The sequence below is a fragment of the Haliotis rubra genome, unplaced genomic scaffold (assembly GCF_003918875.1).
Source record: "Haliotis rubra isolate DU_JTF1 unplaced genomic scaffold, ASM391887v1 Scf348, whole genome shotgun sequence".
Lineage (NCBI taxonomy): Eukaryota > Metazoa > Mollusca > Gastropoda > Lepetellida > Haliotidae > Haliotis > Haliotis rubra.
The window spans coordinates 91,724-163,812 of NW_025767022.1; the positions used below are offsets into that span (position 1 = coordinate 91,724).

A 72,089-nucleotide genomic window follows, 5' to 3' on the forward strand; every position below is an offset into this window, starting at 1 on the left:
TGGCGATCCTGATGGAGCGTCGTAACACGTTGTTGCCAAGGTCATTGTAGGTCACGGGTGCTGCCTGTCTACTGATGTCGTCTATGAAGCCTAACGATGGTGGAGTGGCCAAGTCCAAGTTGTCGAGCAATATCCCTGCTGCTGGTGCCAACCTGAATCATGCCTAGTGCACGTTCTCTTTCGTGAGGTGTTAACCTCGGCATCTCTGTCCTCGTTTCACAATCGTTAGCGAAGCAATGAGAATCGGTTCTCATACACCTGCTATTAATGTCACAGTCGAAATTCGAGTTTTTTTCATGGCGTGGCTGCATGTTGATGCATTTTGGAAATAAGAGTCATACTGTGGACAGGAATTTGTTTCTAAAGCATTTTTTTCAACTGGACATGCCCTTCGACTTCATGTTAGTTATATCCATTGATCATTGTCATGCTGAAATCCATCTTGATGAAAATATGGACAATTTTAGACTGGTGCGTTTTCAATGATGTTCAGTAATATGTGTTGAATATCCATCAGGTCTACTTTTGATTTGTGACAAACTATTCATATTGCCAACACTATATTCATATTGTCAACTCAATACGGTTGAGGTCAAGAATCGAGTCTTATTAAATGTTAGCACAATACACGTCTCGTGAACATTCAGAAAAAGTGTTCAGCAAAGTTCACTTGTCATTCAACACAATACACATGTACTATTTAGCGTTTTAACATATTATTGATACCGAAGGCCCCGAATCAATACTTGTTTTTTGTGACTGAGGAACTTGTATCGTTTTAACAGTATCATCAAAATATATATATTGTGACTGCGACCTTCCTTTTCTGCATTGCTAAGACCCCGGCAGTGACATTGAACACCTTGACACGAGTTTTTGACGTTGCAAGCCCCATGTGGCTAAGTGTGCCTGTTTCGTGGTCTGTTTGCTAACGAAATAACGACGCCTTCGGTTTTATCAGTACAAGTTTGTGTACCCAAACAGTGCAATACAGAGAAATATTTAAGCAATGACATAAGTGTTAACATAGACTAGCAACTGTGGCCCGCAGCCTTCCATGTTGCATCTACTCAAGGCACAGCGTCACTCTACAGTCACATGCTGGCTGACATTGGCGGTTTCCTACTTCTTCCTTTCACCGTTCAGATGCACTGTGCACTAGCTGTAGATTCAGGTCAACCTGACCCTCCGCTGACCTCAAGGACATGCCGGCCACGCCTAGACAGCTGACTGCATGACCTCAACATCGCTACTGATCACCCTGCGGGGCTCGACCTTGTGTACTGAACACTGAAACTTAATACAATACCCAATGGTCTTAATTGTGACCTATAGCTAAGTACATGTTACGTATCTGTTTTATATATACATATTTGCTGAGACAAATAAAGCAAATATACCATTTTCGAAAGCGCCTTACATTTTGTGATATATTTGCTATGATTCGGTGGTCGTATTTAGGTAATACCCTTGGTCATACGTATTCTGAACAGTAAATTTACCTGTAATATATAGTTCACTCTCTGTACAGGCGTGTACGTAGCACTCCCGATCGTGCGTTTGATTCCAGTGCCAGTGTTCAGGGCCAGTGATTCGAATGACAATGTGTACATGACTACATTCAACGTGGTCATTTTAGGTTTTATTGCAGAGTGGATAATATGAAATATGTTGATTCACACATGCAGATCTGTTCTGATATGTGTCTCAGATTCTGTTGCAGACTAACTGACTTTAGTTCATGTTCATCATCGACATCAGATCCATCATGAGTAGTTGCATGTATGTCGCCCCTCGGGAAGACCAGTATTCAACAACCAGGGAGGCGACAAACAGGACCGGGAGGTGAGGCTGGTCGTGTCATCCTCACGATGTCAGTCAGCATACTGTGTCGTCCAGACTCGATTATCTACAGACCTCCATATTCCTGGAATACGGCTTAAAACACACAAATATACAAATAAACAAACAAACAAACAAGCCATGCTTCAAGTAGGACGTGTCCAACACGTGGATATTGTGTGTGGTTCCTTCCGGCTACAAGAATGTTTCCACTAGATGAGAATACAGTGTAAGAAGGTGTACCCAACTCCCCATCCGCTTCCTACCATCTCCCATACTCAGGTAGAGGGGCCTTGTGAACAGTCACATCCTCATCAATCAACAGTCATCAACAGTCATCAATCCTCATCAGTCACATCCTCATCAATCCTCATCAACAGTCATATCCTCATCAACAGTCATCTCCTCATCAACAGTCACATCCTCATCAACAGTCACATCCTCATCAACAGTCACACCCTCATCAACAGTCACATCCTCATCAACAGTCACATCCTCATCAACAGTCACCTCCTCATCAACAGTCACATCCTCATCAACAGTCACATCCTCATCAACAGTCACATCCTCATCAACAGTCACATCCTCCTCATCAACAGTCACATCCTCATCAACAGTCACATCCTCATCAACAGTCACAGTCCTCACAGTCAACAGTCACATCCCTCATCAACAGTCACATCCCTCAACAGTCACACCCTCATCAACAGTCACATCCTCATCAACAGTCATCCTCATCACATCCTCATCAACACATCCTCATCAACAGTCACATCCTCATCAACAGTCACATCCTCATCAACAGTCACACATCCTCATCAACAGTCACACCCTCATCACACCTCCTCAGTCACATCCTCCTCATCAACAGTCACATCCTCATCAACAGTCACATCCTCATCAACAGTCACATCCTCATCAACAGTCACACTCCTCATCAACAGTCACATCCTCATCACAGTCATCCTCATCAACAGTCACATCCTCATCAACAGTCACATCCTCATCAACAGTCACATCCTCATCAACAGTCACATCCTCATCAACAGTCACATCCTCATCAACAGTCACATCCTCATCAACATCCTCATCAGTCACATCCTCATCAACAGTCACATCCTCATCAACAGTCACACCCTCATCAACAGTCACATCCTCATCAACAGTCACATCCTCATCAACAGTCACATCCTCATCAACAGTCACATCCTCATCAACAGTCACACATCCTCATCAACAGTCACATCCTCATCAACAGTCACATCCTCATCAACAGTCACATCCTCATCAACAGTCACATCCTCATCAACAGTCACATCCTCATCAACAGTCACATCCTCATCAACAGTCACATCCTCATCAACAGTCACATCCTCATCAACAGTCACATCCTCATCAACAGTCACATCCTCATCAACAGTCACATCCTCATCATCAACAGTCCTCATCAACAGTCACATCCTCATCAACAGTCACACCACATCAACAGTCACATCCTCATCAACAGTCACATCCTCATCAACAGTCACATCCTCATCAACAGTCACATCCTCATCAACAGTCACATCCTCATCAACAGTCACATCCTCATCAACAGTCACCTCCTCATCAACAGTCACATCCTCATCAACAGTCACATCCTCATCAACAGTCACAGTCATCAACAGTCACATCCTCATCAACAGTCACATCCTCATCAACAGTCACATCCTCACAGTCTCATCCTCATCACATCCTCATCAAGCAGTCACATCCTCATCAACAGTCACATCCTCATCAACAGTCACACAGTCATCAACAGTCACATCCTCATCAACAGTCACACCCTCATCAACAGTCACATCCTCATCAACAGTCACATCCTCATCAACAGTCACATCCTCATCAACAGTCACATCCTCATCAACAGTCACATCCTCATCAACAGTCACATCCTCATCAACAGTCACATCCTCATCAACAGTCACCTCCTCATCAACATCAACAGTCACATCCTCATCAACAGTCACATCCTCATCAACAGTCACACCCTCATCAACAGTCACCTCCTCATCAACAGTCACATCCTCATCAACAGTCACATCCTCATCAACAGTCACATCCTCATCAACAGTCACATCCTCATCAACAGTCACACCCTCATCAACAGTCACATCCTCATCAACGACTACAGCGTGCAGCATGAGATGTGATCGACAAACATGACGTCCATGATCTTATACTTGTTCACCATGACTGATATGTCGTCCTTCAAGTCGATTATTGCTCGATACATTTCTTTCAGAACAAATTGTTTCCAGAAAAGATTGTAATCCACATTGGCCTTGGTTTAATGAAATACATATGATCCACTGTCACGATGTAAAAGCTGCCACCTGACAGTTAAGGGGAAATACGTGGTGTAAAATAAGACAGGTAAAAAGCATGTACATGGTCTGTCTCGGCAGAATATACTTTTGTTTAACTGAAAAGTGTAGATTTGAAACATTTGGAATCTGAAAATGAATATCTCTGTGTGATATGTCGGATGTGAGCGGTAATTCTGTGACATCCTGACATCTCAGCTTGAACCTAGGGAAAGCCGGCAATACTGAAGATACCACCCTGGGAATTTACTACTTCGGTGATAGCAACACACAGGAGTATATAGTGCTGTAGTATCGAGAAACATGACCAGTTCGAATCTCAGTTTCGACCCACGACAGCAAGCTTCCGTGGAACGCGATCGTCCACACCGAATACTGGCTCTTTAGACAAGTGAACCACACGAAGGAACGTACAGTTTGTCCTCACGCATTCTTATCCGGGCCAAGAGAGTTGCCTGGTGGTTGCCCTAATACCTGACCCTACTAGGTTGCCGTCGGTGCGTCTCGAGGGACCGGTACACACTTTCTAGTTTCGTTCTGCAGGAGGGCTGGCAAAACCTAGGCCGTTTTCATGTCCTGGTGGATGATAAGGTGGCTTGGTGATTTAAGCGCTTGCTCGTTAGGTCGCACGTGGCTCACAGACATGTAACACGACATCACTGAGTCATGGTGTGTGGCTCCCCGAGTGGGCGTTCTGACCATTTAGGACGGCTAAAAATGGAAAACTATCAACCAGAGAAATGAACAATTAACGCTTTGCTGATTATGCAAAACGTGCTATGGTTTGATAATAGTGCATGTAAATTTCTTTGTCAATATCATTTCAGTCAGATATCCCTTTCCCTGAATTTGTTGATGGAACAAAGAATTAGATTATGTTCATTTAGCATTATGGGTAACCTTTTTCTGCCATTACGTGAAACAGTGTTAATATGTTTATATCTGTTTGGTATCATTGTGCACGTGCAGTGGAGCGTGAAATATGAAACAGATGGATCAATTAGTGTTCATCTACCGTACTGAGGTGCGCACTGAAGGATATACTGCATGTTTCAGATAATTTAACCTTGACCCATATGATTTAGAGTAAGTAGGGAGGTTGATGTCCAACCTGTTGCCTGTCAGTACAAAGATCAATACAGCAGACAATATAGATGTACTCTAACCTTTCGCGAACAGATATTGTGTAACAAGTCAATACGTAAAAAAGTTTACTGTCTGACTATGCTAAATATATACTCTCCCAAAAAGAAACGCATATAGGAATTTCAACTGTATTTTTATGTTTATTTTGAAACATCTTGTAGGCTTTATGAGTCAATGAAATATAGCGAAACTGCACACTGGGAATGCAGACTTATCCGTCTTTGGCACCAAATCGAGGAAAGTCAGTTTGAGTGTCACATGGAGACGTGTGGTGGCGCTGAAGTCAATACCTCGTGTGACCACCGTGGGCATCCAGAACTGCACGGCATCGCCTCGGCATCGAACGAATAAGTCTCAGAATCTCTTGTTGTCCAATCGCAGCCCACTCTGCCTGTAGTGCCTGTGCGAGTTGCTGAAGTGTCTGGGGCTGAGGGTTACGGCGTCGCACCCGTCTGTCCAGGGCATCCCACAGATGTTCGATCCGGTTTAAGTCCGGTGATCTTGAGGGCCAGAGGAGCACATTGATGTTGTGGTTTTGGAGTGTGACGTGCTGTGTGGGGCCTGGCATTGTCCTGTTGAAACAACTCCCTCTGGCGATGAATGATTGGAAGGAGGTGTGGGCGTAGGATTTCGTCACAGTACCGTTGAGCTGTCAGGTTGTCCTGGATCATCACCAAATCACTTCTCCTACGGCCGGTGATCGCTCTCCCCACATCATAACACTGACCCGGCCAAATCTGTCCACCTGGGGAACGCAAGCGTCGGCGAAACGTTCACGTCGACGTCTGTACACCCGCATTCTTCCATCGCGTCGTTCCACTGAACCAGATTCTACGCCAATTCGGTAGGTTCCAGGCCTGAACGTTGGTGCACCATTGAACTCGATGTCGACGATGTTGTTTTCGAAGCACAGGGCCAAAATAAGGTCTTCTGGCACGTAAACCAGCCTCTCTCAACCTGTTCCTGACGGTCTGTGCAGAAAGCCTCCTCAATCCGGGTATTTGTCGAGCGGTACTGGTCGCCGTAGCCGTTCGATGACGCAGGTGATGTACCCGGATGTAGCGATCCTGCGCCGCAGTGGTCGCTCGAGGTCGCCCACTACGAGGGGCATCTGCTACCGCATTCTGCCGGCGATATCTCTCCCAGAGCCGTGAAATGGTGCTTTGGTGAACATTCATGCGTCGGGCAACTGCACGTTGAGACTGGCCAGCTTCAAGCAAACCAATGGCGATATGACGGTTGGCTTCACTTAGACGTGGCATTTTGCGTTCGTCAACAATATTCCAAATACAGTAAATAATCGACAGACAGCGATCAACCTTTTATACCCATCATTGAGACTATCTGATCCCCAACTTTCACGTGCATTGCATGTGAATTGTGTATTCTGTGACACTACACGCCGAAATTGAAAATCATGCTGTTAAATACGGGTATTTTACGGATGGTGCGTTTTGTTGTGATGTTTCAAAACATAAACACCATAGGACTCATAAACAGAGCAAAACCTTTTGTAAAATGAATCACGTTTTAATTCATTGCTACATTAAATTGCTATTTTCAAGATGCGTTTCTTTTTTGGGAGAGTTTATATCATGGAATATTTCTTGTCAATTCTATATACTTAATTGAATTACTTTTTAAAATGCACATTCTTTGTCATATTGTTGTGGACGTGTAGTTAATGTCAATCTAATTAGACTTTCCAGTTAATTTACATTGAATTAGCATATATTACTGTATAATGTGTTATGCAGTTCACCTGAATTATTCCATGAAATATACATTGAATTTTATATTACTGTAAATCGTATCAAATGAACTCGTATCAATGAATTCGGACTTTCATTATCAATAATTCTTTCTTGATTTTTGTTTTTCATTCATATATCTAGTATGTATATCTACATATGAATGTGATCATAAGTCGTTGAATATGGTCATCGCTCACAAAATGGCTATTTCTTGAACGTACACTTTACACTGTTTGTCTTTACATTGCGTTTTGTTATTTTCTGCAGGGGTGGTTTCATACCGAGACCTATCACGTGAGTTATAATGATCTGTGTTGTTTACGCCGCAGTATCACGGCGCCGTGTAAATGAGTGTGGACAGTGTCGGATATCTCCAGCAATAATCCGTACTGTCGGAATACGTTTGAACGCAATCAGTCAATCACGGGGCCTCCGCCTGATGCGTACAACATAGGTTGCAGGAACCTTTCCCCATCCTGAATGTCGGCACGTGAGGGATGTTGCTATGGTTACAGTCAGCTGAAACATAGACCCACCAGTATGTTTACGAAACCAATGATGATTTACCCAATGCTATCGATCGCTTGCATAAGGGAAATTTTATTATTTAAGAATGCTGATTTTGATACTCATGAAAATGTATGAAATATATAACTATGTTTAATGAAAACCAGGGAAATAGATACTCGGGTTAAAGCTGTTACATTAAGTTTTCATATTCATTTAATACGTACATAAATATAAACCACAACAACATCGGTTTCAAGTGTATAAAATTTCTTCACCGAAATGAGATCGGAGTACTTCGCCGAATGTTGTGTGATGTGCCGAATAGATGAAACACAGATTACAATGTTAAAAGAGAAGTATGTATGTATGTATGTATGTATGTATGTATGTATGTATGTATGTATGTATGTATGTATGTATGTATGTATGTATGTATGTATGTATGTATGTATGTATGTATGTATGTATGTATGTATGTATGTATGTATGTCTGTTTGTCTGTTTGTCTGACTGTCTGTCTGTGTGTATATGTGTGTGTGTGCGTGCGTGCGTGCGTGTATGTGTGTGTGTGCGCGCTTGTGTCAAATTACTCTCCTGCTTATAATAAACTGTGGATTTCATGTGATATGATTGTATTTTATCATTTGTTTGATATATATCAATAAGGAAATGAGTATGGTTTTACGCCGCTTTTAGCAGAAGTCCATCAATATCACGGCGGGGGACACCAGAAACGGGCTTCACTGATTGTACCCATTTGGGGAATCGAACCCTCGTTTTCGGCGTGACTAGCAAACGCATTAACCCCACCGTCCATGTATTGATAAACATTGTGACCATTCTAAATGAGAATTTTAGACGGTTAAACCGACATTCACTTCTGATTTACAGATGACTGTAAATATCGAGACGATGAAAGGCATGGTTTGTTTGTATGGTGTCTGTATAGCGGTGTGAGTATTCAGTGAACAAGCTTCAACATATAATCCCACGATATAATGAATAAAATTAATTATGAAATACGTGAGAATATATTTCATTTGTCAAAGTATGAGTATACTGTATTTGAAAAAGTTTAGAACTGAATTGTAATGACATTAAGTGCCATGATCCACGTGAAGTGTATTATTATTGTGTAATGAAATAATATATACTGCCCCTGAAAATAGGGGAACTGATGAACAGGGGAAATGAGAAGGCGGAAGCCTATAAAGGTCTGTAAAATAATTTCGGTTAAGTCTGTCCATATCAGACGTGACCATGTTGTGCGATGCATACACGAAAAGCTACGTCGGACCACGTTGTCGGGTGATCGGTCCTGGCGCACGTGTACCCCACGACGCATCCCAAAGATGCTCCATCGTGGTCATGTCAAGGGATTTAGAGGGCCAGTCCAATGTCATGTTGTATGTTGTATATAAACGTTCAGTCTGCTGGACCCAAGCGTTGTGTTAATATAGACCTACCCGTATACATAGGCGCCATTCTTAACCCCCCTCTCTATGTCCTGCTGGAATCTGGAACTCTCGTGGCGTGATAGAATGAGTGTTATGTAGTACAATTCCATCACTTGTTATATATACCCTCATTTCATTATCCTGTTTGGTACAAAATGCACGACAAATCTATTGACATGCACAGACTTCAAATGAGTTCTGTGTACTTGAGGAATTGTTTTGAATCTGAAATCATTTTTGTTTTACCCATTCATGATACCAGTTCACATTGTTCGTTTTATTGGCAGGTTAGTTAATGAACTTTCCAACTCGCAAGTTTTCCTAAATAGTTGTTACTTTTGTTGACTTCTTTGCAGATTTGGGAATGGAATTTTAACTGTTGTTGGCCTGAAGGTACAGCCGAGCAAGCTGCCACAAGTGTTACCTGTACAATCTATGGAGATATATTGATGTTCAAACAGAAACATTTAGGTTAAATTCAATCTGTGCCAATCATCGAGCACACGTACATGTAAATTGGACAAAATATTCTGAGTCAGAGAGCCATAAATTACCAGAACCAACTGCTGTCGTCACAAACTGATGTTATCACTGCCTCTCTGTTCACTGTCATGATAGGGACAACAAGGTAGATAGTTAACAGTGAATAAAATAGTTCTAATTTTGAAAGGCTGACAAGAGCACCCGGCGTAATCAATATTTATGTTCAGGGAACAATATAGATGCCAACCTCTGTTATATAGTGATACTTCTAAATGCCATTCAGAAACAATATTTGCGTGGTAATACATACGCATATGTTACTTGCAGAAATAGCAATACTGACTCTTAGAGTCCACTCAAACTCACGAGCATTACACAGATGAAACGCAAATGTCAGTTTGGTTTGATCGCATTATTCATTGTAGTTTCTGCATTCAACCATTACGCGGAAGATCGCATACAGTGCATTGATGCACTTAAATGGGTTTCAGGAGTGTTCTCTATCATGGTGTTTGCATGACGCTGTACTACATGTTCTGTATATTTTCTGTCACACTGTTTTATCTCTCATGTTGTTTGCTTTGACGGTGGGAAGGCTCTGTTTCCTGCTGGCATTGTCTTATCTCACGCTGTCCTGTATCATGCAGCGCTGTATCAGGGTGTTTGGTCTGGTGGTGTTTTCCGAGCGGTGCCAAGTCTCATACTGTTCCGTATCACGTTATTGTGTATGACATTGGTCTGTTTCCAGTCACCGTATCAAGCACTACCTCTGACCAACACTAGACCAACCACTACCTCTGCTGGTCTTGAAAGTGTTTTCAGGTATTTCACGGGATGTGAAGTTGATGTGGAAGGTATACCAGAAGTAGTGCAGACCTTCGGTTTGACCGGTTCAGCGACACCTACAAGTATTCGTATGTAGTCGGGATTCGAACCCACGACCGAAGGTTTGTGGCACACCTGTACAGAGAATTAGGCAATGAGAACGGTGCCAATTATGAAACAACATCGACTCAAAGCCCATTCCGGAGTAATGTTGCATAAACTCTGTGATATACACATTAATCGATTGTTCATTACTCGCTCAATGTCTCCTATCTAGATATGCATGTCTGCAATATCACGATTATGAATATGGCTGTATAAGCAAAGAAGTGGATATATTCCACTTAGCAAGACATATTTTATGACGCTTCAATAAGTTGTGTTACAATTGAATATTTAAATAGGAATTCGTTGGCTACATGAGCTCACAGGTATGGACCATATTTCTGTTTTGTGTTGACACACTACTTGTGGAAGACGTCGTCGATTTGAGTCCAATGAAATGATTAAAATCATTTTTGTCGCAGGTTATTGTTTCAAGTATAGACCAAGACAAAGATAAGCAGTGATGTCAGGTGCGACTATTAGCTCTCTTGGGTCGGTCAGCAATGCTAATTGTGAGTCTGTGTTAACATCTGCTTGTTTATTGCATAGATCGACGTTTCGGTGTAGATGCTTACACCACTACCGATCTAGGAATAGCTTAACGCTATGTCGCTCTGTGCAATAAACAAGAAGTCGTGTGTCTGCCGATGAAACAACTGAGTTATTTGTGATGGACAGGCCAGGTCTTCGGCATTAAACATTACCGACTAAATCTTGCAAATAAACAAATGACAAACAAGCGAAAAAACCCAAAACAAAACATAATTACATAAATACACGTGTTATAAGTCTTGGGAACTATCAACATGTCCAGTCACAGGCATCCAAACTCTACAGAGGACAGTTACATTTGACATACGGCTATGAATTGTCCTTATGGTCTAAATCGTCTCAGTCGTTGTCCAGAGTTTACAGTGTGGTTGAACACGTACGGCATGTCGTAAAGCACGACAACATCCGGGTTAGCATTGGTCTTCATCAACCTATGCTTGTCGTGGGAGATGAGAAATGGGATCGGGTGGTCAGACTTCCCTACTGGGATGATGCATGTCATCAAATAAGAAGCGTAGTTAGATGTTCTTGATGTCAATCACGTGGTGATAAAACGTATTTTACATTGCTAGAAATGCGATATAACTAACCAGGGTATTCCTGATTATGTTCCAGGCTCTCTTAGAGCTACGGTAATCGTAGGTTAATGTATGTATGGCCCTTGCGACCATCTTAACATGAAACATGAAATCATATCATATGCACCCATTCCATATGTCTGAGTTTAATTCCGAGAGAATGAATGACATACTTGTAATAACGTCAGAAAGCCAATCTTCCTTTTCCAGAGAACCTGTATAAGTTTATATTAAACGTATATTCCAAAAGTCACAAAAACACAATTGAAACACAGGTGTGTCAGACAGTTAGTTTATTTCACTGTACACACACGACATCCAAAGAACCTTGCCACGTGACCACAGTGGACAGGTTATGGCGACTGGAGCCCTATTCAATTGTTAGCCAGCATGATGATCTTAGCGGAGCCTCTGCAATAGTGTGCAAGATGGTGGTCCAGAACGGACTGGTCAATATTGCTCTGGATAGAGTTGTCGATGATCAGCCTGAGAGCTCTAGCCTGTAACACAATGGTCTAATGTCACAAGCAGTCGAAAGCTCAAACGGCAGCCTTAAAAAGCAATTTCAACACGTCTGGGATGAAATAGAGCGACGGCTATGACCTGTCTATTATCACCCTGAGAGCTGCAGCCTATATCACAAAGGGTAGTCTATATAACACAAGATGTTTTAAATAACACAAGTTAATGTTGCAAGCAGGCTACAGTTCACCAAACAACCTTAAAATCACCACAAATGGCATCGCAATAAGCCTTAGCAGCACAAGAAGCAGACTGAATGTTGTAACCAGACCATTACACAACACGCGTGCAATAACACAACACGCGCGCAATAACACAACAGCAAATCATAACACAACATGTGACCTTTACGAACGGACACCCTATCCTCAGCGGGTACTATATAACATTACATTCAACCTTAATAGCAAAACAGAAAGCATGGCTGACATAAGGTTCCATTACCTTCGTGTACAGACCACAGACCATGTGGTTTGAAGAACATGATGTTATGTGTCACGTCATTTCACGACTTATCAATAATTCAGATATTGTTAAAGAATTCGGCCAATATTGTTCATGGGAGTTCATATGTTTACCAAACTTTAACAGAATCACGAACATAGTGACAGCACTACGAATGGGTTACCTCCACGTTCTTGATTTGAGCAGGGTCGTGGACCATGGCTCTCTGTGCGTCCGTCAGAGGCATGATGTAACAGGTGCTTGCTGTTTTCACCACCATGTCATGCTGCAACCAAACGAATTGCCCCAGTTCACCTCAGTGAACGATGTCGTTTCACATATCATAAAGACGCAACATGTGGACGTAAGCCGTGGACCATTTTATTTCGTTTTCACAATTAATTGAGGCATTTAAATAAGTTGAGATCGGCAAACATTGCATATATGCAATACATAGTTAGGGCTCTTGGAATTTTATGGGCCAAATATACCAAGTTCGAAAATCTATATTTCATACATTATCCACACTCTAAAAATATTATATAATCTGCATAAATCAATAATATAGTGTGTAGGCTTAACGGTTTTGGATACATATCACGCACTACTTGTACGCACACTTCTCCCGTCATAGACAAAGGAGTAGTTCTCTGTCTCCTTGGCCTCGTGTGTGGTGTGGGCATGGGCGGCATGCGTGTGGTGACTGTGGTGCTGATGCACCTTCGCTGTTGTTACGGCATCTTGCGCCTGTAAACAAAGTTACATAGCATTACAGTCAGACACCATTGTGTCCAACTGTGAGGTGTCGAAATTGTCTCCAGGTGAAAGTGTGTCCCTGCGTATTAATTCAAGGAGATATATTTAATACAAAGTTCTTAACATATAAATGATCAAACAATGTATACACACACTCAAATTTCATAACTGATTTGATTGTAATCTAAAAAGAAACAAACAACTGTTCAAATCCCACAACCTGCGGGTGTACATATAGTAATCTAAGCCTTGGTCATAGTGGAGAGACGTCTGTCATTTTCCTTTGCTTACACATCATGCATCTACATGAAAATGAAAAGATTTTTCCGTCATGCATGGTGAATTTTCGACAATTTTTAAGAAGTCCTTGCGAATATGCACATAATCGTTTAAGCCCTAAATCAGTTCATTTCTCATTTGCTGGTGATCTGAGAGGGCTGATTTGTTGTCTGCCTTGGCTGTAGCGGTTTTATGTTCTTTTATGCGGGTGTCAGCGGGACGGGAGGTTTCACCTAATGTGGTGATTGTTATATAGGTGAAACCTCACAGCAACGACAACAAATGAATGTCTTCATCAAAATCCTTCTCTGTCTCAAAACAGTGTGACGTTGCTAGAGATAACTTGAAAGAATCTGAGGAGAAGTTAAAAGTACAATTAGACAAGAAGTCTCAAGAGATAAATTTCAGCCCTGCCGATAAGTGTTCGTGTTTTTGCCAATCCCTGGAAAACCATTACGTGCAAGGTGGGCCATATGTTATTGATAAGAGAGTCCGTGACGTCAGTATGATCAGGAAGTATCATGAACGACATGACACAGTGTGCTACCACTGTTGCTCTTGTGGATAATGTATCAGATTGTTATACAATTGAGAGATGTGAAGTTTGATGATTTTGCTAACAATGCTAACCCTAATCTATGAAAGGCTGAAATTCTAGCCAACTTAGATGTTAAAGTAGGTCGTTTATAGCAAAAAACTTACTTCACTCGTTTCCGGATGTACCTGACAGTATATATTTAACGTGCGTTTATGTAGATATAGGTGGCACTGTGCCTGTGAAACATCATCCCTACCAGATGAAGACAGTTTCAGAACATGCTTGACAATGACGTTATTGCCGCAAGTCAAAGTCACTGATGTTCAGCTTTTATTGTTGGATGGAAGTTACAGATTCTGTCCCGACATAAAACCTTTCTAAAACTGACTCTTGTCCAACACCAAGAATCGCGTCAAGTACTTCAGCGAGTTTGAGTAATGAAGAGGTATTGGCAGACTGCCACTAATGGCTTGTCAAGTGGTGACTCCAGATAGACTTCATCAACACCAGGGTGTGCCATGTGGGCATTGCTGGTAGTCTGGTGGGAGTTGGCACCTACATCCATGGTATCATCACTTATTCGATTGAATGGGTTGAACACCATAAGAGGACCCTTGTGTTGTTCAAAAGATACACTGAAGTCAAGCTGACTCTGAATTTACCAAAGTGTGCATTTGTGAATGTGAACGGTGAACGGTTTTGTCTTGTCATAGACCAAGGTCAGATACAGCCGATTTTAGTGAAGGTTTAACCGTATTTAAAATTTCCCAGTTCCGCAAAACAAGATGGTACTTATGAGAATTCTGGTAATGACTGGTTACTACTATTGTCAAAATACCTAACTTGTGGTAACTCCTCTCACTAATGTGTTTGGCAAAATGTGCTGTGGACAGCAATTGTGAGGCTGCATTTGAATCTTCAAGGTTATTCTCACAAATGTTCTTGGGGTTATGATGCAGTATTATACGTGTGGAGCATGTGTCAACAGTTATACAAGGTACCTGTAGATTCAGGAAGGGGCAATGGTATGCTGTAATTAGACTTATTTTAAATTTAGACAGAAAGCTCTGGAAAGGGCTACAAGGAGCTTTTTCCAGAATCATCTATCTCTTTAAGGAATGCCTAGTATCTTGTTCTGGTGTATATAAGTGGAGCTTTTGCTTCTCATATCACATTCCATCTCAAGTCACCAGAAGATCAGTACTGTGTGTGATGATCGTATCCTGGAATCAATCATGCTTTTGAATATCTGTCTAAAAATGATGTTCGGTCGGTGACATGATATGTGAAACGTATAGAGCAATATATAAGATCGCATAAGGAGGACAGGGACAGTTCATCTGGAAAGAAAACCAACATAAATACACGAAAAACATCATAAATAAAAATAAATAAGTAATAATTGATTCATAAAATAAAACAGATAATAAGTAATGGCGCTTAAAAGGCTGTCTGATGATATGTAGGTCTCTAAGAACTCTTCATCTGTTGTGGCAGGTGATTCAAGGCTACAAAAGTGGGAGAATGAATGCTCTATCACCTGTTTTGCTGTTGATTCCACAAAGATTGTGAGGAGAATGCTCTTCTGCATTTTGAACGTATTGTGGGAGGCGCCTCGGACAATACTTGTGAACTAGGGACGTTACATTCGTAACTACTCGTGTCATTCCGGCAAGCCGGATGGCGTCTCGTAACCCTCTCGTAGCCATGTTTACGACTGGGTCCTGTCTAAGCGCAAACGGGGATGAAGATGAAATAGTCTAGTACGATTACCAAGGAAAGAAAACTCTGAATTTCCAAACATGGCTCCTAGAATATCCTATATCCCGTGGGCAAAACAGCAATACAGTCATTCCCTTTGTAAATATGTTTCAGTGTTGAAAGTTCCTTTGGCACAAAGTTGATGTTTGAATTGTGCTTTGCATAGTTTAGCGAAGTTTCAAAGTTCAACAGGGCCGCCATTTTCATGCTTCGAAATGCGTTTTACTACGCGCGATTTGATTGGTTTGCCACGATTCTTGGCAATAGTTGTGTACGATAGGGGTACGAGTCTTCTTGTAGGTCACGGAAAGAGGCGAGTAGTTACAGAATGGGGACGTTAAATACTATAGTGCAGTGTCGCTGTATAACGCTGTGTACGTCAAGGTGAGGATCTTGTATTGTATACGCTGCTTGATAGGGAGCCAGTAGCACTGGAGTGATGTGGGCGATCTGTTTGCTCCTTGTGATGACTCGTGCAGCATTATTCTGAATCCTCTGGAGATGTTGCACTGTTGCGGCACCGTTGATCAGTGAGTTGCAATAGTCCAGACGGGAAGTTATGTAACAGTGTGTCAGTAATTTGCGGTGTCCTCATTAAGGTACTTCCTGATCTTCCCGATGTTTCTCAGGTGCCAGGATGCAGATTAAGCGACAGAAAGTATCTGCCTGTCAGAGGACATTGTTCTGTCAAAGATAACACCAAGGTTTTAACGTGATCAGCTGGAGCAACAACAGAGTCATTGACCACGATTGGTGCCATGGATGTCTTGGTCAGTTGTTGACGACTACCAAAATGATGAATTCTGTCTTGTCTGAATTGAACTTCAGGCAGTTAGCAGTCATCAATTCCTGCACAGCAAGAATGTATGACTTGCCGCTACCAAGCGCCTCATCATGTAGGTTGAATGTTCCCAAATGCAACAGTGTATCAAACGGTTTTTGAATGGAGAATTAAACCGGTGACAATAGATTCAGCTCGCCATCACCAACTGGTCGACAGCTGCAGAAGTTCCCACCAGGTTATAAGTGTCACCTTTAAGAAGGGATTTGGCAAAGCGTCAAGGTGTCATAAGCATGTCCTTTTACTGGACAAGTTGTTGAATGTGCAAAGGATATTTAAACAGGTGACATGAACTATGTAAATAACGGCAGACCTTGACGACAATCATAAGCAGAGCATTAATGAGTAGAAAAAGGTCATCCGCACAGGATTGACAGCAGCAAGATTAAGAAGCGCCTACACTGTGATGCCTGTAACACAGACGACACACCATGATCATTACAAATCATGTCCTTGTTTGTTTGTAGAAGCGATATGGTGGTGATTGTCACCACAAAGCACGGCATCGTGGTGTGAGCTTCAGCTGTAGCCCAAGGCTAATTTCATTCGTCTTTATGGTGGAAACAAGGATTCGTTTAAAAATAATGTTCCGTGTTATGCCCCTATATAAACTGCATGCGTCATAGGTTGTGTATCAATAAAGAAAAAAAGGATCTATGGTATGAGGAACAGAAGCCTGAGAAGATGTGCCCTTAAGTGAGATAATATTATGTGAAAAATTATTGTGATGTGACACTTAGGGAATAGGCGTAAAATATGCCCCCATTCTTATTGATCTGTTTCTTTCTTGGATATGCGAAGTCAAAGTAACGTGGCAAAAAAGTTACGAATCATATACATCAAAGAAAGACACCTTTAACTTTCCAATAGTCAGCTATCCCTCTACGTCTAGCAATAGTCCCGCAGCTGGTGTCTATATTTAACAACCTTTAAGATACAGTGAAGGGTGTTATATACCCCGTCAAAATGTGCAAAAAGCCGTACCATTCTTGCTCCATTGTTGTTTGATCAAATTAAATGTTTTAAAAAGGGTATCGTGGACACGTACAAGACATTTCAGTTTTCAAGTACGATGTCCGATATGTATGTGCATGCGTTTGTGACAGGTGTCCTAGGTAGGGCAAGATATGTTCCCCTTGTCGCGATGTGATAATGAATCGTACTCATGCTGCTGACTGACTGATTGAGTTTGGTTTTACGCCGCTTTTAGCAATATTCCAGCAACATCACGGCGGGGGACAACAGAAATGAGCTTCACACATTGTGCCCATGTGGGGATTCGAACCCGGGTCTTCGACGTGACGAGCCAACGCTTTAACCATTAGGCTACCCCACCGCCCCCACTCTCATGTACAATTCACTCTACACACGGCAGAGATTTCTTATAAATATAGAAAGGTGCCTGTTTATCTATATTTTATCCTGTCTATCAATTTCAAAGACGAACAAAAAAAAAGCAGTCGCGGGTCGTTTCCATGGGTCTCGAAAGAAATGATCACAGTAATATGGCTTGATCACACAAAGTCATCCCTTCGTTCGTCTCTGTCAAAAAACCTCCTTCGGTCATAGAAGGATGCACACCTCCTTGGCAAAGGTTCAGGTTTTAGATTCAGTACTTTTTAACTCCAAGATAGTCTCCCGGACACAATTAAACAATGGTAATGTAGACACTGTTCTGTTCTTCGCACAATATTGATTAAGCTGCAACATGTACCCTTTCTGTAAATACCTGCTAGCTGGACCTCACGTCGAGTTCAGTTATGAGAAAACATAGTGCTAAAGGTTTTTTGTTTCAATTGCTTTGATTGATCTTGCATATTGTTTTGTTTCGGTTCTCGTATTAACGTAGTTGCTGATATTTGTGTTATATGGTGAAGCACTAACTAATTTCTTTTGGCGAATCGTGACCTCTAATCCAATATAGATACATACATGACAGAATTGTTACAGATTAAGGTATGTTATGAAGAACATATTCGGATCAGAGATTCTTTATCCTACCTGGACGGCACTCAAAACCAACAGAGAAGCGATGACAACAAGAGAGTTCATCTTAGCAGCGCCTGTTCAACTACTTGAGCAGAATTCAAATAATATATTTCTGAGGTGTGTTCCACTACAGATAAGGATGACAAAAATGAGTGTAACATATGGATGTGGTAACATGCTTTTTCTCGGTGATAAGAACAGAACGACGAACTAGGGCTATTTGAAATAGTGGAGTGTGAATTATGAAATGGAGAAATATTTCATATGTTACGAAATGTTTGTTCTCTGCAAAACAACATGCAATTTGACATCACAATAGAGATGGTCTACAGGACAGCTTGTGTTGGTGTGTTCTATGGGGCAGGAATGCTTGTGTTGGTGTGTTCTAGGGGCTGGAATGCTTGTGTTGGTGTGTTCTATGGGGCAGGAATGCTTGTGTTGGTGTGTTCTATGGGGCAGGAATGCTTGTGTTGGTGTGTTCTAAGGGGCTGGAATGCTTGTGTTGGTGTGTTCTATGGGGCATGAATGCTTGTGTTGGTGTTCTATGGGCAGGAATGCTTGTGTTGGCGTGTTCTATGGAGCAGGAATGCTTGTGTTGGTGTGTCATAAGGAGTAGGAATGCTTTTGTTGGTGTGTTCTATGAAGCAGGAATGCTTATGGTTGGTGTGTTCTATGAAGCAGGAATGCTTATGGCAGTGTGTTCTATGGAGCAGGAATGCTTGTGGCAGTGTGTTCTTGGATGTAGGAATGCTTGTGTTGGTATGATATATGGTATAAGAATGCTTATGGTGTAATGTTCTAATGAGCAGGAACGATGGTGAGTTCAGTTTGCAGGAATCCCTGTGACGACGTGTTCAGTGGCTAGTGCTTCACGTCTTATACCTTGAGTACGCCAAATGCAAACAAACAAAAACTCAGATCGTATTACATCTAATTTTAACGGGATAATTGTATCATGCCAGTCCGGATTGTGTCTGTGCCTAACGCATATGGTATATTCCACAAACACACAGGTAAAACACAGTGTTCCATAATCCAGTTTATATTTCTCTTCCAACCACAGGGCATCTTAAGTTACATGAGTAGAAACGTTATGACAATGGGAACATAGTTTAATTGTTGGCCAGCACGATGATCTTGGCGGAACCTTTGCAGAAATGTGCAAGATGGTGGTCAAGAATGGACTGGTCAACAGGGGTCTGGATAGAGTTGTCAATGATCAGCTTGAGTGCCGCAGCCTGTCACACAAAGTATGGTATATATAACACACAAAAACATTGTACATACAACACAACAACAGACTTAATACCAATGTATACTTTACACGGCAGCTTTAAAAACAGATACATCAGCTTAAGAGCACACGAGGTCTAAACCACAACATCAAATACTATCAAATAATCTATAACACAAGCAGTCAATAACGCAACAAGCGACGTTAATATACAAACATGCAGCCTTAAACATCAAACATAGCAAGCATAAATACTTTCAAAACAGGCAGACCGTAGTGCATCAACATCCGGGTAACACAACAAACACAACTCTCAGCCTGAATAGCACAGCACTCGGCCGAAAACAACAAGCGACCTTAATGGCGAAATAGTCAGCACAACACTGTCTGTTCAGACCATCGATCATGTTGTGTTGCCGATTCAAAGCACATGCAGCCTCTCTAATCAGTAATCACGGAACCAGACACTATTGAAAGGGATGTTAATGTTAACTTATTAATATATTTTACCAAACTTGAGTGAATCAAGTTTACTTTAATTACGAACGTGTTACCTCAACTTTCTTGATCTCAGCAGGGTCGTGGATCATGCCTCTCTGTCTGTCCGTCAGTGGCATGACATAGCACTGGTCAGCCGTCTTCACCACGAGGTCATGCTGTAACCAAACAGAGCACCCCAGTTCAGCTGACTGGACCATGTCTGAAGGACGTGGTGTGGCATATCTTAATACCAACATGCCAACCTAACCCATTCTACTTCACCACTCGGTGTATGGGATGCAAATGTTTTTGAATCCGTTATATTTCTTTAAGAACGGCAAATGTGCAAGATTTTAGGAAGTGCCAAATAGTGGTTTCCAGTCCCTGGTTCGGTATGATCTTTCATCTCAAGCTGATACAACATGATGTTACGGACATAGTGCAACAGCGGTGGTTAATCCAACGCTCTCAGTTACAACTTGTACGTACACTTCTCCCGTCATAGACGAAGGAGTAGTTCTCTGTCTCCTTGGCCTCGTGTGTGGTGTGGGCATGGGCGGCATGCGTCTGGTGACTGTGGTGATGATGCGGCTTCGTTGTCGTTGGTACACCCTGCGCCTGCAAAACAGTCACACATATATATATATATATACAAAATACTCACCTTCTGTGCGAGGGGATGATCGATATACTTTTTCCAGCGGGTACTCATCAGTGGGAAAGTGAGTGAGATTAGTTTTACGCCGTTTTCAACAATATTCCAGCAATATCACGGCTGGGGACAACAGAAATGAGCTTTACATATTGTACACATGTGGGGAATCGAACCCGTGTCTTCGGCGTGACGAGCGAACGCTTTAACCACCAGGCTACCCCACCGCCCCCATCAGTGTAAAGGGTAGCATCAGTAGGACGAGGAACAGTTTACTTGGCATATCACCCGGAAGGGCTATTAGGCAAAGTTTTACCAGGGATATCCAAACACATGTACATGTGAGATAGAAAAGTTGGGGATTCCTATAAATATTACCCATGATTCATTGCATGAAAAACACATATATAAGGGCAACTATAATCTCGTTTACAAAATAAATGGAAAGACTAGGAATCAAAGTAAAGAGCTTGAAAATGGTGAAATGGACTGTGATGGACTCAATAGATCTAGAAGGAATTATAATTAATTATAGTTATAATTATATTTAATATCTTGTATCCAGAAAAATAGAGTGAACTCGTACTCGAATAGATATAAAATATTTAATGATATTTTGTAATATCTATTTTGTTCGAATTACTATAAAAACAATTGTTATATGTTAATATATTCGATATTTTCATCACTTTGTAATAGTTAATTATTTTATTAATTTATTTTTTCAACAAGGAGATAACATTTTTCTTAAGAGGTTGAAAGTCTGCCCAAAAAGCAATAAGACGTGCATAAATATTTTCATTTTATTTGGGGTTTTAAATGAAAATCATGACTTAAACCCCAATATGTTTCATTTCACAAAGTGAAAATTCACCTATTAATATACACAGGAGTTACTTCCTTTATCAAGTTGGCTCAAATGTAATTTAGGCGAGTTATTTATTTGTCTGAACATCAAAATTGGTAAGAAACAAACAACACCATGTTGAATTCCACTACGATAGACTTGCGACACGTCAGAACCTATCCTAGTATTTGTCATATGTTATGCTATCCCTAGCGCTAGGGGCGGTGGGGTAGCCTAGGTTAAAGCGTTGGCTCGTCACGCCGAAGACCCGGGTTCGAATCCCACATGGGCACAATGTGCAAAGCCCATTTCTGGTGTCCCCGCCGTGATGTTGCTGGAATATTGCTAACAGCGGCGTAAAACCAAAACTCAGTCAATCAGTCAGTCCTAACGCTAGGATACTTTTCGAGAATAAGGTAGGAGACCTGTCATAGACCGTAGGATCAAAATAAGGCTATCCCTGGGCTAGGTTCTTTTTCTAGAAATGGGGCCCAGATTTAGATCGCCACCTTTATGGGCGAATTATTGATTGCACTGTCCAGTTTGTTAATGCTTGCAAAAATTCCGATTTGTGACGAGTGGCAAGCAAACGCTTTCAAGAACAGCATTTTAACAGTGTCATGACGACAAACAGTGGTGTCATAGGTCACATATCATGGGCCACATTGTTCAATCACGAACCGATGTCTTCCCGTATTTTACATATGATATGGTAAAGCTATATACGTGTCACTACACAACGGCTAGCCTACAATCACAGTCTGGAATAATTGTCTTCAACAGTGCTTAAAAATCTGGCAGAGAATCTGCTTATCCCAAATCAAACATCAGCACATACCAATCGATTCCTATAAATATTACCCATGATTCATTGCATGAAAAACACATATATAAGGGCAACTATAATCTCGTTTACAAAATAAATGGAAAGACTAGGAATCAAAGTAAAGAGCTTGAAAATGGTGAAATGGACTGTGATGGACTCAATAGATCTAGAAGGAATTATGCTTAATTATAGTTATAATTATATTTAATATCTTGTATCCAGAAAAATAGAGTGAACTCGTACTCGAATAGATACAAAATATTTAATGATATTTTGTAATATCTATTTTGTTCGAATTACTATAAAAACAATTGTTATATGTTAATATATTCGATATTTTCATCACTTTGTAATAGTTAATTATTTTATTAATTTATTTTTTTCAACAAGGAGATAACATTTTTCTTAAGAGGTTGAAAGTCTGCCCAAAAAAGCAATAAGACGTGCATAAATATTTTCATTTTATTTGGGGTTTTTAAATGAAAATCATGACTTAAACCCCCCAATATGTTTCATTTCACAAAGTGAAAATTCACCTATTATATACACAGGAGTTACTTCCCTTATCAAGTTGGCTCAAATGTAATTTAGGCGAGTTATTTATTTGTCTGAACATCAAAATTGGTAAGAAACAAACAACACCATGTTGAATTCCACTACGATAGACATGCGACACGTCAGAACCTATCCTAGTATTTGTCATATGTTATGCTATCCTAGCGCTAGGGGGGCGGTGGGGTAGCCTAGGGGTTAAAGCGTTGGCTCGTCACGCCGAAGACCCGGGTTCGAATCCCCACATGGGCACAATGTGTAAAGCCCATTTCTGGTGTCCCCCGCCGTGATGTTGCTGGAATATTGCTAACAGCGGCGTAAAACCAAAACTCAGTCTATCAGTCAGTCCTAACGCTAGGATACTTTTCGAGAATAAGGTAGGAGACCTGTCATAGACCGTAGGATCAAAATAAGGCTATCCCTGGGCTAGGTTCTTTTCTAGAAATGGGGCCCAGATTTAGATCGCCACCTTTATGGGCGAATTATTGATTGCACTGTCCAGTTTGTTAATGCTTGCAAAAATTCCGATTTGTGACGAGTGGCAAGCAAACGCTTTCAAGAACAGCATTTTAACAGTGTCATGACGACAAACAGTGGTGTCATAGGTCACATATCATGGGCCACATTGTTCAATCACGAACCGATGTCTTCCCGTATTTTACATATGATATGGTAAAGCTATATACGTGTCACTACACAACGGCTAGCCTACAATCACAGTCTGGAATAATTGTCTTCAACAGTGCTTAAAAATCTGGCAGAGAATCTGCTTATCCCAAATCAAACATCAGCACATACCAATCGATTCCTATAAATATTACCCATGATTCATTGCATGAAAAACACATATATAAGGGCAACTATAATCTCGTTTACAAAATAAATGGAAAGACTAGGAATCAAAGTAAAGAGCTTGAAAATGGTGAAATGGACTGTGATGGACTCAATAGATCTAGAAGGAATTATAATTAATTATAGTTATAATTATATTTAATATCTTGTATCCAGAAAAATAGAGTGAACTCGTACTCGAATAGATACAAAATATTTAATGATATTTTGTAATATCTATTTTGTTCGAATTACTATAAAAACAATTGTTATATGTTAATATATTCGATATTTTCATCACTTTGTAATAGTTAATTATTTTATTAATTTATTTTTTTCAACAAGGAGATAACATTTTTCTTAAGAGGTTGAAAGTCTGCCCAAAAAAGCAATAAGACGTGCATAAATATTTTCATTTTATTTGGGGTTTTAAATGAAAATCATGACTTAAACCCCCCAATATGTTTCATTTCACAAAGTGAAAATTCACCTATTAAATACACAGGAGTTACTTCCCTTATCAAGTTGGCTCAAATGTAATTTAGGCGAGTTATCTATTTGTCTGAACATCAAAATTGGTAAGAAACAAACAACACCATGTTGAATTCCACTACGATAGACTTGCGACACGTCAGAACCTATCCTAGTATTTGTCATATGTTATGCTATCCTAGCGCTAGGGGGGCGGTGGGGTAGCCTAGTGGTTAAAGCGTTGGCTCGTCACGCCGAAGACCCGGGTTCGAATCCCCACATGGGCACAATGTGCAAAGCCCATTTCTGGTGTCCCCCGCCGTGATGTTGCTGGAATATTGCTAAAAGCGGCGTAAAACCAAAACTCAGTCAATCAGTCAGTCCTAGCGCTAGGATACTTTTCGAGAATAAGGTAGGAGACCTGTCATAGACCGTAGGATCAAAATAAGGCTATCCCTGGGCTAGGTTCTTTTCTAGAAATGGGGCCCAGATTTAGATCGCCACCTTTATGGGCGAATTATTGATTGCACTGTCCAGTTTGTTAATGCTTGCAAAAATTCCGATTTGTGACGAGTGGCAAGCAAACGCTTTCAAGAACAGCATTTTAACAGTGTCATGACGACAAACAGTGGTGTCATAGGTCACATATCATGGGCCACATTGTTCAATCACGAACCGATGTCTTCCCGTATTTTACATATGATATGGTAAAGCTATAAACGTGTCACTACACAACGGCTAGCCTACAATCACAGTCTGGAATAATTGTCTTCAACAGTGCTTAAAATTCTGGCAGAGAATCTGCTTATCCCAAATCAAACATCAGCACATACCAATCGAAACCTTTTGTCTGTTGGTTATTTGTCTAAATCTTTATCCTGTGTTATGTTTGGGTTTATACTTCACAGTAAAGTACAGATTCTAGTACTTTGTGGGGTTGAGTCACATTTGGAATTTAAACCCACACTCTCCTAGTGAGGCACCTCGTCTTTAGCACAAGAGGTCTGCAATCTAATCAACTCAGTCAACATGGCTTCCACAAAATTGGAAGCATGACAGTCTAGAAAACGTACATGTACTTTGTGTTCCCTTGTGGCAAGAGTTAATAGACACAGCCAAAATCTTGGACTCAACCCAACAAAACCCCAAAACTTTACTGAGAACGTGTAATCCAAAATACAAAATCTGTTACATTTGACCACATTCTAAATGGCATGTGTGTTCTGACACATTTATCAAGTCGTTCAACGCATGGGTTCCTAGTCCTACCTGCACGGCACACAAAACCACCAGAGACGCAATGACAACAATAGAGTTCATCTTGGCAGTGTCTGTTCAAGGACTGGAGCAGGATTGAAACGACAGGGTTTTAAATGCCTCTTGGGTACGTTCCTCTAGAGATAAGGATGAACACGAAGTACAGCATATGGATGTGGTAACATTCTTTCTCAGTGATAAGAGCATGCCAAACAAGGTCTGTATCAAGTATTGGAATTTGAAACATGTATTGGAAATTGAGGTAATCAAGTTCAGAGATTTTTGTTCGCTCTCTACACGTGGCATTTCATTTATATAGCAAGACATCATAAACACACTCAAATATTCAGTACCCGTGCGTACCATAACAAGTGTACGTACTGGTTTTGTGGGCAGGAATGTTGGTGGCTATGTGATCGACTCGGTAGGATTGTTTGTAGCAGCGTATGCTAATTGGCAGTAATGGTGGTGGCGATGTGATCGACTCGGCGGGATTGCATTGTGTTCGAATATGTTGTTCCTGACTAGAATGCTTATGGTGCTGTTCGACTGGGAAAGAAATGTTTGTCGCAGTGTGTTGTCCCTGGCAGACATGTTTGTGGCAGTGTTCTCTGTGGTGCAGAAATGTTTATGGTGTTGTGTTGAGCGGGAAAGAGATGCTTTCTGGCCTATGCTGTGAGGACTTGATGATGAATCCATTTCCGCGTTTTGCTTAGGTACGGGGGACCAAACGTACACTCTTCAAAAAAGGAAACGCACAATCCATTTTTATATTCTATAAGACAAAATATTAGGGATGTCAACTTCTTGTTTATTCTAAACACAACGTTTCTGGGCTTTTCCTTGCCCCTTCGTCAGGTCAAAGTTGAATAACAGGTGTACAGGATATATATACACTAGTAATGGACATGAAGCCAGGGTGAATTTAAGCATGTATATACAATTAACAGGGAATTATCTAATTGATGTACAAGGGTGGTGGGGGGTAACATTGAGTCTAATCAATTTGTCAGGCTTTGGGTACCCGCCGTGATGTTGCTGGAATATTGCTGAAAGCGGCGTAAAACCCAACTCAGTCAGTCAGTCAGTCAGTCAGGCTTTGGGTAGGTAAACTCCTTGATTTCTATTCATCTGTGGCGACAAGAATGTTTATGGTGCTGTTCCAGTGGGAACGAAATGCTTGTCGCAGTGTGTTGTCCCTGGCAGACGTGTTTGTGTTTTCTGTGGTGCAGGAATGTTTATGGGTATGTGTTGAGCGGGGATGCTTTCTGGCCTATGCTGTGAGGACTTGATGATGAATCCATTTCCGTGTTTCGCTTAGGTACGGGGGACCAAACGTACACTCTTCAAAAAAGGAAACGCACAATCCATTTTTAGAAAATGTATTGCGTTAGTGCCCCTAATACGCAGATGGCGCACAGCTGTACAACTGTTGTCCTGCAGACCAAGAACAGTCATGTAGCCCACTAACAGTCACGAGTCTATGCTGTGATGACGTTAAATCCTGGATGACCCACAACAAACTTAAGCTCAACAGCAACAAGACAGAGTGCATTCTCCTTGGTCCAGAGAAGCGGAGGTCCAAGTGTGGAGTCAAGTCACTGGAATTTGACAATTCATGTATCTACCTACTTAGCTGATCAAGTCAAAGACCTGGGCGTGTTCCTAGATTCAATCTTGTCACTCGATTATCATATCACTCCGCAACATTGGAAATATTCGCCAATGTCTTACAGTTGAATCTGCCAAGACTCTTGTATTTTCACTTGTAATGAGTGCACTTGATGATTGTAACTGTTTACTGGGCGGTGTATCAAAGACCCAGATAGCCAAGCTGCAGAAGGTGCAGAACGTCGCCACCCGCATGGTGACTCGCTCTGAAAAATATGAACACATTACATTCGCCACTGGCTTCCAGTCGAGTTTGTAAACTCCTATATTGTATACTAACCGTTACACGTCCGATGCTCAGGATCCCAAAGGAAAGACAGGGTGGTCCTGGATCAGTGGCCTGGAACAGTCTCTCAAAGAGTCTAAGTGACTGTTGTGACTTTCATACCTTTAAATCCAATCTAAAAACACACATGTTTAAGATAGCCTTTGAAGTGTAGCTCTTTTCCTTACTCGCATTTTTATTTGTGCGCTTTCAGCATGACAAACGAATGACAAAAATTGAAAACAAAGTTGGCCTTTCCATAATGATCAGTACCGCATGCTTGCACGTGTATTGTGATTTGCATGTTTTCTTGGTAACGTTTTGGCAAATATATTTTTCAAACGCTTCTAAAACAGGGGAAAAGTTAAAATTGCCGCGTTTTGGCTGTTTACAATCACACAAAGGCTATTTCGAAGGAAATAGTATATTTATATTATTTTTGCCGCAGTCCAATATCCTCAAAATCACCAATGCGTTTCTTTTTTTGGAAGCGTAATATATGACCCCTTTAGAGCAAAGCCCTCGAGGTTGGACCAAACGCAGGTTACCGAACGAGAAAAAAACACACTACACAGTCAAAATGAAATCAACCACCCTCCAGTGAACAAGCTAGCAAACAATGGAGATGTGACTAGCCCCAGGGGCAGCGACAGAACCAATATCTTGGGCGCCCTAAGATCATCTTGCTCCAGTGCGCGAAAGCAAAATTCTCCAAAATAGTGCAGTTTATTAAAGCAGAATTGGTGACAAAAAACTGACAACACATGCCAATGTGGGCATTCCACAGACGGCTGAATACCGACGACCAGATCCGGTGAAACTTCGATGCGAAGATCATTTGATCGACTGCACGTGCAAAACCTGATTTGGCACTAACGTCATTTGCACGACGAATGGATGGGTTTGAGTGGGTTTTGCTAACGTTTTTCTAGAGTCGAAAGATAGGGATCCCATTTCGGATACATAGATGTATCATCCGAGAAAAGGTATTCATTTTTTTCAAATTACATTTTGTGAAGTTTCTTTTTTGACTCAGTATATGTGCGCTGTGACCAGTACGAGCTACTGCCAACGCTAGTCAGGCACCTGTGATGAACCCCAAGTGTATACATTAGCAGAAATTGCAATTGGACATTCTGATTATTGTTCCTAAATTTCTGGATGCAGTTGTCACTGATGACCGACATGTTGGCTCGCAAAATGAAGTTCCTCGACCATGGCCTCGAAGATAGTTCGGCATTTTCCCATTTCCCTTTTCGGAAGATGGTGATGCGCTGTTGATTACGGTCATATATATAACTTATGCCATAGTCCCGCGTCGTTTTGACGAATATTTCTCTTACTCTCAATGCGGACTGTTATTTACATGACATTAACTGTTGTGTGCATGGAGCTGCTCTAATATGCAGAGTTTCAAAGGAAAACGAAACAACATGCTAATAAACTGAATCATAAAATGGAAAAACACTAAAACAAGGAAAGATATATACATATATATACATACCATGGATAGAACGTTGTGATTTATACTTATGCCAAAATGCGAAAACAAACAGTTTTGAAACAATCACTGGAAATCATCGCTGTATCGACTTTATGTTTTGAGAGGGGAGAGTCCTTCGCTTTTTTAAAGCAATATTCCTTCAATATAACGGGGGGAAACCGGAAACGAGCTTCACACATTGTGCCAACGTGGGGAATCGAATCCATGGCTTCGGCGTGAGAGAGCGAACGCTTTAACCACTAGGCTACCCACATCGCCCCTTGCTTGGATTGTATGGTGGCCTGAAAAGTGAAACATGAAGCGTTCTGCTCAGGACTAGTCACCTCCCACTCGTAACCGTCAATGTGTGATCTTGCATTATAATATATAGATTACGGAATTACTTCAACTGGATTTTGCAACCGCTTGTCAGTACACGCATAGTATTAACACAAACACAGAATATTAAGCTATATCATGCTTGTGGTTTTGACTCAGTACGACTAATAAAATGAAGTGTGATATGAATAATATGATATTTCGGGGTCATAAAACTTCTTTGGAATATTCTGGTATGCATCCGCAGAAGTGTTTGAAAAAGATAAATACATTGATATTATGAAATTATTGAATTCTGTGTTGGTTTTTAGACTTATGTACTTGAGAAGATTCGGGAAAATCACAAATATGCGGACCTCACTTACAAAATGTACGTTTGCATCAAAATTACTGCCCATTGTTCTCGATGCCTTAGATGAGGAACTTCCCAATCAGTTGCCTGACAATGAAATAGTACCCAACATTTCCTGTCAGAAACGAAGACCTTCTGAAACTATGGGTAATGCAGAAGGATGCAGTGGTTGGGAATCTTCGTATTCACTGAAAGATTCTTGGTGGGTTTCACTGGACAGCGCTTCCTGAGAGTAGTTCCATTCTAATGCTACTGCTGCTGCTGATGCTACTACTGTCCCGTGAGGATCCGGGCTAACATTGATCTTCAGTGAGGTGAGGTGAAATGGGATTTAACGTCCTGCTTGAGAATATTTCACTCATATGACGACGTGCATGCGTGTGTATGTGTATGTGCGGGCTGCTTGTACTAGCCCAGACTTAAGCTGGTTTTATAGTGCTAGCCAAATGAGATACCATGCCGCATGAATAGACCACTCAGACACATTATACTGACTCCGAGCCGACCAGTCCTTGTTGTACCCATTAATGCCGAGCGCCAGGCAGGGACCAACAAGTACCATATTTTAACGTCTTTTGGTATGACGCGGTCGGGGATCGAACCCGCGACCTTCCACTCTCCGGGCGGACGCTCTAACCACTACACCACGGAGGCGGTCTGATCTTCAGTAACCTATGCTTGTCGTAAGAGGAGACTAACGGGATCGGGTTGTCAGGCTCGCTGATTTGGTTGACACATGTCATCGTATCCCAATTACGTAGATCGATGCTCATGTTGTTGATCACTGGTTTTTCTGGTCCAGACTCGATTATTTACAGACCGCCTCCATATAGTTGGAATACTGCTGAGTGCATCGTAAAACTAAACTCACTCACTACTACTACTTATTCTATTGCTGCTGCTGCATCCCCTCCCCAATTCAATGATAAAACAACAAAACATAATAATCTACCCATTGAATTTCGTCTATAACTCGAGCGTGTATTAATAAATCACTATGCGTGCTTACAAACAAGTGTTCGTTCAAAACCGAGCACATTTCATGCAACCATGCAAGTCACAATAATTGCAAATGATTGATGTGGACGAGAAGATAATATTTTACGGTGCTTCGATAAGTTATTCAACTGTTGGTTTAACAACTGTCAGATGTGGTGAGCTGTATGTATGCTGTTCTACGGCTTTATTGAAGAGCAAACGTTATCGACCATATTATCTCCTCAGCATTATAAGCGATAAATTTTAGAGCCGGAATCTGAGTATATGCAGCTGTCGAGTATGGATTCTTCTGTCAATCGGTTGATTTTGGAGATTCGCAAATCATGGTACCGTTAATGTGAGAATATAATATGTATAAACTATCGATTTTCAGGTTATTACATCAAATATAGACCACGACAGTGGGTCAGTCAATGACGGATGGATGATGTGAGAAGGGATTATGAGCTCCGTCAGGGTCTGTGAGTATTGCTGATTGTAAGGTATTGTGATCATGGAAACACCCACTGGTTTGTATGTTACTGACTGGTTTTCTTGAAATGGCTGGAATATTGCAGTGTGGGAAATCAAACAACGAGCACACATGCAGTGCCCTCGAAATCTTACAAAAATATAGTTCTGTGAATTAAACGTCTAACAACCTATGCCTAAATGTACGGAAGCGTAGTAGGGCCACGGTGAGAATATTTTTGGGTCTTACTATCTCCTACGTAGTACTTAATATCTCCTACGTAGGACTTAATATCTCCTACGTAGGACTTAATATCTCCTACGTAGGACTTAGTATCTCCTACGTAGGACATAGTATCTCCTACGTAGGAGTTAGTATCTCCTACGTAGGACTTAGTATCTCCTAAGTGGGTATCTCCTCCGTAGGAGTTAGTATCTCCTCCGTAGGACATAGTATCTCCTACGTAGGACTTAGTATCTCCTACGTAGGACTTAGTATCTCCTACGTAGGACTTAATATCTCCTACGTAGGACTTAATATCTCCTACGTAGGACTTAGTATCTCCTACGTAGGACATAGTATCTCCTACGTAGGAGTTAGTATCTCCTACGTAGGACTTAGTATCTCCTAAGTGGGTATCTCCTCCGTAGGAGTTAGTATCTCCTCCGTAGGACATAGTATCTCCTACGTAGGACTTAGTATCTCCTACGTAGGACTTAGTATCTCCTACGTAGGACTTAATATCTCCTACGTAGGAGTTAATATCTCCTACGTAGGAGTTAGTATCTCCTAAGTGGGTATCTCCTACGTAGGACTTAGTATCTCCTACGTAGGACATAGTATCTCCTACTTAGTACTTAATATTTCCTGTAGGAGATGATCGATAAACGTTTATATGGATTAATCTGAAACGGTCGACTTAAAGCCCCAGACACGCACACAATCTCCTGTTTCACTGTTTCAGTCACTGTAAGAGTCTACAGTCATTCGTTTCATTCACTATTAGAGTCTACAGTTATGTTTGATTTACTGTTAGAGTCTACTATCATGTGTTTCAATTTACTATTAGAGTCTACTGTTTCCTTCGATATTAGAGTCATGTGTTCAACTAATTGTTGCACATTAGTACTGTGTTGGACCGACTGTTATACTTTACTGCCTTGCGTTCAGTTTGCTCTACTATTATGCGTTGCAGTTAGTTCACTGTTATATGTTGCACTTTGTTACATTTTACTATTATGCATTGGATATTTCAGAGGTCGTTGCACATGAATCATAATCTGCGTGTACAGACGTGTCTTAGACTATAGGTGGCAATCTATGTGTACGTATCCCTTTATATCTATACAAATAACTATAATGACAATTCTTTGCCTTTTTTGAATTGTTTTACGCCGCACTCAACAGTTGTCCACCCCGGTTTCAGTTCCATCCGGGATTCGAACCCACACTCTGAGAGCGACGCACCTAATCGCCAGCGTATAAATCTTTCAGCAATCGATCCCAGGCAGCTACAGAGGATTCCAGGAAAATAGAAAACCTACAGTGTATTTCACTAACATGTACATATAGTAAATATGTACGGTTCCTTCTCATCCTCCCGTGTACTGGAATTTGTGCTATACTTCAGAAAAGGTATAATCTTAGCTAATGTGTATGCCACAACACAAATTTGAAACACATGATGCCAGGGTCTGTTTATTCGCTCCTTCACTCTCACACGGCATCCTCATAACGATACGTAGTTATGGCAACGAGCTGATACGAAGTGTACATTGTTTAATTGTTGGCGAGCATAATGATCTTGGTGGAACCTTTGCAGAAATGTGCAAGATGGTGGTCAAGGACGGACTGGTCAATATTGCTCTGGACAGAGTTGTCGATGATCAACCTGAGAGCTTTAGCCTGTAACACAAAAGTGGTCTAATGTCACAAGCAGCCTTAATAGAACAGTTTCAACACGTCTGGGACGGACATTTACGACCTCTTTCGAGTCCCCGAATCCCCGCAGGAAATAATTTGTTCGATATGACTTTCATCAACATTTAGTGGTCACAGCGAGGCGAATGTGCCAGACCTGATCCTGCACATGATGGCCGCATATGACAGCGTGGACCTGCTTGTCAACCCGTAGTGTGTCGTGAGCTATTTACATATGTCATGGGCGTTGTTTGTTGCAGACTGTGTCATTAATTGAAACATTCGTCTCTGCCAATAACATATGCGACAGTATTTTTCACCTGGTTGTGTTGGTTGTTTATGTGTCATACATCATGGTTCAATTTTTCACCTGGAGAACCTGATTTTTAAGCTACAAAGGTTCGTCGTACAAACTACGTCGTACGGCTTAGGGAATAATTAATTGTTAATCACAACCTCCCTAAACATCAATCAATATATCAAATATTGTGAAAACATATTGTCAGTTTGAGTTCGTGTGTTTACCACACTTTAGAGAATGACGTATATTTTGGCAATCCTACGACAGTGTTACCTCCACTTTCTTGATTTCAGCAGGGTCGTGAACCATGGTTCTCTGTTTGTCAGTCAGAGGCATGATGTAACAATCATCTCCTGTCTTCACAACCATATCATGCTGCAACCAAACAAAATACCTACGTTCACCTGAGTGATCGATTTCTGAAGATATATTATAAATACAACATGCTGATATAATCATTGTTCCATTCTGTTTCTTTTTCACCATTCAATGTACAAAGTGAAAATGTGTATGTATGTGCATGCTTTCGTTAAGGTCGTTATGCACTGAACATGTACAATATATATTATGAATAATCTAACACAATTTGAAGTATAACGTTCAGAATGTGTATCTGTAACCTTTGATGACATTCCACAATGTGTATGATCATTCACGTGAATACTCAAGTCTCCAATGTACAGTGTGCGCCGGGCTAATGTTGTACTTGGCAAGAATTTCAGATAACATAAATTTGGGATTACACATTCGCACTAAAATACATATTCTAGAACTTTTTGAGGCGAGGCACCCATCGTAGGATCAGCTGTCGCTGCTCCACGAACAAGTCTGACAACTGGTAGCCTAAATTATGGACATTGTGTACCCCTCTGACAAGAATGTCAGGGCCGATATGCCTGACCTTCATATGAAGAAGATCTTTTTCGGTGTATGGAACGTCTATGACTAAACCTTGCTATGTAAACTCGTGTCCCGTATGCTCCGATCGTGAATATATTTCACAATTCTCGCTGATACACCATGGCATAATGGACATGCTGTTAAAGAGGTGCTAAACCCACCTTCCACACTCACAACATGTACGTACACTTTTCCCGTCATAGACAAAGGAGTACTTGTCTGTCTCCTTGGCCTCGTGTGTGGTGTGGACATGGGCGGCATGCGTCTGGTGACTGTGATGATGGGGTTTCACTGTTGTTGCGGCATCTTGCGCCTGCAAACAAAGAATCGCGTTATATATGTGTACTTCCCACGACAAACTATAAATACACACGTGTGAAGTAAATAGTAACGACAAAACCCTTTCCACATCCGTACGAAATCTCTACTAAAAGCAGAATCGATTGTACAATTCCGATTGCATCATGGGTAAGTGTTTGTATGACGCTGCTGTCAGTTGTATGACAGCTGTACGACACTGTCTGTAAACAACCGAGTCTGGAACAGACAATCCAGTGATTGACATCATGAGATACGTGAACAGAGTATGTGTTTATGAATCACGTGTTTATGAATGGTAAGACGCTCTTTAATTTCTTTCCAAAGACTGGTGCTGATTTCAAGAATATTGCTCGAAATGACTGGAACCTCGTTAGACGTTTCTATTTGCACATGTCTACACAGGTTTCATAAAATACATTTTACACACCCTATTTACACACAAACATCAATACACGTGATCATATTTGATAGAGATGAAGGTATATCTCTAATCAGGATGATCTCATAGGTTCCTTCTCCTACCTCGAAGACCCGCTTTCGAGTCCCCACACAATGTGTGACGCCCATTTCTGGTGTTCCCCGCCGGAATATTGCTAAATGCGGCATGGAACTAAACTCATTCACTCACTCACTTTGTCCTACCTGCACAGCACTCAAAACCACCAGAGAAGCAATAACAAAAAGAGAGTTCATCTTGGCAACGTCTGTTCAGCTACTTGACCAGAATTGAAATAATAGGTGCTTCCTGTGTTTTCGATATCTTAAAGGTGCGGGTGATGTATTGAATGTAGCATATGGATCGGGTGACCCAGTTCTCAGTGATAAGACAAGAAGAAACATGACGTCACGGAAGGTAAATGTGTCAGGAGGAGTAACCTATTCAGGTCACACACTGTTATTCTGGTGTGAGCATACATTTCATGTCATGCATATTTGTCATCATTAACATATTTTGAAAATCAATGCAATTAGTAAGGAACCTCAAGGCACAATTTGCCGACAGATATTTGTATAGTGTTATCTTGACACAATCTCCATTAAAGCGAGGTGAATGGCACATGGAATAAAAACCAAATGATCGGACGCCCACAGTGAGTTGACTATTTATGGGTGTGTGTTCTAGAGAGCAGGAAGGTTTATAGTTGGAATATTTGCTCTTATGTGTTCCTGTGGGCGGCGAAGTTTGTGGTGGTGTGTTCCTATTGGTAGGAAAGTTTGTGATGGTGTGTTCCCGTGACTAGGAATGTTTGTGATGGTGTGTTCCTGTGACCAGAAATGTTTGCGATGGTGTGTTCTTGTGGGCAAAAGGTTTGTGATGGTGTGTTCTTGTGGGCAGGAATGTTTGTGATGGTGTGTTCCTGTGACCAGGAATGTTTGTGATGGTGTGTTCTAGCGGGCAAAAGGTTTGTGATGGTGTGTTCCTGTGGGCAAAAGGTTTGTGATGGTGTGTTCTTGTGGGCAGGAATGTTTGTGATGGTGTGTTCATGTGCCTAGGAATGTTTGTGATGGTGTGTTCCTGTGACCAGTAATGTTTGTGGTGGTGTGTTTTAGTGGGAAAGGTTTGTGGTGGTGTGTTCTTGTGGGCAGAAGGTTTGTGATGGTGTGTTCTTGTGACCAGGAATGTTTGTGATGGTGTGTTCCTGTGACCAGGAATGTTTGTGATGGTGTGTTCCTGTGACCAGTAATGTTTGTGATGGTGTGTTCTTGTGGGCAGGAATGTTTGTGATGGTGTGTTCTTGTGGGCAGAAGGTTTGTGATGGTGTGTTCTTGTGACCAGGAATGTTTGTGATGGTGTGTTCCTGTGACCAGTAATGTTTGTGATGGTGTGTTCCTGTGACCAGGAATGTTTGTGATGGTGTGTTCTTGTGGGCAAAAGGTTTGTGATGGTGTGTTCTAGTGGACAAAATGTTTTCAGATGGTGTGTTCTTGTGGGCAAAAGGTTTGTGATGGTGTGTTCTTGTGGGCAAAAGGTTTGTGATGGTGTGTTCTTGTGGGCAAAAGGTTGTGATGGTGTGTTCTAGTGGACAAAAAGGTTTGTGATAGTGTGTTCTTGTGGGCAGGAATGCGTGTGACGGTGTATTCCAGTGGACAGGAACGGTTTGTGCTTTTGGTGTGTAGAAATGCTTAGTACAGTGAGTTTGACGGGGCAGGAATCTTAGTGGTGGTTTGTTCGTTGGGGCAGGAATGTTCATGACGGTGTAAGCAAGAATGCTTACAACTAGCAACTACTACTTCTACCAAGACTCCAGTAAATACTGGATTGTGATTGGTTAATTAAAGTGATTAATCAGGTTATATACCTCTGATTTTCCAACACAGTATGTATGTCTTTAAAATCTTAATAACGCGATTATGGTAGAATGGAGATAAAAATACTGTGTTGGAAAATCAGAGATATAAAACGAAATTATAATACCCTTCAATGTATACTGAACCACAAAAGAAATGTCGCACTGATAGCGGTTTCTTAAAGCACACTCTTTAATTCACTCCAATTAAAAATCAAAACTGAGGACTGAGTTCAAACTTGACAATTTTGGTTAACACATTTTCGGGAATCACATTTTTAGAGTTCACACAAACAAAATCGCCAAAAATGGTCCCATTAAGATACCCCAAAGTCGGTATCGTGTGTGGCCTCTATGGGCATCGATGAAATCGTTGCATCGTCTGTACATGGAATGAATTAGCTGGTCGATGAAGGCCATAGGCACTTGGGTCCATACTCTGCGAAATGCCTGATCGAGTCCAGTCGCAGTTGTCGGCCTTGGTTGGAGGTCATTCAGTCTTCTTTGGATCTCGTCCCAAAGGTCTTCTATTGGACTTAAAGTCGGACGGAGTGCAGGCAATTGGTGGCTTTGGATGCCATGTTGTCTTAGGAAGTCCAATGTTACTCTTATGGCTTAATCAATATAGCGAGCAGCTGTCACGTCATTTCCTCATCCTGGACCAAGATTCTGGAACACCATGGTGCCAACTAACTGGTTCAGACCGATTGCACCCCACACTACGATGCTTGGACCACCCCACTAGTCTCTTTCAACAATACACGCAATGGAAAGCAGTTCCCCGCGCCTTCACCATACTCGCTCTCTGTCATCGACTGTCGAAACACAATGTCGACTTCCATGAGATAACAGCATAGTTCTCCATTGTCGATAACGCCAATTTCGATGCTGAGTTGCCCATTGCAGTCGGTTTGGGCGGTGATTAGCGGTGAGGACAGGACCACGATAGCAGAGGTTTCTGTCCTAGATTCCGCGCAAACGTCGACGCACTGTATCGGCACTGATGGGTATGCTGTTAGTCCCAATAGCATGACGTGCTGTTTCCGTCGCTCTGGGGAAGCGATCCTGTAGATGGTGGCGCACAATCTGTCGGTCTTGACTTTGCGATGTTACTGAATGTCGCCCACTGCATGGACGGTCTTGGATGCTGTTAGTGACCTGATACCACTCCTGCAGTCGGCAGATTGTCCTAACATGAACATTAAAATGATTGGCTTCCATCCGCGCAGTCTGGACAACTTGCAATCGTCCCACGACTTGGTTCCTCTGATCTCTCGTAAGTCGTGGCATGGTGGTTGTGTCAAAATTAAAATAATTTCAGGCGAGTTTGGGACTCGCTGTCATTGGTAAGGTTGTCACGACTTGCACGTGCATTTCGTTTTCACGAATATCATACGGAACCTTCTACCATGTCTGCCTTTTTCGGTGCGTGTAGTCAATATGCTTTTTCATCAGAAAACACACAGATGTTGGTAATAACTGTCAATTTGGATTGAAAAACATGTTAAGAAAACGGTACAATCATTAAAAAAATACCACCTTGCATGAACAATTTTTTTCATCTGGTTTTGAAAAGCGACGTTTCTTTTGTGGTTCAGTATATCTCCTTATTACCGCTGATGCTGATTATACTTTCACACCACTCGTTAGTGGAGGACACTGGTGTGCTCTATAATCCTACTTGGGATATATTCAGACAAAACTCAAGAAGGTACAGCTGAATGGGATCTTCCATTATACTCTGACCCAAGGAGTCGTGTTCTTCGGTTTATAGGAGGAACTGGTGATTGCCTCTCAACTCACATTACACATCACATTGCCAAAGAACCAGCAGCTGTCTGGAGATCATTCCTACCCTGAAAACTGAGCCTCGGACTGTTTTCCGAACCGATTCATTGATCACTGCCTTTATATTTGAATTCGGACTGCCACTGTTACTGTTACACCGAGTTCTTGTAACCGTTAGTTTCTTGGGAATCAACGCCTTTAAACCACAACCTTCATGAGGGTTTGTTGTTTATCTGTGACTGGTTAATCAAAGTCATTCAGAGGTATATAATCACGTTATATACCTCTGATTTTCAAACACAGTCTGTATTTAAAAAATAAATCTTAATAACGCGGTTATGGTAGAATGGCGATAAACATAATGTGTAGGAAAATCAGAAGTATATACGAAAATATAATATAGCTCTATTTTTTATTTAAAGGCTCACGCTACGCATTTGGTGTTAAATCAAATCTAGAGCTAATATAAGTTCGATATCTAACTCTGAACACAGTAATGTGTGTCTCCTAATTGGTCAGAGGTAGTGTTGGTCAGTGGTAGTGGTTTGTATTGTGCTGTTCAGTGGTCGTGGTGGGAGGTATCGTGGTCAGAGGTAGTGACTGACCTGGTGTTGGCCGGAGGTAGTGTTTGGTCTACCCCCCATCACGACTAATACCACCATCCCATCTAATCCAATCATGTCTAATACCTGGGTAATATCAGAACGCCAATGACACCTTTTACTGTAGGGATATTGCTAATATAAGTCGCAAATGCCCCCCCCCCCCTCCACCCTCAAAAAAGAAAAGAAAAAAAAACGAAAAAAAACAAGCCCCCCCAAATCTTAAACTTATATGTGTACGGTAGTCAGTTTATTTCACTCCTTCGTACACACATATACCATTCTAATAAGGTAAGTTGTAGTACGTGTCCAGATATGTCGATAGAAACATCGTTTAGTTGTTGGCGAGGAAGATGACCTGGGTGGAGCCTCTGCAGAAATGTACCAGATGGTGGTCAAGAATGGACTGGTCAATATTGCTCTGGATAGAGTTGTCGATGATCAGCTTGAGAGCTTTAGCCTGTAACACCAAAGTGGTTTCATGACATAGGTAGTCGTAATTACAAGTAGTCTTAATAGAACAGTTTCAACACGTCTGGGATGAAATGGAGCGACATTTACGCCCTGATTCGAGTCTTCCCCAAACATTTGCAGGAACTCCGTCAAATGGAATGATCTTCTCCAGGGCTGTCATCAACATTTAGTGGTCACAACGAGGCCAAGGTGACAGGCCTGTATGTAACTTAACGAGCAGCTTTACTGCCACAGCAGTACACCATTGTGTCACGAAATGTCTAAGCTCTTCAAGCACTATATAACATAACAAACACTCTAGCACACCATAACACACCAGACAACATCTAGCACAACAAACAACATATAACACCTAAACCTGTCCAAATCATCACCAGCCTACAACACATAGAACGAGCAGTAGTCTTTAACACTCAAGCAGTCTGTAGCACAATAAACCGTGTGTGACACTATTTGCTTGTAATGAAAGGTATACCATGCATCATACAACAATTAACATTGTCCATTGCTTTTGTAAACTCTACGACAGCGACCCTTCCTCTCGCAGTTCAAAGCAGCCTCGAACCGTTTTCACGCGTTCAGTCGTATCTTTAAACAAATGAATCAGGTTTGCTTTTATGAGAATTGAATCACCTCGACTTTCTTTATGTTGGCAGGGTCATGGACCTGGGTTTTCTGTTTATCTGTCAAAGGCATGATGTAGCATTGGTCGCCTGTCTTGATAACCAGGTCTTGCTGCAACAATATCATAATACTATCATTCCACATTGAATGGTATAGCAATCAATCATCCCAACAACATTGACGTGATAATTACAGATGGGAATCGTGAACAATCGTTATTCTTTTACATCCATTGTCATATTCGTACAGGTCTAGATGAGATGTTAAAGACGCTACACTTACACCGATGTGTAACAGGTAAAGTCATCTGGATCAATGTGTCACGTATTGTCGAGTTTTTATTTGTAGACCTTTTATCTACCCTTAATAGTATCCAACCTCATTAAGCACGTGAAAACTTTGGGATGTGCGTGCACATTCTCCTATCTATAAGGGAATAGGGCCTTTTAAGCAAATCACTACCGATGTATTTATATCAACCTTCTACTATTAAATTCGCTGATGATGCAGCGCTAGCTGGTTTTCCTCTTCCTTACAAACGGCCTGTACGTACACTTCTCCCGTCATAGACGAAGGAATAGTTCTCTGTCTCTTTTGGCTCGTGTGTGGTGTGGGCATGGGAAGCATGACTGTGGTGAGGATGCGGCTCCGCTGTCGTTGGTGCATCTTGCGCCTGTAAACAAAGAGTCCCTTTGAATTGTTTGGTTAAAAGTGGAGTAGACGAACAGCTGTGGGGAGACATAGATTTCGGATAGACAGAGTCATGTTGTCCTTTCCTTGAAAAATATAATATAACTCTGAAGCTAAGTCAAAGGTAATTCGTACTGGCTAACTCTGATGATCCGATATCATTCTCTAATTGACAAATTCGATTGCTCACATGGATACAATGCGTGAAACCCATTTCATTTTGCGGGAATATTGCTCAAAGCGGCGAACAACTTTACTCACGCATTCACGCACTCGTAGCGTTACGATCCGTTCATGAACGCCGTGGCTATTGATATTCCATTCAATGCCCGAGACTACATATATACCAATACGGCAATGCTGTTTCAAAGATTGAAGCACATTTATCATGTAAACCATGTTATATTTGGGATTACACTTTCTCAGTAAAGTACAAATTCTAGTACTTTTGTTGGGTTGGGTCCCATCCGGGATGTGAACCAACACTCTCAGAGTCAGGAACCAGCACACAAAGTCAGCCGGCTAGCCCACTCAGCCATCGCAATTTCCACAATCATGGAAGTCGGACATCTGGTAGTCCAGCCCACGGACTTTGTGTACCCCTCTGATAAGTTTGAATTGGCTCCAACGGCCAAAATCTTGGACTCAACCCAAACAAACCCAAAAACCTTACTGAGAACGTGTAATCCAAAATACAAAATCTGTTACATTTGATCACATTCTAAATGGCATGTGTGTTGTGACACATGTATCAAGTCGTTCAACGCATGGGTTCCTAGCCCTACCTGCACGGCATACAAAACCACCAGAGAAGCAACGACAACAAGAGAGTTCATCTTAGCAGCTTCTGTTAACTACTTTTGCAGAATTGTAATACTTTCTTCTGTAAGGTTATGGTCATAGAGATAATGGTGATAAACACCCGTACAACAGATGGGTATGGTAACATGCTTCTCAGGGAAAGGAGAACACTGACCGACTCAGGTTACTTTTAGTTGTGGAATGTTGTATCTTGTCATGCAGAGCGGTCTTTATGAAGTTCACAAACTATTATTTCGCAAATTTACATGTTCTGGTGTGACTAATGATGTAATATCCTTTATATATAGACATCGGTTAAGTAAGATGAATATGTCGCATTATTTCGATATCGGACGACACAAGAACCATTCACTGTCCGTAACATAAAGCAAGGTTTGTGTGGTATGCAAGTGGTCAGAGCGTCGACAGGGTCACATGGGTACATTCTATAATGTCAGTGTTATCTTCTCGATATTGCTAACGCGAGAATAGACACCAACTCATGCTCCTTCCTACACCACTTTGTAGACACAACGAGAACGAATGACATTTGGAAATAATGATTCTGAAAAGTTAATGAGTGAGTGAGTGAGTTTAGTTTTACGCCGCACTCAGCAATATTCCAGCTATATGGCGGCGGTCTGTAAATAATCGAGTCTGGACCAGACAATCCAGTGATCAACAGCATGAGCATCGATCTGCGCAATTGGGAACCGATGACATGTGTCAACCAAGTCAGCGAAACTGACCACCCGATCCCGTTAGTCGCCTCTTACGACAAGATAGTCGCCTTTTTATGGCAAGCACATGGGTTGCTGAAGACCTATTCTACCCCGGATCTTCACGGGTCCTGAAAAGTTAATGCGAACACACAAGTCACAAATGCGCTGTTCTCATTCATATTCCCGATTACACAATTGCCAGGATGTTCCCCAATTTAACTGCATCACTACATTGTTAAACTTTCAATACTTTTCAGTTACTCTTTTGACGTATCTCCTTGTAGCCCGTCTCTGTGTGGTGCCCGGCGAATTTCTCGCTCCAGCTGCTGCTGCCTTACCAACACTTATAAAACAAAAATAACTTGTTACCTGAAACTGATTCCTCTTCAAGGTTCGACGGACAGACCATAAGCTATCGACATGTTTTAGTGTTGTAGTTTTAAGCAAACATTCATGTGCCTATTTTCACCCTATTCACTCTGTAGAGTTGACCCTGTTGACCGTGGGTTCAAATCAAATAGTCGCTATGATGAGACCGGTGGTTTTGCAGTGCTGTCAACACTTGGCAATTGCAATGCTCACAAGAACCCTCCTGCTGTAAATATACTGAGTCAAAAAAGAAACTTCACATTCTGTCTTCAGGGCACTATAAAAGAACAAGAGATGGTAAGATGGTTAAATTGTTATCATTTCATTGCTGAGATCTGTGTGATGTACTCGATACACTGACAGTGCCATAATCAGTTCCATTAGGCTACACCGAAGACCACGAAGCCTTCTCCCAAGTGCATCCCAAACGTGCTCTATTGGATTACGGTCAGGGGACCTCGATGGCCAGTCCATGACGTTGATTCCAGCGTTTTGAAGGAAATTTCGTGTCAACATCGCGGTATGCGGCCGAGCATTATCATGCTGGAACTGTAGACCTGGGCCATGAGCCGCCTGGGCCATGAGCCGCCAGGGGTGAGCACCTGGTCGCGGTAAACAGCAGCTGTGAGGTTTCCACGGATGACCAGAAGTCGGGAACGGTTGTTCCCACAGAAAGCACCCCACACCATGCAACTTCCGCCCCCGAATCTGTCGACTTCCTGTACACAACATTGGGCATACCGTTCACGACGTCGTCTCCAGACTCTATGCCTGCCGTCCGCGAATCTGAGGGTAAACCTGGATTCATCGCTAAAGACGAGTCGATTCCAGTCTTTCTGGGTCAATCGGAGGTGACGTTGGGCCCACAGCAGACGTTGACGTTGATGAAACGGCGTCAATATTGGCCCACGATATGGACGTGGAGAATGGAGATTGGCAGCCCGAAACCGATTTTGAATGGTCTGTGAGGACAGTCGCCCTCTAAACATCTCAGCCCTGGTTCGTGTAGCCGGCAGAAATCTGTCACGTAGGTGACGTAGGACGATTTGACGGTCTTCTGCTCGTGACGTCACACGTGGACGACCCGACCTTGGACGATCAGAAGTGGTGCCAGTTTGTTGTAGACGACCTCGCAAGTCATTCACAGTACGACGGCTGCATCCCACTGCTCTTGCGACGTCAATAACTGATCTTCCCGCTTGCAACATGCCAACGGCACGTTCACGTTGCACATTTGACAATCGTGACATTTCAAGTACCGTAAGAACTGTGGTTTAAAAGTGTTTTTTCAATTCGTGAGGCAAATGCAAACACGTGCATATGAAGAAAACTTCGATACGAAGATCACGTGATCGACTACACGTGCAAAACCTGATTTGGCACTAACGTCATTTGCACGACGAATGGATGGGTTTGAGTGGGTTTTGCTCACGTTTTTCTAGAGTCGAAAGATAGGGATCCCATTTCGGATACATAGATGTATCATCAGAGAAAAAAAATTATTCATTATTTTTCAAATTACATTTTGTGAAGTTTCTTTTTTGACTCAGTATATAAAGATCTGAAGTATGGTTTAAACTGTAGTTACATACAATACGCTCACAATCAGTCTACAAGCCTCAAAATATATCCATGTCCTATATGTTGAAGATATTTGCGAATAAAGCGTAATATATACTGAACCGCAAAAGAAACGCAAGTTGATTTAGAAATGTCAATATTTCTGAATCTGTGAAACAAACAATCCTAACACTACGAAAAAACAACAGACAAGTGATTGTTGAAGAAATGAGTCGTGATCTCTGGTGAAAACAACACTCAAGTTTACTGTAAAAGCATATGTTATCACTCCACCCTCACACACCAAAATGTCACGAAACAGTGTGTCAATCAGTAGCGCGTGCGACCACCATTGGCTGCAATGCAGGCAGCACAACGACGTCTCATCGAGTCAACAAGTGTCTGAAAGAAGGCTTGGGGAATTTGATTCCATTCCCTGACCAATCTGGCTTCCAAATCTCTAAGGTTTTGAGGTTGAGCAGCTGTCTGTATCCGTCTACCAATTTCATCCCACACATGCTCGATTGGTGCCATATCCGGGGACAGAGGGCCAGGGCAGTACAGCAATGTTGTTCCCTCTGAGGAAGTCCATAGAGACCCGTGCAGTGTGAGGACGAGCATTGTCCTGCTGGAACGTCTGGAGCTGAGGTTGGGCCTGGAAGAGCGGTACAACGTGGTGTTGAAATACCTGGTCTCTGTAGACTACAGCAGTCACACGTTGACGAAACACGTGTAAACGTGTTCTGTGGTGGTAGCTGAAGTCACCCCATACCATGAGTCTTCCACCTCCCCAGCGGTCAGCTTCCACAACACAACAGTTGGCGTAACGTTCATTACATCGTCTCCATACACGTAATCGGCCATCGGCGTGGGACAAGTTGAATCTGGACTCATCAGAAAACAACACGTGTTGCCATTGTTGACGTCGCCAACGCTGGTGTTGTTGCGCCCACTGTAAACGATTTTGGCGGTGACGTTGCGTCACGTAAGGACGGCGACATCTGATCCCTGCTGCCCTCAAACGACGACGAACAGTGTCTGCAGAGATGTGATGTTGTGGCCCTTGAATGGTTGCAGCTGTCTGTGTTGCTCGTTGCTGTCGGTTACGCAGATGAGTAACCCGGATGTGACGATCTTGCGCTGGCGTTGTTACCCTGGGACGTCCTTAACGTGGTCGGTCTGGAACATTACCGGTTTGACGATACCTTGCGGATAGTCTTGTGATTGTTGTCACGTGACATCTGAAGTGCCTGGCCACTTTAGTTGGTGTGGATCCGGTCTGCAACATTCCAACGGCGATTCATCGTTGCTGTTCAGTTAGACGTGGCATGTTTTCTCCGCGTTGTCACAGTCAATTTTGTGTTCTATGGTGTTTTTTTAATGACCTGCCTTATAAAGCTTCAAACTGGAGTGAAATGCACGCATTTTTGTGTGAAACACAAAAACTTCATGCAAAAAACACGGAAAACATGAAAATGATTGCGTTTGGTCGATATGGTCAAGAATCAGCGGCAACAACGGCAAAACTATCTTCGAATGCTTGGTTCTATAATGGTATACTTTGTTGTCCTAAAAGGAATGCATTTGGAACGTATGTTTTGAAAATAGTAACTTGCGCTTCTTTTGCGGTTCAGTATATATACAGAAAGCCATTAAATCGCAGTTGGTATTTGTTGTCCTGGAACTTACAAAAGTTCTATTGAAGATGTGCTTCCTGCGACACAGAGGATGTAGGGAAAAAAGGCGGTCACTCTGGCCAATTTTGAGTTCGAGTCACCGAGCATTCCTCTCACATGAACTTCGATGCTAGAACTGAACCTTTGACATTTTTCGTAACCACAAAAAAACTAAATTCATGAAACACGTTATCCACGTACATTACCTACACCCTGGTCCTTAAAAGCACAAGGAATTGTGAAACTCAATCACTTTGAGAAAATGCCACTCTTGACACACGACAAAAGGAATCAGGCTATCGGTATGTTCAGCCAATGTGCTTCAGGTGTGATGATTGCCAGGCACTTTAATGTGCATCCATCCACTGTTGGTCGACTCAAACAACATTTTTGGGCTACCGGAAGTATTGCTGATCGTCCACGACCTGGTACACCAATTGTGACAGCAGATCGACAGGACCGCAATATCCGAGTTTCACACTTGCGAAATCGGTTCCAAAGTGCTGCTGATATGGCAAGGAGGACAATTGGGACCAGACAACTTTATTTTAGCGGCCAAACGGTGCGAAGACGCCTTGCTGTCTTCAACATCCGGTGTCACCGTCCGTACCGTGGTCCAACATTATTGGACGGCACGTTCGAAATTAACTTGTGCCACGAGGAACAGTTGCTGAATTGACACAGACCCTTCAACATCACTGGTAGACCATCCCACAGCTGTTCCTGAGAAATTTGTGTCTTCCAATTCCTCTAAGACTGCGAGTATGTCTTGCAGCGCATGGTGGACACACACGATATTGACTGCAAGTGACCCCTCGTTTGTTTGATGTCGTTGTTGACTGGACATTTTTAGATGAAATTATCCACAGATGTTCACTTAAAACGTATCTGCCAGTTACATTTATATAATTTGACATATGTGTGAGTAAAGAAAGTATGAATGTCAAATTGCGTTTTTAATGGCTTTAAGTATATATCACATGCGACATTGCCACAACGGTTTTCATTTGTAGTCAGAAGATAGCTAAATAACTGTGAGTCAGTTCCATCAATGGTTCCAGATATAAAGACTGTGGACACTGGGACATCGTGGTGTCTGTCAGATGTCTATTTGTGTCCTAGTTACCAGGGAGAGTTAACCGTGTTAACGTCACAGATGTACGTTACAGTCACACAATATAATCCGCGTCTTGGTTGACAGACTAATGACCAACTGGATTCAGCAAACAGTAGATACAAATCAGATACAGGGTAGACACGGATATAAACTTTCTTGGATTCATTAAAAAAACACGCCAACGTTTACATTAGGGGGACATCATCGCTTGACACGCACAACTGATAGGGACACACTTGACGGGGGCTACATACATAGCCCAAAGTGATATTTCTACTAAATTTGTACCCGTGCTTCAAACGATTCAAAATTAACATTAAGGTGTTCGGTTAGATAAAACGTTGTTCACTGGTCCCTCGGGGCCCATAGGTTGATGTACCCTCGATGTTTATGTCACCGATGTGTGCATCTAATTCCGTACCACTGTGAACAAATGAAAGGATATACATTGTCGACACAAGTGCATGCCATAGCCACAATTCGTGTGGCAAACTGTGGTTGAAATAAGCCTTGGTGTGATTCAGATTTTCCATATATGCACATAACACTGCCTAATACATGTTTATATTTAGGAAGTATAATTTCTTAAGGTCACATATTTGTTTGGTTGTTATTTATTACAGTCTATTCAATTAATGATATAGTTCACTTTATTAAAAAAAACTATGTAAAACAATTCTAATTTCAATTGCGTACTTTGTGCAGAACAATTACCTGTCTATTGCATGAAATGAACAAGCTCTTTGCCCATATTGTGAAATATTTGAAGAAACATGTATGTATGTATGTATGTATGTATGTATGTATGTATGTATGTATGTATGTATGTATGTATGTATGTATGTATGTATGTATGTATGTATGTATGTATGTATGTATGTATGTATGTATGTATGTATTGTCTGTCTGTCTGTCTGTCTGTAAAATGTGTGTGAGTGCTAAAATGAATTTCCTCAATTCACTTGCTGACGTTAATTTTACTGATAGTTAAACAAGAGCGTATATGATAAAATATCATTAATTGTGTGGTAATGTTGCAAGGTTTCCATAGATCTTCCCAAAACCAGTGGTTATTCTCTCTATAGGGTTATTTACCTCAGGAAAATAGTAACGATGAATGGTTGCTCCCATGTGGAACAATTCCATCAACAGTAAAAGAACAGCACAAGCAATATCTATTTCTTAAACATATCTTTTTAAAGTAGGTCGTGCTGTACAAAATGTTACGACACATGCCGACCGGATAAGGAACACGAATGCTTCCTGAATTCATTCAAGACGTCACCCTAATACGTCCGTCAATTCAGACAAAGAGATTTGCAAGTCATGCTGTTAAGTAAGCACGGGTTGCCGTTGTGTCTTTCTCCTGGTACTAAACATAATTTCAGCAGTACGAAGGGGGGCTTGATAGTCACATGATCTGGACATATGGACATTTGAACAACGTCCCCGTCAGGGTGAGGGCGACGACGAGGTCCATCCATTTACTGACAACCGGGAATGGCCCATCCATTCACTGACAACTGGAAATAACGGTGTGGGCTCTGACGACCAGCATTGGCTGCCGTAGACCAACTGTTACCCGTATCGCCATGGGATGAACAGGACACATGTCTGCCTGATGAATCATCACAACCGATGGTCACCCTGATGCCGGAACTATTCCCCGGGCAATGACACAGATTTAGTAGAAGCTTCACACCCAGGAGAGAGATGCAGGTGTAAACCCATTAGAAGGAGTGGTGAGTTGATGGTAGTGTATGACGTTCTGTTGGTACATATGGTATCCCCCGGCTGCTGATAGCAAGTAACGTTTTCAAACTGCACCATGAAGAACCTGTAAGTTCATGTCATTTTGATGCAGTAAATAATATTCAGTGATAAGATATCTTTAACCAGTTATCTTTTGATTTTGTTTCAGATATATAGCTTTGATTATTGTGTTGTGCGCTACGATAGTGACATCGCGGTGGCTACGAAGTAAGTATACATTTTACATTATTATATATTGTACAAGTGACATGAGAGAGGCAGTAATATCACGTAATGTTCATGGTCATTGCCAAATTTATTAGCTGACGTTGACTGGTCTTCATATCTACCATATATTTACCACGGGTGGCTTGAGCAAAGTGCTGGTGAAGGAAAAAGTCAAAGACATTTCATGCAAACATGCAAACTTTGTAACACATTATTCAAATTAGAACAGAAATATGCATCATAAACTTAAATGATTAATAAGTGTATTTCGCAAATTTAGAATTAATCATCATAACATAAGAGTAATAAATATTCGTAATTTACGTTATGTAGGCCGCAAATTGTAAAACTTCTGGTGATATTTCGTGAATCGTATACTTGAAGTAGGTTTCGCATTTACGATTAATATGTACATATTTGTCTCATCTTGATCTGACAACGATCAGTGTGCTACATTCGAAAAGGATTAACCATAACCATAACCTCTCTCTGTTTTGTGTTTATGAAGCCGGTCTTACTTTTATCATTAACCACACTAAATGACCTTATCCAAACATCAATTTAAATTACTGTCTGGATACAATGACCCTCAATGAATGATTAAGTGCTACATCTAAACGCAAAAAGAATGAAAAGGTTCAGTTTCTTCACAGAAGCAAACATGGCCAAACATTAATGTGTAGTGTTAAAGGTGCGGTCAATTTCACAAGATTCTGGCACACAGTCCTCGAGAAATTACATATGTATCAGTTACCGAGCATATTGTCCATATTTTGTCATCCCTCACCCGCCTCCTCATTGACTGTATCGGACGTTGAATTTGACGTTGAGGTATTGCGTTCATGATTTTGAACTGTATGATCCTGGGCGTTTTCTACGACTCAATGTCCCAAACTCAAATGTCACGTCCAGTTGCTACCGCCTTTGGACGTGAGGAATCACCAAGGGAACGTGCTTAAGGTTTAAAATCAATGTACGGTTCATCCGAAGGGTCAAAATGATCATAAAAAACAAGCGTAATTATTATATGAATATGCATTGCTATATGGGCGTATGAAACACATGGCGTTGCGACACTTTTTTCTATGTACATATTTCGTAAACCCACTGTCGATATTCCGGCAGTTCCATTATATGTTTTGTCACTCGGTCACTTGGTCTGTGACGATTTCAGAACATTGATTCAATACGTCGTAGAATCCGATTTGCCGAATTGTGAAAACATTGACAGTGGTAATGCGTAAAATAAATGTTCGATGTTTTTACACCCATATTACTCTAAAACTTATGGTACATTTGTATATGTCAAGTTTTTGCTGCAGGTACAACCAAATTTGTCCCAGCAGGCCGCAGAGCGATCAGGAAGATAACGCTGAGGGTCAGGAGAACAAGAAGGTCAGTCCTGTCCAAGCGTGATGCACCTTGGTTAGGGGATACACAAACTGGCAGTTCTGAAGCTGGAATCCAGAGTTTTTGACGCAGACTGACCACTGACTGCTTCCTTTGTCTGATCTCACTCTCCGGTGTATAATACTATGTCGGGTATTTCACTATCAGCTGTGTCCAGTATTTCACCATTACCTGTGTGTGTCGAATGCAAACGCTGGCATGTTTTATGAATAACATAATTCTAGTTAAAGTAAATACCCTGTATTTTATTCATGGTTTTGTTGTTATATACATAATATGCAAATGGCCATGAGCAGCCGCGTCGGTGGTCACTACAGATCCCTGGTGTAGGCTTCTTCGAATTGTGACGCTCGTGTGGCTGAACTGTGGATTTGAATACAATAGGGACTTGATGTTTGGAATACCGGTAGAAAACTGCCCGGACCACTCACACACACACACGTTTCATGAGTAGCAAAGGACATTGGGAGTTGTACAAAGGTCGTGATTCAACCCGGATTTGATGAAGTGCTTGATGTCAGTAGCGAATTAGCTACGATATGCGTCCACACATTATTGCTGATGTTTGCCACGTGTTGCCATTATCAGATTCGGGATTCGAACCCACAACGGAGTCGGGACCCGATCCACAAAGCACACTTACTCTGTACGTCTGTGCTCTAGGATTGGGGGTACGATTATATACGGGGACATGCTCAAGATTAACCAGGGACGCTATTCTTCTTTTCGGGGATTCGAAGCCACAGTTTCAGAGTCAGGCACCTAATCACAAGTACGCCAGTCAGCGACTTACCCTACCCGAAGTAGAATAGTTGTGTATTGACAAACTTGGTTTGTAAGTGTATCCTAATCAGCAACCTGGCCATTGGCGTCTGTACGCAGCTGTTAGCAATATCAACATATACATAAGGTGGAATTTATTCATTTTTGTATGTCGGTCATCGCTGAATACATCCACCTATTACATCACATGATCTACCCAAATCGATTGTAATGAAATCAATTATTGGATTGTCTGGTACTGACGGGATTATATACTGTTATATACCGGGACTGTTGCTGCCTGCAACAACAAACAAACACGGCCTTCGCCAGTTCCTGCCCTGGGGCGCGGTGGGCGAGCTGGCTAAGGCGCCAGGCTAGTGATCCAGCGAGGTTGAGGTGTCGGGATCGAGCCCACCTGTGACCGGGTGTAAAAACCTTGGAGTCACATTTGTGTGCAGACTCTTTCAGTGTTGTCACAACCCCTAGTGTACAGTACACAACCCTGTGCACTTTAAAGAACCCACGAATTCGTTGGTATATGACCAGATGGTGGCCACATGAATACGTGCAAACACCTAGTTGCGGGTACAGCAACGTGCAGTGAACATGGACAAAGTACTGTGACTATGTGTCCCAGTCCACCCAGCTGTGAATGGGTCCCTCGTTAGGATGAGAAACTCACAATAACTCGGTGGCTGCAAGAGTTGTATACTCCCCAGGGAGTTGAGATTGATAATACGATGTGCCGTTGAGATTGACATCCAATGATCGAGGGGAAAATACCAGCGCCTTAATCATGCACTAGTTGCCTGGATATGTGCGCTAGATAAATATTCTATCATCATCATAATCACCATCATCATAATAATATATGTCGATAATGGAGTTTGTGGCACAATAAGTGTGGATCAATGGTGCTACTTCTCCACCTCACTACTTATACAAAGGCTACATCACTGGCAGCTTACTAACCAGTGTAAATAACATAGTCACACTATTCATTATGGAAGAGGTAGACATAGCCCTTGTTCCATAGTTTATCTCACATGCGGTGCAAGGGATGTATTTATGCTCAAGCGCTACATAGCAAAACACGTAAAGAAAGTTCACGTGCGTTTGTTCAGTGGAGTCGAGTTTCTCGTCACGATATGGCTGAAAATATCGTAACGCTAAATACTAAATCACTCTCATTTGATTCGAGATAATTGCCATCATGGATGTCTCGAGGGAATAATTTCTGGTAACACCTGGTATTAAATGATTGCTGCGTTTCATGGCATATCAGTCAAATCATCCCAGAGCCTATTCCATCAACAATTTGTCACTGTAGCGTACATCTGTGACAATAGCACGTCCAATGTGTTTATCTCTGTTTGACAATCAGGAGACACACATGTGTGCCGGATACCGAATGTGTCACAAGAGATCCGATCTGCAACCAAGACCACGTGGACACACTGCCATGTTTCTCTGTACACGCAACAAGCTTAAGTGAAAGGATTGAAAAATAGGATTGACTTCATACCTTGGTGGCATTTATAGTCTATACTGAACTGGACAATGCTGCTATATAAGTTAAATTTGTCATCCTCTGTCCCTTGAAGTCTTTATTCGTAGCAGAGTCGGTAATTATATACTTATAGAGAGATTGCAAACAATAATAAATATACATGGTAGATACGGTAAATGACTAACAGTTAAATAAACCTTAGCAGCGTAACAGTGGTATTGTTATCCAGGCAAAGTTGGCCGACTTAAATGATTGGTTTGCGAGTCACTGATAATTAGAACCAATACGGTAATACATTTACAAAGTAAGTTGTGTACAATACTAGACAGGGATTTATTATATCTTATTCTAGCTAACGTATATCATACATGAACTGTTAATACTTACATTTACGGCATTCTAGCGTTACTGATGTATTTACATATACCTGTAATTTACATACTGTATTATTTCAATGCCGTAAATGCTTAACCGACTGATAGACGTAGCATAGCCAATATTCGCATGAGCCGGTATTTACGTGAGGTTACCCGCGGGTATTTACCACAATGTACACGTACTCATACTAAGTGCTTTAATGACTATCTATCACTTGGCATATCAACAGTTAATGTACAACTAGACTACTGTATTAATATCTACATATATAAACATACTATTTGCATCCATGTTGTCTTGTGGTATACTGAACTGTATAAACGTGAGGTTAAGGCTATGAAAAGGTAGCACACATAAGTAGAGCGCATATCACACGGTATAACTTCCCGACTTTAACTAGTACAATAATACAATCTTACCTTAAAAAAGAGAGAAGGCTGCTGGAGTCCCTTGAAGTCTTTATTCGTAGCAGAGTGAAGTGTCTGCTACTAGACTCAGTATATATAGGGACTCAGGCCTTCTGTGGAATTTCTGAGTTACCTAATATTGTAGCTGTAATCTAAAATCTGGTGTATCAATTGCAATTAGCTCTGTGTCATGGAGTGCACTGACCACTTAAAATCATTTATATCACTACGCAACGGACATAAGCTACTTACAATGACGTTGCGCCCGGCCATGCACAGCATGTTACGGCCTGGGGCATAACCCTAACAGAGACAGCTTGACTATCTTGCATAATTCAGAGTTAACTGATTCGTGACGGTCAGCTACGTGGATACTTCATCTTAAGAAATATATAAATGTTATACTGATTGTTAAATAAAATATTCATGTAAATATGCAGCTTATTATTGAACTATAATCATCATAATTTTAGATTCATTGTAGTGATTTTAAGACTATGTCAGTTGATGGAGATCAAAGATCCCGGTGCTGATGAAAGGCGTAACACCCGAAAACTACAGGTCAAGGCTGCGGTCTTCCAATCTTGAGTCCTTAGAAACACTGAGTCTGCCGGCAGAGTCATCATCGACACCAGCTCCAAATACAACATCATCGATGCCAACAGCTGGAATATCAACATCATCTGCATCATCAACGTCAACATCAACGTCAACATCAACGACAACAGCAACAACGTCAATATCAACCTCGACATCAACGTCAGAATTAACAGCATCAACAACAACAACATCATCATCAACAACAACAAGTTCAAGTGTTTTATTTACTTCCCCATCTACAAGTATGTCCATGTCACATATTCAGCTTCCTAAATACTCAGGTAAGCAGGATGCAATTAACTGGTGGTCAGATCTAGAGACCTGGGTGAAACTCCAAGGCACTGATCAAAACAGAGCTTGCTTATTTTTGAACTTTCTCTTAGAAGGACCAGCAAAACAGTGGCATCTATCCATAAGTGACGATATCAAATCAGACTGGAATAGTTTGAAACAAGCTTTCTATTCTAGATTTCAACCATCAGGACAATTTGATCTCTCCGTACTAGCCATAAATCAGCAACCTGCTGAGTCAGTATCTGATTACATCGGTAGAGTGGAACAGGCAACTTCTAAGAAGTCTATACCAACAGATATCTTAGTTGCTATAGCTGTGAATGGACTGAACCCTTCCGTCAGACAATGGGTCTACAATAAAGAGCCCAAAACATTGGAACAAGTGCGTCAGCAGGGTGAACTTGCAGCCAAGTCATACCTCAGTGTCCAGCAGCCAGATCAAGCTAGCCTCACAGACCAAGTCACTAAACTGTCAGCACTAGTGATGTCACTGATGGAGAACCAACCGAGACCCGTGGCAGCTACAATGTCTACACAGCAGGAGACACTCCAAGATGACTGTCAGCAAAGAGTCAGGTACCAGTCACAACCTCGACGAGATGTCTACAGTTCCAGACAAGAACGTCTTCAGTCATCGTATCCTGGTCAACAGTCGGAGCACTGGCCACGTGACTTCAGAAGAGAGCAACACCGTCCATCCAGCAGGGACAGCAGAGAAAGATGCTCAGGATGTGGTGGGTATTGTTCTCAGCGTAATTACTGTCCCCATCGGCATACAATTTGCAATTTTTGCAGGAAGAAGGGTCATCATACATCTGTTTGTTATCAGGTTCTTCTGTCTAAGGTACATAACGCATAGGGACGCGTGCCTGATTCCAAGGATCCACTTAGAATCAGGCACCCATGTAAACTGCCCAAACCATCAAACTCCCCTTCCAATCGTAGTAAACCTACTACCCCAATCTCATCCAATCCTAGTCAACATGAAGTATCTCTTGTAGCCCCTCTATGCAAAAACACCATTCAGATTAAGGTTAAGCAAATGAAAACAACAGCATTGATAGACACTGGCGCTACAATCAGCTGTGTTCGCATGAAATTTCTGAAGAAAATAGGACTCACTGAGTCGCACCTTCAGAAATCTCATCTGACAGAAATCATTGGTGTAGGAGGAGAACGTCACCCAGTGTTAGGTTTAGTCACACTACAACTTAAAATTGGTCATGCTTTATTTTCACAAGAATTTCATGTCTTCACTTCATTGCATCATGCCATCATTCTTGGTTTAGACTTTCTCCAGTCAAACCATGTCAAAATTGATCTCTCAAGCCGCTCAGTTCACCTGCATGATGGATTAATATCCGTAAGCTTGGTTGATGCCAATGCAGGGTTTGTGAGACCGCGAAAAACTGTTGAAATCCCTCCCCATTCTCAGGCTGATATTCCTGTTAAAATCTCCCGCTGTGAGAACAACAGAATATTGCTACTGGAACCATTTCCTGGCCTAGAGGCACTCCAACTTCAAGGAGCCAAATGTCTCATCCAAAGCGCCAAAGGTAGACCATACATGAGGTTTCTCAATCCAACTGATAAACCTGTTTTGCTTCATTGTCAACGAATAGTAGCCACAGCCTCCATCATTGACCAATCATCTATTCATACACTGGAATCTGAACCAAACAAGGGTCATCCTTCAGTCAACACTGCAGATCCTTCTAGCTCCTCAAATCTGAACTCCAAACTGTCTTTTGACCTGAGTGATTCAGATCTCACTGAGACCCAAAAGCAACAACTTGAGTGCTTCCTCTTGTCTCAAAGATCAGTTTTTGCACAAGACTGGTCAGAGCTGGGCAAAACACATCTGCATCAGCATAAGATTGAGACAGAGCATACACGTCCTGTTAGACTCCCCTTCTATCGTCAGTCATCTTTGGTTAGAAAAGAATGTGCCAAACAAATTAAGGAAATGTTAGATGCAGGAATAATAGAACCAAGTCACTCTGAATGGCATTCACCAGTAGTCATGGTCAAGAAATCTGACAACAGTTATCGATTTGCGGTCGATTATCGAAAGCTGAATGCAGCAACAAAACCAATTTTCTTCCCTCTTCCACGCTTAGAGGATGTCATAGATGCTATTGGTGAAAAACATGCTCAGCTGTTCTCTGTACTTGATTGTGCAAGTGGATTTTGGCAGATACCACTTCACCCTGAAACAAAACATAAGTCAGCCTTCATCACTCAAGATGGTATTTTTGAATTTAACCGTCTTCCTTTTGGCCTCAAAAAATGCACCTGCCGCTTTTCAACAAACCATTTCTACCGCTCTCCAGTCCATGAATTGGAAGTATATTTTGATTTATGTAGATGATATCATTATCTACAGCAGAACCTATGAAGAGCATTTGCAACATCTCAAATGTGTTTTTGGCAAACTCAAGGAAGCAGGACTTACTTTAAAACCAAGCAAATGTAGGTTTGCAGCTAAGAGAGTATCATATTTAGGCCATGTCTTCAGCAAAAACGGAGTGGAAGTTGACAAATCAAAGGTAGAAGTTGTGAAAAGCATCCCTTCTCCTAAAAACGTCCATGATGTTAGACATTTTCTTGGTCTTGCAAGTTACTATCGCAAGTTTGTCCCATATTTCTCCCGCATAGCCTCTCCATTGTACAACTTGCTTCAAAAAGATGCCACATTCAACTGGACTGACGAATGTGAGCAGGCACTCAACAGACTGAAAGAATGCTTAACTACAGCCCCTGTCTTATCATACCCTGACCCTAACAGACCATTTATTCTCACAACTGATGCTTCCACCTCAGCTCTAGGGTACATCTTAGGACAACGAGATGCTTCTGGCCAAGAGCATGTCATCTGTTATGGTGGTCGTGCCCTTCATGCTGCTGAGAAGAAATGGGGCATCACTCAGTTGGAATGTCTGGCTGTATTAGAAGGCATTAGAACTTTCAGGGTGTACCTTACATCTCAAAAGTTTAAAGTGTACACAGATCATCATGCTCTCAAATGGCTAAAGGACATCAAACAAGAAACAGGTCGTCTTGCCAGATGGTCTCTCATGCTCCAGGAATATGACTTCGAGATCGAACATAGAGCAGGTAAAGCTAACACAAATGCTGATGCTCTCTCTCGCATTCCATATCCTGCACAGATCACTGAACCTGTCACTGATGATTTCCCTGTCCCACCACGGCCTTCTATCAACTACACAACAGCCAATGTCCAGTACAATCATGTACCAATCCAGCGCTCACACGCCGAAGTGGGTGCAACAGCACCACAGAGAAACCCAATCCATCACAGCACTGATGGTCAGCCTACTTCTTCAGATAATGACTGTGGGATATCTCCTGAACGTTCATCTTCAGAAAACCCTAATCCAGCTGATCAGAAAGCTGTAGATTCTAATGCAACAGCATCACTCGATCTGTGTGTTGAATTCTGCTATCAAGATGAGATTCCAGCAGGACCAACAGTTCAAACTATTGGCACTGATATTCCTGAAAACGATCTCGCAGAGAGACAGAGCTGTTCTCCAGATCTTAAGCCAATCATTGACTATCTAGAGAATGGTGAGATTCCCTCTCATTACACTGATTCTCAAATTAAAGGCCTCCAGGGTCGCTCACAGGAGTATGATCTTTGCAACGGTATATTATATCATTTCTACATGCCAAAGCACAGAGGACACAAGAATAGTCGCCACCCAATGATCACACAACTGGCAGTTCCTATTGCAGACAGGAAATCCCTGCTTTATGCTTATCATGATTCAAAAGCAGGTGGATGCCACTTTGGTCGTGATGCTACCCGTCAGTCCATATTGACCAAGTACCATTGGCCAGGTTTGTACCAGGATGTTGAAACATACATCAAATCATGTGAACAATGTCAAAAAAACAAACGTTGGGTCCATTCTAAGCCAGCTCCAATGGTACCTATGCCTATTGAAGACAACTTTTCCAGGCTACATGTTGATATTCTTGGGCCTCTTCCTCAAACAAAGGATGGGCATAAGTATGTTCTTGTAGCTGTGGACTCATTCTCTAGGTGGATTGAAGCATTTCCATTGCACACCCAAGATGCCGTGGAAGTAGCAACGAAACTCTTTAATGAGGTCTTCACAAGGTATGGTGCTCCTCGAACTCTTATCACTGATAGAGGACGCCAGTTCACATCAAAGCTAGTCAATGCTATCTGTGAAATCTTTGAGGTGAAACACCACTTCACATCATCGTACCACCCCCAGACAAATGGAATGGTTGAACGGCGTAACAGTACAATTGCACAAGCCTTAAAATCGTACTGTAAGCCTGACCAATCTAACTGGGCTGACATTCTTCCATGTGTTCTCATGGCAATGCGAAACACACCATGCCAATCAACTGGTTTCTCACCACATCAAATGCTCTTTGGCAGAGAAATGTGTCTTCCATTTGACACTAAACTCACGCCAAAGCCAACACTTGGTAAAAGCGCAGAGACGCATCTTACACAGCTCATTGACAATCTGAAAGTTGTCAAAGCTATTGCTCGAGACAACATGTTTGTAAGTCAACAGATAGATAAGGAGCATCAAGAACTGAAATCATCAGAACCTTCATTCAGATTAAGCCAGCAGGTGCTTCTCCACAGCCCTGTAGTCAAACAAGGACTTTCCCCCAAGCTGTCCCGCTCATGGACAGGTCCTTATTATATCACGAACATTGGTCCAAACCACACGTTCAAAATCCATAGATGTTCAGACGACAAAGAACACAAATCTTTGGTCCATGCCAATCGCCTGAAACCCTATATCCTCAGAGGTAATGTTGCACGGCATGATGACTCATCAGGTTCTTCCACACCTACAATTACGGAATCATTACCAGATCCTCCTGCACAAACTTTGCAAGGCAACTCTCCACTCGACTCAACAGTCTCCAGTGAAAAGCCTACTGCAGAAGCAGATGAAACTGTGCCATCAGAGCACTCTCACAAGCAAACAAATGATCACCAACAAGATCAATTCTATGATGTTGAAAAACTCTTGAAGTACAGAGACATCAATGGCATATGCCATTTTCTTGTCAAATGGGATGGATATCCTACACCAACATGGGAACCACACCATAACATAGGACAAGGACTTATCAGAGACTTCCACGTGCACAAAACACAGACTGGACGCAGTCGTAAGCACAAAAGATCTCACAAATATTTTGTCTAATCTCTAATAATATAGGGACCCTCGACTTTGATAGTCCATGGCAGTTAGTTTCAGGGTAAATTGTTAGGCGTTGATAACAAACCTACAGGTCCTCCTGTGTTCATAAGTGCTAGAAGGATGATAGTTGCAAATGTCATCTCTTCAAACTCGTTGTCAACACTATCAACCCACTGAATCCTGGCTCCATGTTATCGGAATCAGTTATTTATTATTATTGATTACACTCATGAAACGTCATACATTCAATCCAAACGACATTGATACAATAAAATTGCCCAAATATGACACTATTTGGCCCCCTGTACACCTATTTGAACTTTTCAAAACCTTGATCTGATATTCTTCATCCAGTGTTCCCAATGAATTTGCCCATCACAGGTTAATAACCTTTTCTACTTAGGGACTTTATACAATGGCCGAGTTCCTGCTGAGAACAATACTCTACCATACATGGTTTATTGTGACAGTTGTATTTTGTTCACCATATTATATACCTTTTTGCTTCTCAAAGCAGAACAATTTTTATCATGTCATATGTTGTATTCTGTTTTACCATGTTTTATACTTGCTTATAATTAATACTGCCACATTTTCTATTTTGTCAATCATTGATTGATCAAATGTGCATTCTCAATGTATGTATAATGTTTGGTCCAACACGGACAAGCCTTTAGTAGCACTATTTCCATTTAACATCCATGTTTTGCTTTTGCGGTCAAAAGCTTCCCACAGCGGAGGGATATTGTCATAGTCTTAAAATCACTACAATGAATCTAAAATTATGATGATTATAGTTCAATAATAAGCTGCATATTTACATGAATATTTTATTTAACAATCAGTATAACATTTATATATTTCTTAAGATGAAGTATCCACGTAGCTGACCGTCACGAATCAGTTAACTCTGAATTATGCAATATAGTCAAGCTGTCTCGGTTAGGGTTATGCCCCAGGCCGTAACATGCTGTGCATGGCCGGGCGCAACGTCATTGTAAGTAGCTTATGTCCGTTGCGTAGTGATATAAATGATTTTAAGTGGTCAGTGCACTCCATGACACAGAGCTAATTGCAATTGATACACCAGATTTTAGATTACAGCTACAATATTAGGTAACTCAGAAATTCCACAGAAGGCCTGAGTCCCTATATATACTGAGTCTAGTAGCAGACACTTCACTCTGCTACGAATAAAGACTTCAAGGGACTCAGCAGCCTTCTCTCTGTTTTTAAGGTAAGATTGTATTATTGTACTAGTTAAAGTCGGGAAGTTATACCGTGTGATATGCGCTCTACTTATGTGTGCTACCTTTTTCATAGCCTTAACCTCACGTTTATACAGTTCAGTATACCACAAGACAACATGGATGCAAATAGTATGTTTATATATGTAGATATTAATACAGTAGTCTAGTTGTACATTAACTGTTGATATGCCAAGTGATAGATAGTCATTAAAGCACTTAGTATGAGTACGTGTACATTGTGGTAAATACCCGCGGGTAACCTCACGTAAATACCGGCTCATGCGAATATTGGCTATGCTACGTCTATCAGTCGGTTAAGCATTTACGGCATTGAAATAATACAGTATGTAAATTACAGGTATATGTAAATACATCAGTAACGCTAGAATGCCGTAAATGTAAGTATTAACAGTTCATGTATGATATACGTTAGCTAGAATAAGATATAATAAATCCCTGTCTAGTATTGTACACAACTTACTTTGTAAATGTATTACCGTATTGGTTCTAATTATCAGTGACTCGCAAACCAATCATTTAAGTCGGCCAACTTTGCCTGGATAACAATACCACTGTTACGCTGCTAAGGTTTATTTAACTGTTAGTCATTTACCGTATCTACCATGTATATTTATTATTGTTTGCAATCTCTCTATAAGTATATAATTACCGACTCTGCTACGAATAAAGACTTCAAGGGACTCAGCAGCCTTCTCTCTGTTTTTAAGGTGATGGCCGAGTAGTCAGCTCTGCCAAGTTAATTCCCCCAAATATCTTGTCGTCAATGTGATGTAGCACCAAACAAACAAGCAACCCCAGAAACACAATCTACGTCATCCGGAACACAAGCTACGTCAGTTGGTGCAAGCTACGTCAACAGTATAAACAAACTGTGACTAACGGTGAACATCATTATAAATACAACATGTGTATTTCTTTAAATCGAGTACAATGTGGGTAACCTGTATTTGATCAGAATGTGTCTTTATCTATATGTTGTCTTGTAACAAGTCGATACCCCAATGGAGGCAAGTGATCCGGTTGTGACGGAGTTGTTAGGAGTTTTAATCAGACTCAGTTACTGTACTACATAGATGTATGTTGACTGTTGTAGGACCGTTCCTGTGGCACAGTGTGTAGATGTTTCCAGATGTTTCCATTATCATATATATGTGTGTGTGTGTGTGTGTGTGTGTTTGTTGCCATCACTAAGTTACGACTTGAGGATGCATTTGATGTGTTCTGCGGAGCGGAGTAAGGACACCAGCTCAAAATGGCAGCATTAAATAGGCTTTGAAGGAGGAAACAACTTGTACTGCCTTAACAGGCTGGTGCTAGTATCTGTTCAACTGATCGGATTATATTTTTTCACAACACCGGCTTTATAATGACTGTTTGTGTTTTTAAAATGTCTGGGAATTAACACAAAAATTGCAACTTTCTATCTGAGAGTCCCTTTCGCCTGTGTGTAGTCATCAATGGTTCTGTTTCCGTACCGAAGGCAGGTACGTGTTAGGATGATTTGTCTGGATGTATTCTATTTGATGTTGAACGCTGCAATCGCCAAAATCCCAGCTGTAACACAACAGTCAGAAAAATCAATATGGTAAGACACGTAACTGACATCATGACCACATAACTTCAACCAATTTACCATGTCTGCATTAGTTAAGAGGTTCAATGACAAGAAACATAAAGTTCTTGGTAGAATGCGTTTATTCAAATATACATATACTTGGTGGTGTATTGAAAGATACAGCAGAAACCTCACATTTTCCTTGACGCGGAGTCTGACTCACCCATAATGAACAAGCGGCTCTTACATCCGTGCCTGTTATATAATGTCACTTGTCGTTTGTGAGACTTTGTAAAAGTGATAAAAACATTATACATCGCACTGTCTGTTTCACACCTAATTCTCTTTCGGACTAATTCAATTTTAGTTTCAACTTGGGAATCAACAAGAAACACATCAATTAATTCTCGGACATTTGAAGAAGAGAACCATCAATCATCCCAATAAATGGTCAGCGAATCTCACTCAGCAATATTCCAGCTATATGGCTGTGGGACTAGACAATCCTGTGATCAACAGTATGGGAATCGATCTACACAACTGGGATACGATGACGTGTGACAGCCAAGTCACCGATCCTGACCACCCGATCCCGTTAATCGCCTCTAACGACAAGCATGGGTTACTGAAGACCAATTCTAACCCGGATCTACACGGGTTATTCGTGAATTTAGATCACGTGGTTGCATGTTGTAACCGATGACAACAACCTGTCGTTTGAATATTTTAACAGTCTAGTTGCGATTCATCAGTTCTCAACCGTGCATGAAAAAGATAGCATGTAACAAAATAAGCATGAATTGTGGAAGACACATAATAAACACCCGACGTGTCTAATCATGCAAAGTGAACAAAGAGCTACAGCGCATACGTTGTGTTAAAGGGCAATCATGTACCATTCAGGTATTGAAGGAATATTTAGCTGATCGACAATCGAGCTGTGTATTGTACGTTCAGTGACATAGTTCTTCATTAACGTGTAGTCTTACCCACAGACTCTGTCTCATTTTGTCCATAGCTACTATGATAATCTTAACAAGAAAAAAGCTTATCTCCATCCCCAGGGGAATTAAAGTTAAGATTGTGTTCAGGTTTGTCCGTCCGATGTTGGCAGCAGTGACCGAAATAATGATCAATAGTTTGGTTATATAGGTACTGAAGGTGTACTCACTAAACTTCCTAATTACAAAAATGTCGGTAATGTCAGTCGCTGTCAATAGTACAATATATATCCCCAATACCACACACCCGGCTGTTACTGGGTCTAGTGGCGTGCTGGATCGGGCGGTCATCACCATAGCCAGGGTGAACAACGCGTTACTAAGAAGCCAGGTCGCAAAGGCAGCAATAGTATTCTCAACGAATATTATGAAGAGCACGTTGTCAACGTTACGCCCTTTCGTCTCCAGTTCGAGCTTGTTTTCGAACCTGGTTCTGTAACTGATGACAAGGCATGCGTAGTAACAGATCGTCGACCCAAGAAGGAATACGAAGGCCAGTTCCAGGGCTTCTCTGTCGAGGAGGAAGAGCCAGCTGATGTAGAGAAGATCACCCAGGATGTGTACCCAGAAGAAGGCGGGTGTGAAGAGGACGGGATGGAGGTAGAGAGGACCATGTGGTCCCTTCCTGCAGAACAGGGTCAGCGAAAAGATGAGCCAGAGAGGTTGAAGAGCATATATGAAGACAAACACGTAGATAGACCATCGGGCCTTCCTGAACACGTTCTCGTAAACGCTGAACACATCGGCCGTGGTACTCAGGAATATCTCTGAAAATGTGTACCAGAGAATTTCTTTGCTGTAAACAAATATACACAGTGCATGGAAACATGAGATATTCTACTAATAACGATTAAAGTTACCAATCGATGTTCTTTTCTAAAACATCTGAGAGACATTGAATGACATTTAGAAGTGATAAATATAACGTGTGAATTTATGGATGTCAACTTCTCTATTTTGAGAAACACAACGTTTCGGGGTATATTCTTAGCCCTGTTCATTCACTTGGAGTAAGAATATTCCCCGAAACGTAGTGTACCGCACAATATAGACGTTGACATCCATTCATTCTCGCCTTTACTGTTCTGAGAGATACAGGGCTGGACTGCAGTTACCTGATCCTCCAAGCTCGGCAAAGACGGTCAGTATGACCGTCACCACAAACACCAGCAGAGTCGAGACGTTGAGGGGTAGAAGCAGGGACTTGTCTGAACGCTTCATTTTGATTTGAGGCGATAACTACATAACAGAAAGTAGAGTTAGTTTGGGGGCAACCGTTTCATGTTCATGTTGAATGGGGATAGGGGTGGGGACCGTCTGTATCCAAGGATATTGTATTTTCCATATATCCGTATGAGGGACATTGACTGAACATGGATGTGAGGATTCATGGAATCAATTCAGTGTAGATTCCTTCGGGGATTTGACACTAAATGACACTACTGTGAGAGATTATTTAAAATGGGTCGAGTTGAAACTAGAATTAGAAATACTGACTGGTCTGGTGAACTCATGCATGACGAGTCAGACTGGCTATGGTCACTGTCATACACTGTGTCGAATATTTAATAATTCAAATGGTTAGTGTTTAGGCTCACATTGTGATATCATGCTAATATTTTACTGGTCTTTGTTACAGATGCTTCTTGTATCTACATTACCCGTCTGGTCACTATATAGCTACTGCCAGTATGACGTTAACTCACTCACTCACTCAGATACACACGTCCTTGACGGAGCTGTTTCACATCATACCATGAGCAACTAGGTTGGTCTAAATGTATCCGATTAATATTCGTAGTATAGTCCTGTGGACGTATTTTATCTATATAATATCACGAATGTGAGTCGAGGCACTTGTCCTTGTCCACGCTGTCATTCTATAGCAGTAACCTCTGTGCTGTATGAATTCACGATCATTATAATTCCGAAGTCGCGTTGTGGAGCACGTGCCCAGCATCAGTATTTCAAGCAGCTCTGTTTTGTTTGAGTTTGGTGTACTTCATTCTATTCACGCATTTCCGATTACCGGTGAAACAAGCGAACCAGAATTACTTTTAAATAAAGTTACAGAAGCTTCTCATAAATCGAAACAAACTGACGCATATGTGAAGAACTACATGGAAGATATTGGTATGATTCTATGTCGGCAGCGTGCCACCTTGAAAACTATATCTACACCGAAGGTATGCGCCATTCCCCCTAAGTAACACGTATCTGAACGTTGCTATGGTAATGATAGTTATATATTATAACACATGAGGACATCCCACATCCCCTCCCATGTAATGTATTGTGTTTCATCCAGTGATCTGAATGACAAAACGAAGAAATTCAATCAAGCGCGGGTAGACGGTGGGAGTAACTATGACCATCTTAAGGTAGACAAATGCCGCGTCCTCTAATTAGTGATGCGCATGGATGGATTAAGTTATCGCGACTCCCTATGTCCCTATCTACTATCTAGCGTGTTGAATTTTGAAATATTATTGTGATATGAAGACAGATAATGTTTGAAATTAAAACATTCACCGCTGCAAGATTTCTGATTGTGACTGTTGGACATTGCACTAGTTGTGAGGAGTACGCCATTGGTGCAACCGTTATTAAAGGGGGGTATTTGATAGACTACTGGGACAGACAGAACATACCCGTTATGTTCAGCCATGACTGGGAGCACAAGGGGATAGCTGCACTGCAAAGTCTGATGTATTTGAATGAATCATTTCTAAGTGTAATCACACCCACGAGATTATCGCGAGTGGCTGTGATCAAAATGCTGGACAATTGTACCTTTGTGGTCGCGGCGGGTTAGTGTACTAATTTAAGCGGTTGCTAGTCACACCGAAGGCTCGAGTTCTATTCTTATGGCTAGAGAGTGTGAAGTTCATTGATGGTGATCAGTGGCGTCATATTGCTGGACAGTTGCTAAAGGTGGGGGAAACTAGACTCACTAATTCAAATCACATGTAGTAAGATGAGTCAGTAATACTTAGTTCTACTTTTGAACGGCTCAAACCACCAACATAACCACCAAAAGTCCTACAGTTAAACCTCGATTAAGTACAGAGAGACCTTAGTTACTTTTGTTCATTTGTCTTCAAATAATTGTTCCTAAATGGAATAGGACGAAACACGTTTAACTAACAAAATCTTATAGAATGGAATCTAACGATTCAATGATATTTTGGTGTAGACGATATAACGTTTGGTGGTCAACAAATATGTTCTGTGTTGTTTTCTCGGCACATCTAGGGAATGTCTAGGGATTGTTTGCCAGAAAGTCGTGCCTTATCGCCATTCAGTGCAACACGTGTGGTTTTGGAGAGGAGGAATCATCTGTCGCTTTTCCGAAAAAATAGGTCGATGCAATTCCAGACTTTGACTAGTATAGTGTTCCCATGTGTTGTCAAAACTTCAATTGTTTTTGTGGGGTGGCACAGCTTGAACAATACTATCATGTTTTCGCGAATAGCTGATTTACTTTGCCTTCCCAATCAACATTTGGACATATCCATCAGTACTTACACTGGCCAATAATGCTGTTGAAGTGACACCTATGTTGCCAGAAGGTTCCTCGATATATCTATAAAGTGTTTTCCATGTGTACCCTTCCCTTGTACGCTGAATTAGAGCACACCCATCACCAAGACGTTAATGTTCAAATGAACTCATTTAGATATCTCTCATGACGTCTTCACAAAGGGTACAATCTCGTGACAGGTTTTGAAAAACGTCCAGAGACCAAACGATCAGATCGAAAATATATCAGCTAATTCACACAGCAAACATGTCTGTCAAAACGAGACATGTTAAACTCAATATACGTGTGTCTTGTTTAGTGACATCCACGGGAAGTTGCACATCACAATAAGGGTCAGCTGCTTACCTTGTTCTCTTGCTATGCTAATTCTGTCACTGAATTGTCAAGCAAAGGTCATCGTGTTTTCGAACAAACAATCATCTAGGATTTGACAGCCTAGGTAAAATTGTGTAAAACCATTTCCTGACAGAACGGTGGATGAGCGAGATGGAGAAAGGTATTCCAATGTAAGTATTACAGGTGATTCAGTGCACGTTGCGTTGACGTTAATTGACACGCAGCTAGCAGCAATGCGGTATGGTTTGTTGGATACATCGAGTGAGGGCTGCCTGTCTTGTGTGTCTGGAATACACTGAATGCTTAACTAATAATATGTTGTCAATGTTAAGGGTACACAATGACTCATGGGGTTCTAATTGTAAACGTTTATTGGTACCTTTGGGCAGAGTACGTACACCCTTTTCGTGTGGTATCTAGACCTCCTCGTTTACTTTAGTAGTTAGTTTGCTACTTGAATTTTCCTTATTTTAGAAACTCAAAAAACAACTCTGGTTATTTCCTCAAATGTTATGAGACCCTTAGGTAGAGAAGTGTGTTTCACGTTAACATTCACGTTTTGGTTGGAATATTTTCATGTTATCTTAGAACGTGTTTGATGTCATGTTGTAAGCATTTTATAGTTTACTACGCGGTGTCTCTGTATGTCAGTAAGCCATAAAGGCTTTGTTTATAACATGATCAGCTTTACACACTGCTAATGCACAACTCTAGTAAAATAAACATATTTTGCTATGCTCTGTTGTCTGCCATAGGCTTTTTACATTCTTGGCATACTTTCTTTTGGTTGAACTATTGTTTATGATAGGGATTGATGGCACTATTTATAAACTACCTTTATCAGTAGGTCGTGACCTATTGTCTATAGCAAGGTGTGGCTCACGGAGATACACAATGGAACTCATATTTCTTTCAAAATAAAGATACCGCCTCCGTGGTGTAGTGGTTAGAGCGTCCGCCCGGAGAGCGGAAGGTCGCGGGTTCGATCCCCGACCGCGTCATACCAAAAGACGTTAAAATATGGAACTTGTTGGTCCCTGTCTGGCGCTCGGCATTAATGGGTACAACAAGGAGTCAGTATAATGTGTCTGAGTGGGGTATTCATGCTTCACTGCGGCATGGTATCTCAGTGGGCTAGCACTATAAAACAGCTTAAGTCTGGGCTAGGACGAGCAGCCGCACATACACACACACACGCATGCATGTCGTCATATGAGCGAAATATTCTCAAGCACGACGTTAAACCCAATTTCACCTAACCTCAAATAAAGATGATATTGTCAACTGGTATAGTCACCGTCAGTGGAACAAATCCTTGAGAACCCAAGCCATATCTATTTCTGAAATTATTCCTCTTCCTCCATTAAGGGCATCGATCAAGCAACACAGGCCTCAACAAACAATTCCACATCATCCCTATTACATCCAACATCCAAGGAACAGATCTTAAACAATGTGAAAAATGGAATTATCGTAATGAAATTATTGTAGAAGTTGTTTCGTGATATACATACTTTGGCCTATCGATGACTTTATCATTAAAGTAACAATAGAAGCATAACATTCGGAGTTAAATTTCAATCAGTCTGGACATTTTGAAAAGTCTTACACGGAAAGTATATTCAAAATATTTGATTAAAACATTAACCCATCCTTCTTTATACATGTGAAATATGGGGACATCAAAGCATAGAGGTGATAGAAAGGGTCCACTTTCTTGCATGTATACATTTGTGGTACAGGCATTAACACTCCTACTGTAATGGCTCAAGGGGAATGTGGACGATACTCATTGTTTGATAGAAAGTTCGATGGAATGCATTAAATACTGGCTAAAACTACTTCACATGCCACCCAAAAGACTCGTACGAAATGGGTAGACAGAACTGGGCAAGTAATGTTAGACATATTTTGTTTAGTTCAGTTCTTAATTCTGCGTAGGTCTGCCAAGACGTTGGATGAATAGCTAGTTTTCTTAACAGTTTTCACACCAGATTAAACGATATGTACTCCCAAAAATGGACAAATATATTAGCATCACATTAGCCATGCACGATTTCCGTTTAGCCTTGAAACAGAAATATGTAATAGGTAATAGATACGACCTTGTGTACATGTTCAACCGACTTTGCGCATGCTCGAGTTGGATGTACATGGCTAAATATTGATATCGGGAAACATCATAAAATTGCAAAGTCGCAAAGAGTATGTACATATTGTAATTTAAACAATATCAAATATCTGTACCATGTCACCATTATATGTCGTAAAAGAACATTCGAAAGCAATACATGCCAAATGAATATTTTATTCAACCTTCAATGCAACAATTCATTTGCCTTATGGTAACCACGAACTATCACGGTGTAAAATATGTTCTGTTACACCTATGCCTTAAAGAAACTGGTTGGGATAAAATGCGAACCCTTTGTTAAAATGATCCAATACTGCGCCATATAAACTTCATGTATAGGGTCCTATGGCCTTTCATACAATAAACATTTGAACGTGAATTTAAATATTTTTCCTTGTCCAGCACGGTATTGTACCCTGTGTTATCCCAAAAATTATCCCGTCCTTTATCCATCTTGATACATTCCGTTTCTTATCTGTTTGTGTTTGGGACTTACTGATTACATTCTTCTGTGCCACCACCCATCAAGGCTATTCATCCAGCTGTGCCCCACGAGTCCACTACAGTGATCAATCAGTGCTATCTACTTCTTGCCTTCATATTGTCCATTACCAGTCAGTGTTAAATTAGCGCCTGGCTTCCATTTTGCCATTGTCATTACCATTGAGCGTCAATTAACCTGTGGCTTCGTTTGTTAAGTGTCTACCATTGCTATAGCATTGCGTTCGGATGCAAACAAGTACAGATATGAACTTACTTAATCAAAGGTTGAATGGAGTTATACTGTACCCCGTAACATATGTGTTGATATTAATAAATGTTGTTACGTGACTCCAAAGTTGAAACTAAAAATTAAACCGGTAGTCAGTCCGAACTTGGTTCGAAACAAAACAAGCAAACAAGCTATGTAATGAAACTAACATTTGTATTAACTAAGTTCACAAATAAATACAAAGGTATCACTATGTGTAGCAGGGTAAGGGGTGGTACTTCTCAAATGATGACCAACGCCTGCTTGGGAGTGAGTTGTGTCTTGTGACACTAGTTTATTGCTCATAATATACATTTTGTTTTCCATCCTGTAACATTATAATACACAATTCAAATTACTTAAATTGCGTCAATTCCAAGAAAGTATCAGTAATAAACAAATGGAGTTCACAAAACGGACTATATATATTGTACAAAAACATGAAATATATTAGCATAAAAATATCACAATTATAATCATGTTAGAAAATACATAATTCTCCACACACATTGTGGTAATAATACACATGAAATATAAACACACTAAAAGGATAAAATACCTACCAAGTATAGGTGATGATATGGTAAGACGTCCACCCGTATAAGATTAACGAGGCAAAATTTCTTTGAGTGACATTTTCAGAAGTTGAATATGTCTTTCAGTATGTTCAGATACAATTAAGGAAACATGTTAAAATTCATCCTTATCAGATGAGGAATATATGTTCAGGTGATATGATTTGACTAGAGTGAAATTTAAGAGGGGATACGGGCGGAAGTCTTTCCGATGGTATATCGTCTACCTTAGTGAAAAAGAAAGTCCATCTATAAGTGATAAAATACCAATAAGTATGTTATGGTAACATATCATGATAAAACAGATATCACTCTAAGACTAAATAAATTCTGAAATAGCTATTATAGCATAATGGTAAACAAACCTGCATAATTAATATAAAGTATGACCAGAAATTATTGAGAATTTTAGGAATATGTGTAATTGGATTTCTAGTATAAACAAACTTGACCAGCTATCAAGTGCTTGGTTTCATTCAAGAGAGACATCTCCTTAATCCTTTTTCATTAGTTTGTGAAGAGTTATCCCCCTTTGTTTACTTGCTAACAGACGACATTTTCAGTGATCCTCAGTATGGATAATTTAGAGAAGAGGAAGTTGATTTTAGAGTATTTTAACAAGGACATCAGATCAGCTAAAGCGATTTCAAGTAGAACAGGAATCCCTTTGTCCACTGTTTATCGTGTTTTGAAAAATATTGCAAATGTATATGGCATTTAGCACCAGGGAGGCGCAGGCAGG

General features: G+C 41.3%; 5 protein-coding genes across 5 annotated transcripts; all 5 read right to left on the bottom strand.

The window, feature by feature from the left end:
• Positions 1-11,896: 11,896 nt before the first annotated feature.
• On the bottom strand, positions 11,897-18,865 carry LOC124284930. Its single transcript, XM_046721061.1, has 4 exons — positions 18,761-18,865; positions 13,203-13,331; positions 12,769-12,870; positions 11,897-12,118 (listed from the first exon to the last, which is right to left on the bottom strand). The coding sequence occupies exons 1-4, from the start codon at positions 18,809-18,811 to the stop codon at positions 11,993-11,995; spliced, it is 408 nt and encodes a 135-aa protein (XP_046577017.1). The 5' UTR covers positions 18,812-18,865; the 3' UTR covers positions 11,897-11,992.
• A 909-nt stretch (positions 18,866-19,774) lies between these two features.
• On the bottom strand, positions 19,775-26,047 carry LOC124284931. The gene is made up of 4 exons (XM_046721062.1): positions 25,911-26,047; positions 20,952-21,080; positions 20,537-20,638; positions 19,775-19,986 (listed from the first exon to the last, which is right to left on the bottom strand). Exons 1-4 carry the CDS (start codon positions 25,959-25,961, stop codon positions 19,861-19,863), a joined length of 408 nt encoding a protein of 135 aa, XP_046577018.1. The 5' UTR covers positions 25,962-26,047; the 3' UTR covers positions 19,775-19,860.
• A 7,117-nt stretch (positions 26,048-33,164) lies between these two features.
• On the bottom strand, positions 33,165-35,656 carry LOC124284917. Its single transcript, XM_046721048.1, has 4 exons — positions 35,543-35,656; positions 34,767-34,892; positions 33,953-34,054; positions 33,165-33,363 (listed from the first exon to the last, which is right to left on the bottom strand). Exons 1-4 carry the CDS (start codon positions 35,591-35,593, stop codon positions 33,238-33,240), a joined length of 405 nt encoding a protein of 134 aa, XP_046577004.1. The 5' UTR covers positions 35,594-35,656; the 3' UTR covers positions 33,165-33,237.
• Positions 35,657-39,813: 4,157 nt separating this feature from the next.
• LOC124284918 lies at positions 39,814-42,243 on the bottom strand. Its single transcript, XM_046721049.1, has 4 exons — positions 42,152-42,243; positions 41,230-41,349; positions 40,686-40,787; positions 39,814-40,038 (listed from the first exon to the last, which is right to left on the bottom strand). The coding sequence occupies exons 1-4, from the start codon at positions 42,200-42,202 to the stop codon at positions 39,913-39,915; spliced, it is 399 nt and encodes a 132-aa protein (XP_046577005.1). The 5' UTR covers positions 42,203-42,243; the 3' UTR covers positions 39,814-39,912.
• A 20,662-nt stretch (positions 42,244-62,905) lies between these two features.
• Positions 62,906-65,228, bottom strand: LOC124284909. The gene is made up of 3 exons (XM_046721039.1): positions 65,123-65,228; positions 64,255-64,774; positions 62,906-63,005 (listed from the first exon to the last, which is right to left on the bottom strand). The coding sequence occupies exons 1-3, from the start codon at positions 65,226-65,228 to the stop codon at positions 62,906-62,908; spliced, it is 726 nt and encodes a 241-aa protein (XP_046576995.1).
• Between the last annotated feature and the right edge of the window lie 6,861 nt (positions 65,229-72,089).

Excerpts from the sequence above, each read along its gene's own strand:
- LOC124284930 (XM_046721061.1), bottom strand. The coding sequence starts at position 18,811 with ATGAACTCTCTTGTTGTCATCGCTTCTCTGTTGGTTTTGAGTGCCGTC. Across the intron at positions 12,871-13,202 it reads TTGTCTATGACGGGAGAAGT|CATGACATGGTGGTGAAAAC; the intron begins GTGCGTACAAGT and ends GTTTGGTTGCAG. Across the intron at positions 12,119-12,768 it reads CTCAAATCAAGAACGTGGAG|GCTAGAGCTCTCAGGCTGAT; the intron begins GTAACCCATTCG and ends ATTGTGTTACAG.
- LOC124284931 (XM_046721062.1), bottom strand. The coding sequence starts at position 25,961 with ATGAACTCTATTGTTGTCATTGCGTCTCTGGTGGTTTTGTGTGCCGTG. Across the intron at positions 20,639-20,951 it reads TCGTCTATGACGGGAGAAGT|CATGACCTCGTGGTGAAGAC; the intron begins GTACGTACAAGT and ends GTTTGGTTACAG. Across the intron at positions 19,987-20,536 it reads CTGAGATCAAGAAAGTTGAG|GCTGCGGCACTCAAGCTGAT; the intron begins GTAACACGTTCG and ends TTTGTGTGACAG.
- LOC124284917 (XM_046721048.1), bottom strand. The coding sequence starts at position 35,593 with ATGAACTCTCTTTTTGTTATTGCTTCTCTGGTGGTTTTGAGTGCTGTG. Across the intron at positions 34,893-35,542 it reads TGGTTTTGAGTGCTGTGCAG|GCGCAAGATGCCGCAACAAC; the intron begins GTAGGACAAAGT and ends CTTTGTTTGCAG. Across the intron at positions 34,055-34,766 it reads TTGTCTATGACGGGAAAAGT|CATGATATGGTTGTGAAGAC; the intron begins GTACGTACATGT and ends GTTTGGTTGCAG.
- LOC124284918 (XM_046721049.1), bottom strand. The coding sequence starts at position 42,202 with ATGAACTCTCTTGTTGTCGTTGCTTCTCTGGTGGTTTTGTATGCCGTG. Across the intron at positions 40,788-41,229 it reads TCGTCTATGACGGGAGAAGT|CAAGACCTGGTTATCAAGAC; the intron begins GTACGTACAGGC and ends ATATTGTTGCAG. Across the intron at positions 40,039-40,685 it reads CCAACATAAAGAAAGTCGAG|GCTAAAGCTCTCAAGCTGAT; the intron begins GTGATTCAATTC and ends TTGGTGTTACAG.
- LOC124284909 (XM_046721039.1), bottom strand. The coding sequence starts at position 65,228 with ATGAAGCGTTCAGACAAGTCCCTGCTTCTACCCCTCAACGTCTCGACT. Across the intron at positions 64,775-65,122 it reads TGCCGAGCTTGGAGGATCAG|AGATATTCCTGAGTACCACG; the intron begins GTAACTGCAGTC and ends ACACATTTTCAG. Across the intron at positions 63,006-64,254 it reads CTAGACCCAGTAACAGCCGG|CTGGGATTTTGGCGATTGCA; the intron begins GTGTGTGGTATT and ends GTTGTGTTACAG.